Raw genomic sequence first — 72,089 nt, 5'->3', positions numbered from 1 at the left:
CCAAAAAATCAAAATTTTCAAAAATTCATATTTTATGTTTTTCGACGTCCTAAGTCCGAAGTCTGTTTCCCTAAATTCAATCCCGGTAAACTATTTTTCAGGATCTTACCTTTTAATTCGATTCGTTTTTCGTAATTAAGCCCCATTTTTTATGTAATTTCTGTTTATATGTATCCGAGATATTGTTGGATGTTGGATTCAAGTTCGAGAGTGATCAAATTGAGTTTAATTGTTCGATCGGTGGAGCACGAAATTGAGGTAATACATTACTACCTTATGCATGTTGTATGGAACATGTTCGTATTGGTAAATGCATGGTTGAATATGGTTACATGTGTGTAGTAAAATTTTTAAACTCGATCCAAATGTGAAATAAAGTAAATTTAAACTGAATAAGGCCTAGACTACATGCATAGACACAACAAGACTAATAAGAAATGATTTCAAGTACATTGATTAGTCTGAAGAGAAAATAACCTCAGAATCTCTAAATTATCTTTCTCACCGTTAAAAACTTTAATATTGAAATTGCCTAATTATAAAATTTACAAAATTGCCCCTATAAGGTAAAAATGGCCCAAAGTGATCTTAGAGCGAAAGTACCTTGAGAATTCGTATTTTAATTCGATAAATCAGTGTTTCATCTGTTAAATTCCCAATTTGCTCGGATAGTCACTGATAATCAGATCCTAACATTCGAGAAGGTATAAGACCTATAATTGTTGATTTATCAGCAAGCACCTAAAGACTAAAATATTGGAAGTACTATTCATATATGAATTATTCAAAAAATTAAATTAAATAGGAAGATTGGACGGAAGGAAGGGACTGTAATACCTTTGAATTGTAATTCGACCAAAATGTCCTTGTACTATAAAAATACCAAGATTTCACCTTAAGGTGAAAAATAACCCAAAAAGGACATACTTGACCAATTATCAGAAAAAAACATATGTTTGGATTGAAAGAAATTATTGAAATGTCATCGAACTGCGTAATAACTAAAATAACCTCTGATAATCAGATGATTAAAATTCCCATGAACCCCAAAAGATTAAAATACCTTGAACTTAAAGATGACTAAAGTAACCTCGAGCGTTGAAGTGACCTAAATAAACGACTTGGAATAATTGAATGCCTTTGGATAAATTCTAAAAACATCAATAAACTTATGTTGTGTCTTACCTAAAGGTTATGGAGCACAACTCAAGTACACTAGGAATTCTTTATACTGATACATCACATAAAAATATAATACCATCGAATTCACGATCATCTTCTCTAGTTCTATTCAGTCGTGATTTTGGAAGAGACTAGTTCAACTAGTGTAATCAATATTAAAAAATGATTATTTGTGCAGCATATCAGTTCGATTTATTGACAAGTTTTACAGGGTGGAGGTCGATTAGTACGATTTGACTCGAAGTCATGATAATGTGATATAAATTCAGAATAATGCAAACTATTGCTTAACCTTATTGGATTAAGTTACTAAGAAGCCATCAGAAAATTAAAATGTTTGAAATACCCATAATTGCCTGATTGATGAAAACACTCATGTTATCTCTAGGTTTTCAAAATTTTGATGTAAAGGTTCCTGAGTACCTTTTTAATACACTCGAATCTTAAATGATTTTTGAAACATCAATTTCGGAAGGTTGATTAGATCTGTTAATGAACGAACCCTTTTTATAGGGACCTCGACTCTGAATTCCATCCAATCTACATAAGTTATACATTTTTCCTTCTTGATAACGATCAATTGCCTCCGAAAAATATGTGAATACTATATGATCTTGATAAATCACTTCTAGAATGACTGATGAATCCATCAGCTATCAAACCCCCTTTTTATAGGGATCTCATTTCTAAAATTTAATCAGTTTGTAGAGGTTTCGTGTTTCCCCCACTTAATAATTACTAAGTACCTCCAGAAAATAAATGGATCCTCTAGTTTGTTCCCTATGTACTACATGATATTTGTATCTGTTTTGAATTGTGTTTCATCGAAATTTATGATTTACTGATTAACTAATTTACTGGCTTATGAAATATGGCTACATGGTATGTGTTATTTGGTTACATGTTTTCACTGAACAATAAAATTGTTCATGATTTATGGATCATAGAATCTAATGTTTATTGTATGAACCGATTACTGGTGTATTATCTCGGTAGGTTAGAGTATGGAGGTTTAGATCTGATTAAGATGGTATTTCCTTAGGGACCTAAGGTGACCTTTGGATAGACTTTAAGGCCCCAAGGCACTCACTTGGGTAAATCATAGGACTGCACATGGTGTACGGGTAAAGGGTAATTATGTGGTTTATTTCATTGTCACTCTTACGAGATTTTACTAGATCATGATCCTGATATTATAGTTTACTATTAAATCTGAATTCTATTGGATATTGTATGGGTAAGATTTTGGAGTATGGAGGTTCAACTCTGATCAAGCTGGTAATTCTTTATGGACCTAAGGAGACCCTTGGGTAGGCCTATAGGCCCAAGGTATTCCCTTAGGGAATCTTCTTTGCTGTGTGCTTAGGGTAAGTCCTTATGGATGCAGTTCTGGGAAAACTACATAAAGACGTTCAGTTAGAGGGTTTTATTATGGCTTTAAAATATGTCATTTTAAAGGATCTATATACATTACTTTGTTTGGTTGGAACACACTAGACATCCATTTCCGATCTCTTGAACCTGGTACTCTGAAACCTGGTACTCTGAAGTTTTTCTTATGAACTGTAAGCTTCTTGTCTTTTACTTGAAGAGATATCAGTGGAACCTCAGTTTCTCACGAAAACATGTAGACGTTTGGATCTATAAGGAAAATTTATGTTTTCCCATTATTTTGCATGTCCTTCCGCATCACTTGATAGTTCTGTATTACTAAACTTCCCAAAGCTCATTATTTACTCTCCCTTTTAGATTAAAAGAATTGATCAGTGCAGCTATTGTATCTGTAGTGGGAGTTCATTTGGCTTGGGTTACAGAGTACAGTACAAGTGTAATTAGGGGGCATGTATGTCACATTTGATTTTTATACTGAGTATGAACTTGTATGATTTTAATTATTTCTGTAATACATGAATAATTTTCTGAACTTGTGTTTTAATTATAAATTGTTTTATGATTTTATGTGTTTTAATAGAAATTTTAAATTCTTCTGGAATTTTTACTGTGGGTCGCTCCGGTGGCCCTAATATGACATATCATATTAGATCGGGTCACTTGCATCGGTTTGAGGGTGTTACATCTAGTGGTATCAGAGCTTAGGTTGAGTCAGGTCTTCTGGGTAGATCAATCGATCGACTGTCATAGGATATCTGGTCTATACATACCCCTGGATTATGACCATACACTCTAAGCTGAAACTCTGATATTAATAAATCATTATGTAATAAGTATACCAGTGTATCTTATTTATTATGACTCAATCTGTGCAAAAAGGGAATAATGTCAGCATTTGTTCTAATCTTGGAAATTACCCCGCAAGTAACATGGGAAATTATTTGTTCGAGAATTTTGACTTGACTTCTGACGTGAATTTGAGTTTTATTATCCCTAAACGTTCTCTGATGATAAGCTAGTAATCAAACTTTATAAGTAAAGTTTTGAGATTAAGATCTACTACCCAAGTAGATTAGAGAACAATGTATTTGGTCCAAAGTTAGATAAGATGTTTTTCCCTAAAAGGTTCTGTAATGATATATTGAATTGAAGTATTTTTGGAACCATTCTTGTTCTAATTGTAAGAGTTTGAAACCTAATAAGTGATGAGCTTTGTACCCCAAATGATTTGACTTGTGTGATATTAAAGGAAAATGTTCGTATACTTGGTAAATGCGTAAATCTCGAGTCGATTTCGTTACATCTGAAAGAAAATAGTTATGTATGCATGTTGCACTGAAGTTAAGCAAGTATTATGCTGATTAAGAATTGGTATTTAAGGTATGTTTGGTTTATGAGGAGAATTTGTTCAAGTTTTGGAATTCTGTTAAGGAAGAGTTTGTCGAGAACGCTTATCCAACTAGATAAAGTCTACTAGAGGAATCGCAATCCTGTAAAAGCTACATAGAGATATTGAAGAATTAAGAAAAGCTTTATTTCTAGGTTTACGTGACTTGGGTGAATTTTGAGGACAAAATTCTTTTAAGGGGAGGAGAATTGTCACACCCTAATTTAGGGGCTAGATTTTATTAATTTAAAGTATTGAATTAAAGTCGTAACAAGGGAAAAGTTGGGGACTAAAATGCTTGATTTTGAGGTATGATGGTTGTTGTGCAAGCTTGATGATAGTTGAGGGACCCAACCCTAAATTTTCTATCTCTTATCAACTAAAAAAGGGAACACCCCGATGATTGAGAGCCCCAAACCTATTTCCCTCAAATTTTACCCTAACCCCAATATTCGCTCACTCCGTCAAATTAGCACCGTTCGAGTGCCTTTGGAGCACGCCTTCATGCCCTTTAAGCTCGCCATCAACCGACTACCTCAACCCAACCCTTAGATCACCTAAATCGACCGCCATCTGTCATGAATTAGAAGAAATTTCCAAAACCTCATCGCCTCAGTTTATTATGAATTCTGATCAATTTCGACGTTGGGTTACCTCATTGCCTCTAACGTTGTGTTCCCCAAGCGATTCTGACCAGAACTCGACCTGAGCCATCATCCACTATCGTCAGTTTCATTCATTCGATGTAGGGGTAAGCATTCCGGTTAATTATTTTAAATTCCAATGAATATATCCTATTTTTTTAGTGTTAAATGGCTTGGTAGTGATGTGTAGATGCACTGGTGTAATCGGTTGTCCGACCAACCCCTTGTCGCCGTTTCACGCACCGCTACGTGCCATCGGGTACGAATGAGACTCATTCCTCAACTCTAGTTTCTTTTAGAACGGTTTGGACTAGCTCCAACCGACCCAACCCGGTCTGAATCGGGTCTTTTTGACTCAACCGAGTCAACCCAGTATGAGTTAACTTAGACCAAACCGAGTTAACCCGAACTTAGTCAACTCGTCTAGATCAACCTATTTACTTTCACCCATTGACTTTGATCGAAAAGTTAAAATTTTCAAAAAGTCATATTTTATGTTCTTCAACGTCCTGGGTGTGAATTCGAATTTTGTTTCTCTAAATTTAATATCGATAAGCTATTTTTCCGCATTTTACCTTCCGATTCGAATCGTTTTCGGCAATTAAGCCCCATTTCTGATGTAACTTTTGTTTATATGTATCCGAGATATTGGTGGATATTGAATTCAAGGTTAAGAGTTATCGAATGGAGTTTAAATTTTTTAATAGGTGGAGCATAAAAATCGAGGTAACACATTACTACCTTAAGCATGTTGTATGGAACATGTTGGTATTGATAAATGCATGGTTGAATATGGTTACATGTGTGTAGTAAAATTTTTAAACTCGATTCGAATGCGAAATAAAGTAAATTTAAACCAAATAAGGCATATACTACATACATAAACACAACAAGACTGATAAGAAATGATTTCAAGTATAATGATTAGTCTGAATAGCAATTAACCTCATAATCTCAAAATTCTATTTATCATCGTTAAAAACTTGAATACTAAAATTACTTGATTATAAAATTTATGAAATTGACCTTAGAGTGAAAATACCTTGAGAACTCGTATTTTAATTTGATAAATCGTTGTTTCATCTGTTAAGTTCCTGATATGCTCAGATAGTCACTGATAATTAGATCCTAACATTCGAGAAGGTACAAGACCTATAATTGTTGATTTATCAACAAGCACATAAAGACTAAAATATTGGAAGTACTATCCATGTCTGAATTATTCGGAAAAATTAAATTAAATGGGAAGACTGGACGAAAGGAAGAGACTGGAATATCCTTGAATTATAATTTGACCAAAATGCCCTTGTACTGTAAAAAGACCAAGATTTCCCCTGAAAATGAAAAATAACCTATAAAGTACATACTTGACCAATTATCAGAAAAAGTGCATATGTATGGATTGAAAAAGAATTACTTAAATGTCATCAAACTGCGAAATAACTAAAATAACCTCATATTTAAATGACTAAAATACCCCTAAACCCAAAAGAATTAAAATACCTTGAACTTCAAGATGGCTGAAGTAACCTCGAGTGTTGAAGTGACCCAAATATCCTAACGACTTGGAATAAGTGAAGGTCTTTGGATAAATTCTAGAAACTCCAATAAAATTATGTGGTATCATCCCTAAAGGTTATGAAGCATAACTCAAGTATACTGGGTATTCTTGATACTGGTACTTCACAGAACAATATAATACCATTGAATTCCTAATTGCCTCCTATAGTTTTATTCAATGGTGATTCTGGAAGAGACCAGTTCAACCAGTGTAATCAATATTAAAAAGTGATTATTTGTGAAGTATATCAGTCCGATTTATTATAAAGTTTTACAGGGTGGATATCGATTAGTACGATTTGACTCGAAGTCATGATAATGCGATATAAATCCAGAATAATAAAAATTACGGTTTTACCCTTATTGGATTGAGTTACTAAGAAGCCATCAGAAAATTAAAATGTTCCAAATACCCCTAATTGCCTGATTAATGGAAACACTCATGTTATCTCTAGGTCTTCAAAAATTCTGATGTAAAGGTTCATGAGTACCTTTTGTATACACTCGATCTTAAATGATCTTTGAAAAATCAATTTCTGAAGGTTGATTAGATCTGTTAATGAACGAACCCTTTTTATAGGGACCTCGACTCTAAATTCTGTCCAATCTACATTAGTAATGCGTTTTTCCTTCTTGATAACAATCAATTGCCTCTGAAAAATATCTGAATACAATATGATCTTAATAAATCACTTCTAGAATAACTGATAAATTCATCAGCTATAAAATCCCCTTTTATAGGGATCTCATTTCTAAAATTTAATTAGTTTGCAGAAGTTTTGTGTTTCCCACACTTGATATTTGCTAAGTACCTCCGAAAAATAATTGGATTCTCTATTGTGTTCCCTATGTAATACATTATTGTTTTATCATTTTTGAAATGCGTTTCACCGAAATTTATGATTTATTGATTTACTAATTTACTGGCTTATTAACTATGGCTACATGGTATGTGTTCTCTGGTTACTTGTTTTCACTGAAAAATATAATCGTTCATATTTCATGGATCATATAATCTACTATTTATTGTATGAACCGATTATTGAGGTATTATCTAGGCAGGCTGAAGTATGGAGGTTCAACTCTGATCAAGTTGGTAATTCCTTACAAACCTAAGGTGACCTTGGGTCGGCTTTAAGGCCCCAAGGCACCCCCTTGGGTAAATCATGAGACTGCACATGGTGTACGGGTGGGGGCAGTTTTATGGTTTATTTCATTGTCACTCTTATGAGATTTTACTAGATCACGATCCTGATATTACAGTTTACTGTTAAATCTGATTTCTACTGGATATTATATGGGTAGGATTCTGGAGTATGGAGGTTCAGCTTGATCAAGCTGGTAATTCCTTACGGACCTAAGGAGACCCTTAGGTAAGCCCATATACCCCAAGGTATTCCCTTAGCGTGGCTCTTTTGTTGTGTGCTTAGGGTAAGTCCTTATGGATGCAATTATGGGGAAACTGCATAAAGGTGTTCGGTTGGAGGGTATTATGGTGGTTTTAAAATATGTTTTAAACTATTAACATTTTAAATGATCTATATACATTACTATGTTTTGTTAGAACACACTAGACATCCTTTTTTGATCTCTTGAATCTGGTCCTCTAAACTTTTTCCTCTGAACTGTAAGCTTCCTGTCTTTTACTTGAAGAAATATCAGTGGAACCTCAGCTTTTCAAGAAAACCTGTAGACGTATGAATCAATAATGAAAATGTATGATTTCCCATTATTTTGCATGTCCTTCCGCATCACTTGGTAGTTATGTATTACAGAGCTTCCCAAAGCTCATTCTTTACTCTCCCTTTCAAGTTAAAAGAATTGATCTAGTGCATCTATTGACATCTGTAGTGGGAGTTCATTTGGCTTGGGTTGAAGAGTACGATACAAGTGTAATTAGGGGGCATGTATGTCACATTTCAATTTTATACTAAGCATGAACTTGTATGATTTTAATTCTTTCTGTAACATGAATGGTTTTCTGAACTTGTATTTTATTTATAAATTGTTTTATATTTTATGCGCTTTAATAGAAATTTTAAATTTTCCAAGATTTTTACCGTGGGTCGCTCCAGTGGCCCTAATGTGACACCTCGGATCGGATCGGGTCACCCGTATCAGTCTAAAGGTGTTACAGTTTTATTGTTATTTAGTTGACCCTCTCTTGTGACTTATGTTATTAAGAGATTAGTTAATATGATTAGAAATATATTTTTTAAATACAAGCCGTTAGTCTTTATTAAAAAATGAATATCCAAAATTATAATAAGAGTTTAAAACTATCATCGTACATTTTCTTATAACATTGAACTAACCATTTTAAATCATACAACGACATACATGGAAAAGGTTAAAAACTCAACTAAAAGACTCGAACAAAAAATAGATATAAGCAAATCTGACTACATCAACAAACAAACACTACAAGAGGGGATTAAGTTATTGAAAGACCACCGAAAACTACAAATCAAAGCTGTACGTCATGAGAAACTATCAACGATCGCAAAATCGCGTAACCAAATTCAATATGAGAGTCCATAACAGGGAAGATCAACTAGATTACAAATAACCACCATATTAATTAGTCGTGACGAAGTCAAATCTAACCCTTAGAAAACATAAAATAAAAAGAACGACCAAAAAAGACGAAGAAAAACATACTACAAAGGCTGAGAAAAACGTGTCATAAAAGGCAGAGATAAACGTACCACAAAGGCATAATTATTCTTATTTAAAAACTAAAATAGAAACATAGAGAGAAGAGAACCGACGTTCGACAACCATCATTAAAACCGGTATTGTCATTGGTTAAACAAAATTAAAGAAGAAAAAATTGATTTGATTTATAAAAAATGGTATAAACTCTAAAGAAAAAAAAAACAAAATTGGGGGAATCAGCTAGGAATTTAAATAATAATGAAATATTTTAAAATCATTTTGATGATTGTTGAGGCAATTAATATTCAATCATAATATATAGATCTTGGGGTGGACCTTCATGGGGTCAAGAGGAGCTTTGGCTCCCGCCAATTATTTTTTAAAGTATTAATTAATATTAAAAAATATTTTTAAAAAATAAATAAAGAAAAATTTATTAAGTTTTCCTCAATTACAAAAAATTGTATTTATGAAAAATAAAATATTTTAACCCAGCTATAATAAATTCCTATTTCCACCCTGTATAAATCAAGTATTAGATGTTACATTTAATGATATCAGTGTAATTACACTTCTTTGTCTGTGATTTAAATCATAACATACTATTTAAAACTGTGATAAATTGCATGCATTTAGTGGGATTGTACTAAAGATTTAACGATTTTTCACATTGGACCTAGGACGCTTTATTTCTTTTTGAATCGATTCTATCTATTATTTTGGTTTTGATGTTATTTGGGCTTATTCCTATCTATTTTGGTGTCTTGAGTTGTAGTTTGCTCTATATTTATTTGGACTGACCTATTTCCGTTACGGTATCTTGGGTTGTACCTCACTTTGTTGTTATTTTAGATGATCTATGTAAGGTTGGTTGAATTTTTTTAAAAACCGTCTGTTTTATTTACGGATAGCTGGAATTCCTCTCGCTAGGGAAAATATATCTCGACGCTCATTAAGACGCAAAGCAATAACTCCTATTGCAAGAGCGGAAGCTCTCCAACCCTCTGAGTAAATTCCATAACTATAAGCTTGGGATGGAGGTATATCTACTCCTAGGCCCAACGAAAATATCTCCACGAATTGTAAATCGAAAGTTCAAGAGGAGTGTTAAGAAGAAAAAGAAAAAGAAGTCATTGTTGGTGTCAAACCTACGATCATCATTACTAAATGTATGCTAACAAAGTATATAAATACATCTATTAGTCAAGAAATTTGACTCTGACAAATCTCTTATGCTTATCAAGATTTTGTCAGAAACTTTTAGTCGGCCGGAAGACTTAATCTTAATAAACAGACGAATAAATTATATCTCCATAGATACAACAAAATTCATTAAATGAAAGCCAATATCTCACAATAGTTGACTTCAACTACAGGTAGGGAAGTGTGCAATGATAAAGATAGTTCATTTGCTGTATTTAGCTGTGTGTATGTATATATATATATTTCTGAGTATCTCATAACTATTTCATGAATGATGTTGTATTGTCATATGTCATCAATGAAAGGACTTAAATTTTGAGCAAGAAAAAGCAAAGAAATAAATAAATGGACATAGTTATGGCCTGCTTTTCAAGTGTTTGTGAAATGATCAAAATGATCTCACAATCTTTTCCTATGCACTTTAATGTTTCATGTATCATGTCATTATATGTTAAAATCATTGCTAGCTTTAGAATATCAGCACTCTTCAAAAACTTTTTGCATAATAATATACCATGATTTTATGTACTTCAAATTAAACTACATGTTTTAAATTTTCAAAGCAAGATGCTTGCAAAAAGAATTTAACAAGAAAATGTTTCTTTTTATTCATGTGAAGATTTTACATGGCAAACTTTTATTTGTAAAAGACAAAGTAGGCATGTTCAAACATCAATAGCACAAATGCTTTCGAGTTGACATGTCGCGAAGTGATTCGAGCGTAGCTTCTGTCAAAAGAATCTCGAAATTATGATGAAGGTGTGGAACTCCTTTTTATACCACCAAATACTGAAACCTATCTTCAATCATAATGTTGAACAACACTTGATGTTGTTACCCCAGGATCAAGGAAACATGAACCCTGAATTACTCAAATAATCCTTTAGTTCTAAGATATTCTCTTTTTGGATCTTGAATCCTCATTTTCTTTCAAGCAAAACTTTTGACAGCGTCAGAATTCACTAGGTAATGTAATTTTGGCCCATCCATTTTAGCAAGGACTAAAGCTCATCCAGAGAAAACCTTTTTTATAATATAAGTTCCTTCCCAATTTGGAATCCATTTCCCTCAGAAGTCCTTTTGAAAAGGTAAAATCCTTCTGAGCACGATATCTCCTTTGTAAAATTCTCGGAGGCGAACTTTCTTATTATGTTCTCCTATCATTCGCTTTTGGTACATCTGACCATGACTAATAGCTTTCATTCTCTTTTCTTTAATCAAATTCAACTGGTCATATCTAGTTTGTACCCAATCTACCTCATCTAGCTTTACTTCTGATAAAACTCGTATTGAAGGAATTTCTACCTCAATAGATAAGACTGTTTCCATCTCATAGGTTAATGAAAATGGAGTTGCCTCAGTTGATGTTCGTACTAAAGTTTCGGTAAGCTAACAGAGCGAATGGTAGTTTCTCATGTCAATCTTTATAAGTTTCAGTCATCTTCCCTATAAGCTTCTTGATATTCTTATTAGTTGCCTCAACTGCTCCTTTCATATTTGGGCGAAAAGTGGTGGAATTATGATGCTTTATCTAGAACTGTTCACAGACTGATTTCATCATCTTGTTATTTAAATTCAAAGCATTTTCAGTAATAATTCTCTCTTTCAGACCATATCTGCAAATGATTTTTTTTTAAAAGAATTTACAGACTTTGGACTGAGTGATGTTCACATAAGAACCTGCTTCTACCCACTTGGTAAAATAGTCTATTGCTACCAAAATGAAGTGATGGCCATTTGAGGCTTTGGGAAATATTTACCTAATAACATCTATGCCCCACATAGAGAATGGCCAAGGAGCTATCATTACATGCAAATGATGAGGAGGAGTATGCTTATTGTCTCCATAAATTTGGCATTTGTGACACTTTTGAGCATAATTGATATAGTCAGTTTCCATTGTTGACCAATAATATTCAAATCTCATAATTTGTCTAGCTATTATATGCCCATTAGCATGAGTAATGCATACTTCTTCATGTACTTCTTCGAGAATTGTTTTGGCTTCTTTGGTATCCACACATATCAATAGGACTTGATCCAGGCTCTTTTTATACAAGATTTCACCATCGAGCACATATCCTGATGCCATTATTTGGATAGTTCTATTATCATTTTCAATTGCTTGTTCAGGATGACTCTGATATCTTATATATTGCAAGATATCTAGTACTAGGGTTTCTCCTATTCTTTCTCTTCAATGTTAAAAATAATGAGTTGGATATTCATAAGCCTACATTTCAATAGGTATCATGCTTGAATACTCATCTGCCTTAAATGCGGCTGCCAAAGTTGCCAAGACATCTGCCATTTGATTTTCTTCTCTGGGAAGGTAATTGAAAGTAACTTCTTCAAATTCTTTGATGAGTTCCAGAACCACTTTATGGTATTTTACAAGCTTGGATTCTTTTGTCTCCCATTCTTATCTAATTTGGTAAATTCCAGAGCTGAATCCCCATTTACCTTGAGCATTTTTATTTTACGTTCAATGGAAGCTTTAAGACCCAAAATACGTGCCTCATACTTAACCATATTTTTTATACAGTCAAAATTAAGTTGGCTGATAAACGGATAATGTTCTCCTTCTGGTGAGACTAAAATTTCCCCAATTCCATGCCCTAAAGCATTCGAAGCACTATCAAAAGTTAACTTCCAATATTCATTGGTGGATATCACTGATTCTTCCACTGAAATTACCATCAAATCTTCATCAGGAAAATCAAAATCTATTAGCTCATATTCTTGAGAAGTTATACTTGCAATAAATTCAGCTATTGCACTCCCTTTTACTATTTTTTGAGTGACATATTGGATATCAAATTCTGACAACAAAATCTGCCAACGAGTTAACCTTCCAGATAATGCGGGTACATCCATAAGATATTTCAAAGGATCAAATCTGGATATAATCCATGTAGTGTGATATAACATGTACTGCCTAAGCCTTCGAGTGGTTCATACCAAAGCATAACATAATTTTTCAATTAAAGAATATCTAGTTTCACATTCAGTGAACTTTTTACTGAGATAATAAATAGCTCTCTCTTTTTTCTCAGTTTGATCATGTTTTCCTAATACACACCCCATTGAATTTTTCTAGACTGATATATAAAGAATTAAGGGTTTTCCTGGGATAGGTGGTACCAAGATTGGGGTACTTGACATATATTTCTTAATTGTCTTAAAAGCTTCTTGACATTCTTCATTTCATGTCCCAGAATTACTCTTTCTAAAGAGGCAAAAAATGGGATTGCATTTCTCAGTTAGTTGCGAAATAAATCAAGCTATATGATTTAGTCTCCCCAAAAATCCATGAACCTCTTTTTTTTTGTTCATGGAGGTTGAAAATCTTGAATAGATTTAACTTTATCTGGGTCTATTTCAATCCCTTTTTGGCTCACGACAAATCCCAAGAATTTACCAGATGCCACCCCAAAGGTTCATTTATTTGGGTTGAGCTTTAACTGACATTTCCTTAATCTTTGGAAGAGTTTTCTCAAATTCTCGATATGTTCATCTTCCGAGTTGGCTTTGACAATCATATCATCGACATAAACTTCTATTTCTTTATGCATCATGTCATGAAATAATGTTACTATAGCCCTTTGATATGTTGCCCCTCCATTTTTTAGTCCAAATGGCATTACTTTATAACAAAACATTCCCCATAAGGTGACAAACGTTGTTTTTTCCATATCATCAGGGTGCATTATGATTTGATTATAGCTAGTGAAACCATCCATAAATGAGAATATAGAATTCTTAGCAGTATTGTCCACCAATGTGTCTATGCGTGGTAAAGGAAAATTATCCTTCGGATTGGCTTTATTAAGATCTAGATAATCAACACACATACGGACTTTACCATCTTTCTTTGATATAGGGATAATATTTTCTACCCATTTAGGGTATTTTTCCACTTTAAGAAACCCAACATCGAATGGCTTTTTACTTCTTCTTTGAATTTAAGTAAAATTTTGGGTTTTATTATTCTCAGCTTTTGCTGCATTGGCTTACATTCTGGTTTTATTGGTAACTTGTGTACAACCAATTCTGTATCCAATCCCAATATATTTTTATATGACCAAGCAAATACATCTTTGTATTCTTGCAGCAACTCAATCAAACTCTACCGTCCTTTATTAGATAAAGTAACTCCAATTTTAACCTCCTTCTTGTCCACATTGGTCCCTAAATTCAAGATCTCAATAGGTTCCTTATGAGGTAGAATTTTCTTATCTTCCTTTTCCACCATTTTTAACAGCTCAGAGGGTAAGTTACATCTCTCACCATTATCATAACCCTCGACTTCCTCATGACACATAGGCTGCTCGAAGTTAATTTGCGGGGTTAGTATCATCATCATTTATGTCATTGATATTTGAGTTCCAGAAAGAAAAATAAACAAGAGCATATATATATATATGCACTTAAAAATGATTGCCATTTGGAACTAATGCATCTTTTATTGAAAAAGAAAAACAAATAGTTTAACCATTTACACAAAATCAAACTATTGCCTCAGGGTATAAGCAATAGGGAAAGTTCTGGTGTATTACTCTGAAAAAGATTTGAAAACTACAGGTAATTCTTCCGCAGTCCAATTATTTAACTCAAAGTCTGATGATGTGGGGTAAATGCCCATAGCTTTCTTTTCTACAGATTCATCATCTGATATGGCATTGATACTCATTTCTTTCAAAGCATCTTCAATAATCAGCCCTTTGTTTTGCTGATTCTCTTGGAAAACATGTCCTCTAGACACAAAAGTATCATTCAATGGTGGAAAAATCATTGGTTCCCATATGAGATCCTCTCTAGCTAACTTTGCCTTTCTCAGTTCATGACTTTTTCTAATGCCCCTCTGTTTCTCTTTTATGGTCGGTTGATATCCCAAACCAAATCGATCTTTTTTAGAGATAGGAAAAATTGGATTAAATGGTCCTTGCAAATAACTTCCTAATCCTTTTCCAGTTTTTCTCATTTTCCTAAGGTCAATTTGAGCCCCATTTTAGTGCAGTTCAAAATTTTAGGTTTGGCATCCTTTTGCCTTCGGCCACATATGTGGTGTTAAAAAATTCCAATGATATGAAAGAGCACTCAATAGCTTCTTCATCCAATTCGACATATGGAGCAGTGGTATAGACTGAAGCAATGATGTCTTCTTCAGTATTAAGACATATTATCCTACCATATATTACAAATTTTACCTTTTGGTGCAATGTGGATGGAATTGCCCCTGCCTGGTGAATCCAGGGTCTTCCCAGTAAATAATTATAGGTGGGTATAATATCTATTACAAGGAATTCTACCTCACATGTAGCTGGACCAATAGTTAAAGGAATGCCAATTTTTCCTAATACCTCCTTCTAGGTTCCATCAAAAGCTTGGATAATACTCTAAATATTTCTAATGAGTGTGCTGTCAATTGGTAATTTCTTCAAAGTCACTAATAACATTACGTTCAAAGATGAGTCATTATCTATTAACACTCGAGATAGAATTTTTCCTTTGCACTTAACCGTGATGTGAAGAGCTTTAGGGCTACACTCATCTCAGAAGAAATTTCATCTTCAAAAAAAGAAAGGAAATTGTCAGCATGTATGTTTGCAATCAACCTATCTAATTTGTTAATAGACAATTCTTTTGCTATAAAAATTTGATTTAACACTTTTAGTAAAGCATTATGATGTGCTTCAGAGCTTAATAAAATTGCTAAGACTGATATACAAGCTGGCAATTTGTGCAACTGTTCAATAATATTATATTCACTGTGTTTGAGAAACTTCAAGAATTCTACAGCTTCATTTTTAGTTACAGGTTCATTGATGACAGTTTCATCCTCTTTCAGTTGTAAATCAACCTTATTCCCTTTATCAACTAGACCTTGCTTCTCAGGTTCCTTAGAATAACATCTTCCACTTCTAGTAAAATGTCCAACTTCATCTACTTCTTCATTTCCTCCCATTTTGTTTCCTTCATTTTGCAGTCAAAATTCCATGGTACTTGCTTGTCATCTTTATAAAAGAATGATGATGGAGAAGTGATGACGACCTTTGGAGATATTTTATCTGATACACGAGTCTTTGGTGTGATAATTGGAGGATAATTGGAGTTGTAACCCTCTATAGATGATCCTTCAGAGGCACAAATATCCATTTCATCCTCTTCCAGTACTTCTTTTAAAAATTCCATTTCCTTTTCATCCATCATCTTCTGTACCAAAGCCTAAAAATCTGGACATTGTTGTATAACATGTCCTTCGTAACAATGATAATGGTATATATTTCCACAGTTTAATCATTCTGCTAGCAGGTTGGATTTCAGCAAACCAACTTTGATCATTTGAGCCCACACCCAAAACATAGGTGATTTCACTTTACTGACTTGCCTTATAACATACTTTCCTTTTTCTTCTACAACTGCATTGATTCATGCTCCCGTATGGTTTGGCAATGAGTTTTGAGCCACATTTGGTTGCTCTTTATCACCAAAATTTATGATATTCTTTGTTCTCAGACTTTGAATGATTCTTTTAAATGCGATGCAGTTTTTAATAGAATGTCCGCGAGCCCCTGCATGATATTCGCATTGCAAGTTATCATTTGGTTGCTCTTTATCACCAAAATTTATGATATTCTTTGTTCTCAACTTTGAACAATTCTTTTGAATGCGATGCAGTTTTCAATAGAATGTCCGCGAGCCCCTGCATGATATTCGCATTGCAAGTTATCATTGTACCACTTAGGATACAGAGGCTGTATGGGTGACACATGATATCATTGGGTCAATCTGAGATCTTTCTTTTTTCATCCTTGGTTCTCTTGTCCCTTGTTTGGCAGAGTTTTGTGTAGAGGATCCAATGTCCTGAGGTCGAGGCACCGTAATATTATTGGATTCATATTTCCTTGCATCATTTACCTCGCTTTCTTTCTTTTTCATTAATAGCTTCTTACTAGTTAACCACTTTCAAGTTTCCCACTCTTAACTGCCATTTCAATCATCACACCTACTGTGACTATGTCAGCAAATCTCTTAAAAGAATTCCCTATGAGGTGAGTAAAGAAATGTGCTTTTAAAGTGTTCACAAAAAGCACATTTGTCTCCTCTTCTTCCATGGGTGGATGTACCTGCACAACTATGTCCCTCCATCTCTGGGCATAATGCCTGAAACTTTCATTGAATTTCTTTTTCATGTTCTACAACACCATTCAATTAGGTCTTATATCCTTCACATGCTTATTTTGTTCTAGAAAAGATTTAGCCAAATCTTTCCGATATTTAATACGAGCTCTACTTAATCGGTTGTACCATCGATGGCCGAACTTGTTAAACTTTCTTGGAAACAATGGATCAGTAGTTGATCATTTTCTATATAACCTGTCATTTTCCTGTAAACATTGTGATATGGGTAGAAGGACATTTCATGCCATCAATTTTTTTAAAATCTAGGATTTTGAACTTGGGTGGTAATACCAAATCAGGTATCAAACTCAACTATTTAGCTTCAATTCCATTTACACTGGAGCCCTATTTCACGACACTAATGTTTTCCATTAGTTGTTCCAATTGTCTATTGGATTCTTTCTTTTCTTCCTGATCAAATTCTGGAACATTTTCAACTTGTTGCTGGTTTATAGAAGACTAGGTAAGTTTATGTTTACTCTTCCTGACTGAGTAATTGCTCCTGACTGGGATTTAGTATGAGATGTTGCAAGGTCTGAGGGATATAAATGTTCTTCAGTTACTTTAGCTTTTTGAAAATATGCTCTTGGTGTAAAGCCTAAAGGATATAAAGGTTCTTCAGTGAAAGTACCAACAGCTGGGATTTTATCAATTGTTCAAGCATTTGTTCCTGTTTTTTCTTAAAATTCTCTTGCATCTCAAGCTGATTCTTTTTAATTTGAGCGATCTTATCATCCATTACCCTTTTTCTGGTATTGTGTGGATGCTTAGAGGTGTCCAGTATTCTTTTAAAAAAGAAAAAAAAACCATTTTTAATAAAATGGATGTTTTATTACTGAATATGCTAAAATGTAAAATGCTATATAAAAATTCAAAAAATATGCAAGGATACAAGGTGTTGATATTGTAACGATTTCTTTAGAATATCTTTTATACTAAAACAAAGTTTTATTATAAATCTTTAACACATAGTACAAATACAACATCACATATACATCTGAGCAACTTCTTCTAACTGCTATATATGCTCTAGTAACTCAAAGACCTTATGAGCTTCTTCGGTTTCTGGCTTTAATTCTTCACTCAAAGTGGTATCCTAATGTGCCAAATCCACCAAGTATTGCGCTATTCCTTGAGCTTGCTCCAAATATTTTTTAATAAGATCATCTCTTTGTTTGACTTTCCATTGGGCACGTTCCCAACGATAATGCCATTGCAAAATTCCTTCATAAGGGACAATAGGGAGTTGATTTTCCTTCTTTTTTAGATCTTGTACCTTGGTTTCCAGTTCATTTACTTGCTTTCTCAAGCTTCTAACTTCCAAATTACTTTCTTGGCTTTGCAATGTTGTTTCCAACCTTACGATTTTGCCTTTTAGTTTCTGGTTTTGGGCTTGATTTTTCAGCAACCGTTTCTCTAATGCCTCATTTTCTTTGGAAAGTATCTTAGCATGGTGCTTGCTTCATTTGAGTTCCTCTTTACCTTTTTCAGTTTTTCTTTTCAAACTTGTCGACTTTTGTTTGTTTGATTCTTCTGCAATCTGAGTCTTTACCATATGCTGATAGGATGATTGGAGATCATTAAAATCTACCCTTAGTTGCTTTTCAAACTTGCTAACTTGATATACTCATCCTTTATGGATCTCTATTTCGATTTCTTTATGGTACGGTTCCTCTTCCAACTTTTGCAGAGTTTTCTTCCATTGTTTTCTTTCAATCTCAAAGTCTTTCTTTGCCAATTCTAATGGAGATGGTATAATTCTCAAATGTTCTTTGATAGGTTGAATATTCTCAAAATTAACCATTGGAATGTTGTCGTTGATTCGGCTAATTCTCCATTGCTCGTATTCTTGTGAAAGCTTTTGACTGAAAGTGAATAAATTTACTTGATGAATCCATTTCCAAGCGTCATCAACCTTTCTGATTTTATCCTTGTACTTATCACTTCTAAATGCAAATTCTGATTCAAATAGACCCGATGTTGCAGGAATAAATTGTCTGGAAACCATCAAAGGTGCATATCATACGAAACCCCAAATACCAAGCAAAAGAACCCAATCATGCTCTCCACACTTATACAGTGTATTTGAAGAAGTATTCCATGAGGCTTGCCATAACACGTCACTGTCTTTGAGATTTTAAAAGATGCTCATCCATTTTTCTTCATCGTAACCTCCGGGCCATTTTCGAGAAAGGAAATCTTGTAGAGGTTAAAAATCTTCCAGAAATATTCAGCCAGGTGTTTTTTCCTCATGCTTAAGATGATTATGAATCCATACCAACAACAAAGGTGCATATCCTATAAAACGTCCCTCTTCTTCTCGTCTGCAAGAATTCAAGGAACAAAATGTTTCAGCTAAAATAGCAGGAACCAGATTTGCATTCTTGTTCAATCTTTCAAATAGGCCTATAGCTGATATATCCACATGCCCTAGGATCTTTGGAAAAATGACCATTCCATAAATACCTAAAGCCAACATATCAATGTTCTTTCTTTTGTCTGGATGGCGGTAGATTACTTCTGTCAGAGCAGTCCAAGTGATATATTCATTATCACCCTTCTTTTTGATATTTCTTGTGGCACGCTCTTCACTCATTCCGGTCAGTAAAAGCACTTTCTTCTTAAAAGGAGCAGTATTAGGTGGCTTGATATACACCCTGTCTTCATAGGATCTCGGACAGCGAATAAGAGCTCGATATTCCTCCACAGTAGGTGTCAAATTTACTTTGCCAAAAGTGAAGCAACTGTAGGCAGGGTTCTAAAATTATGATAAAGCTTTGAACAAATATCGGTCAATAGGAATGTCTAAAAGATAAGCAATGCCACCATATAACTGATAGAATAGTTGCTTGTCAGTCGTTTCCCATTTTCCCAGATTTCTTTCAACTCACTCAAATTGTTTTGGCGTACATTGATTTGTGTATATCTGATCAGGTCTGACATGTACCCTGGTAATAAGCTATTTCCTTTTATAAGTTGAGATTGCTCAGACCATCTTAAAACAACTGCATTGTCATTTACTTCATGTTGGACTCTTTGTTCTATATTTCCAGCTTTCTATAAGAAATCAATCATGAATCAACACCATGGTATGAGAATGCAGAATGAAAATGAAGCATAAAATTAATCAAGAATAATTAGTTAGTGAATCATAACTTCATACCATCTAGTTCCATTCTTTATTCAGAACAACAAACCTAACTGCATGATTTCTAGTTCGCATGCATTTATTTAAAAAAATAAAGTAACAATTAAAAGACCCAACAAGCTTTTCCTTGTGTACTAATCTTAAAATACTTAATCGGGTTAGGTTTCACCTAGACTCAAGTTCTAAGTTTTACAATATGCTAGGTTTTGGCTCTAAGGTAAAAGGGTCAACAAATTGTCCTTTGTTGGTGCCCCCTTGGACTGCCAAGCCCTCAATTCTGGTCTATTACAGACTTTCAGATCAAGTTTAATTCGAAGGAACACACTTCCTTATGTAAATACAGAGGTGAAAACCACACGAGAAACATAAGGAGTGAGCTCAAGGAATGGTCCTCTATCCCATACAGAGGTGAAAACCACACGAGGGAGTAGTTTCTCATTCCAACTAAATAGGATAAGAGCGGGTTTTAGCTCATGTCATGAATACAGTGCACAGTGGGTGAGGAAAAGTATAAGAGAAAAAAATAGTGTACAACCTAATATTCTTTAATTAAATCTGTACACATAAAAAACAAAAGTTAGTATAATTAATAAAATAATTAAGGAAAAAACTAAATTTAAAACAAATTTATAATTTTATTGCAAAGACAATTATTAACAAACCGGTGGCTTAACTCTCTTTTAAAAACTTCACCATCGGAGTCGCCAAGCTGTCGAGAGGTTTCTCTACCCGGCGACGGAAAGTGCAAATAGTACACCTAAGTGTAACTAGTCTCGAAAAAGTAAGTGTTTATCTTCCTTGAATCAGATAAAACACTAAATTGTAAAGTCGCCACCAATCTTTTAATGTGGAGAGATTGGTCACCAAAATGCTATTTTAATAAGATTCCTAATAATATTACTAAAATAACACAAAGAGGTTTACTTACTAGAAAATGAGTTTGGGAGACGGTTATGTATGGGGAAGGATTAGCAGCCCCACAACGCCCAAAATTGGTGCCGGTGTTTATTAATTAATTTGTCTTTGCAATAAATTAACAAATTTGTATTTAATTTAATTTAAATCATATAAATAAAAATACTACTTATAATATATTAAATTAATAATACTAATTCAAAATATTATGAAATAAGTCATAATAGTATAATTAATCCTATATTTATTTAAAATATTAATATATTTTAGGGGAAATTATAACATATCTAAATTAATGACCCTAATTTCGAAATGTTATAAAATATAGGTATTAATAATGTAATTTACCCATAAATATTAATACAGGATTAAAATATAAATAAATAAAATATAAAGTACTAAATAGGTTATTTTACCCTAAGATATATATATTTATGATTAATGACTAAAATAAAAATTAATAAAACTTGAAAACTAAATTAGAATATACTAAAACATGCTTTCAGTGACTAAATTGAATGATTACAAACTTACAGGATCACGAGTACAATTTCCCCATACCCAAAATTACACGCATACCTCTTCCCAAAACGACATCGTTCGGGGAGGGTTATATATATGCCTCAATCGGCCCAAAGAGGTTTCAAGCCTCATTTTCCCTCTTTGCTTCAGTCTCTTAGAGAGATAAGCTCTCACATATTTCTAGAATTCCCTCACCGAGGGAATTCGTCCCCGGCTGGCCATCATGCTTCGTCGTCGATAGCCACCATCGACCACCACCCACAGTGGTCAAAAATTAACGGAATACACCAAATTAACCCCCTTTTATCCTAAAACTAAATCCGACAAGCTTTTCCCCTAAAAGCCCTAAATTACAGTAGATGTAAGATTTATACCTTCGAAGTTCGACTTCTCCGGCGATGCTTGGGGTCTCCGATGATGGTAAGGCTTCCTTCACTCTCTTCTCTCGATATTTTGCTGGTTTGGTTGCTGTGTATTGGGTGCTTGTCTTTGTTGCCTTTCATTCTTTGCAGGTTCATCTTTTATAGGCCTCTTCGATGCATCCTTTAGTCCGATTAAAAAAGTAAACCCCGATGAGTCACCGGAGCTACGGTGGTGACTTACCCTAGGGGTAGTGATATGTGTGGTGTATACACTGGCTGCATTAAATGCACCCGGATCTCGTGGATCTGGCGAGGACATGGCAATGTCGTGGCAACTGCTGATTGGAGGCGACGGTGACAGAGACATCATCACTCTATGGCGGTAGCCGAAATAGCCCTAGGATGTAATGATAACCCTAGGGTTTATGCTGGTCATGTTTAGGGTCATTGGATCTCTCTAAATCCAACGGTTGTGATCTACGGCGGTTAGAGGAGATGATATAAAACCCTAATTACCTTTGGATCTATTTCTGGGCCTCTTGGGCTATTCGGGACAAATCTGGGCCTGAACTAGGTCTGGTTGTAATATAGGTTTAGGGTTTAGCTTTGTAACTGGGCCTTCGGGTCAAATTTGAGCCTGTAAAATTATAATTATTAGCTATAATAATATAATATAGTAATATAATTATAGTGAAACCAAATTCAGACAAAAATGATTGTACACTGGTAGTTGAATGCCTTCGCTTTGAACTTGAAGGCATCTCGACATTGAGGTCAAAAAAGCTCGCAGTTGAATGCCTCCCCTTGGAACTTAAAGGCATCGTGTCAAATGGGTACTATACAAATTGTTACGTCGAGGGCATCTCCATACTCAGGTCAAAGAAATTGGTAGATGAATGACTTCCCCTTGAACTAGAAGCTTGTTGCCATACAGATTATTTGTGGAGCCACCTCGGAACATATCGTAACAAGTTTCTGATGAATGTCTCCCCATTGAAATTGATGACATGGCACCATGATGCAGATTTCCCATTAACAAGTTAACATCATTACACATTACTTGAGTTGGCTGTCAACTTGATTAGCTTGTTGAGTCAACCCATAGTGGGAGCATAATGACATACGACGAACTGTAGGCACTTCAACAAATGTCGCATACATATGTGTATCAGCTTATGATATTGATTCTGAGAATCAACCATCATAGCAACATCATCATCGTTGGAGAGTTTGAACGTTGGATAAGTTAATGGAAATACTATGGTTAGAAATCTGTATTGAAGTGCGGACAATCTTCTGGTACTTCCAACTACAGCCTTCCTTGAAATTTTAGTGAGCAACTCCTTAAGAGTGATGTTTTCCTTGAAGGATATTCTAACAGAATGATTTAATGTGAAGACGACGTCGGTTTCATCTTCCCAAATTTCTCTATTATAGTAAACAATAGTTGAAATACGCGTCGTTTTGAGAGTTTGAAAGATTGAGAGTCTTATATCTGTAAAAAAATGTTGAAATGTGCCTAATTAAATAAATAGTATATGAATTAAAATATAAACTAATAACAAATTTTAAAAATTTCACAATAATTTAAATAACAAAATTTCATATTGTTACCATATCGGTAAAATGTCTTGAGGTATGATCTCACTTTTCAATTTTACAACAACAAAAAATAATTTTAAATAATTAGTACAATAAAATTTGTTCAAATAATTAAATATAAAAGAAATATAAAATAATAAAAAAAATAATTTTACCTTATAAAAACAATAACAAAATTTACTTAGCTTGATAGAAGGAATTGATAAGTGAGAATAAGCAAGTAATTTTGGTGTAGTGATATTTGCATTAAGAGGGGTTGTTATTTTTAGGGGAGGGGGAGCATTTAAAAGCCAAGTTTTCATGGTCGGGTAATAATGAAGTACCAATAATTCAACGTGCATAATTGAAGGTGTGGATTATAATATAACCCCGAGAAGGTGTGGATGGCAATTTGTTCCTTCCCCTTACATGGCACCAGCTTGGACAGAACCCCGCGAAGGCATAGATGGCGATTCGCGCTTTATTTCTAATGTGTCAGAAAGGGTACTAGATCGGTAATATTTGGGGAGATGGTGCTTTATAGGTAATTATTGAGTCTAAGGGTGATATTTTGGTAAAAACACCTCCTTTATGTGGCATTACGGTGAGTCAAACTCGGATTGAAAGAGCAATAGTGTTGATTTAAATAAAAGTTCAAGGAGTTGAAAGGTAGGTATTAGAAGTGTTGAAACTTAAGCAAGAAGACTTAAAGACTATCAAGAAGAGATATAACTTACATTACATCTAAATAGTACACCAGTACATTTATACAACAAGAATACTTACACAACAACTTTAACAACCTTATAACAACTTCTAACAACCCTAACTAACTGCAAGTTAACTTGCACAACATGCACGCACACTTCTACTGTAGTTACTGACCATGCAACATGCACATAGCTATACAACTATGCTTCAACATTATCCCTGTCCTTTTCAATTATTTCCTTTTTTTCCACCTGCACTTTTTGACTAAACAAGACATGTGCAGACTTTGCCAAGGATTTAGTAAACCCATCAACAACTTGATGCTCTGTAGGTACATAGTTAACTTGAACAGCTCCACAAGCTACTTTCTCAAGCACAAAATGTATATCCAACTCTATATGCTTCGAACGTGCATGAAACACTGGATTAGCACTTATGGTAATGGCACTTGTATTATCACTCCATACAACTGGAACTACATCAACTACTTCACCCATATCAGACAAAAAGACCTAACCCAAACTACTTCAGCAACTATATCAACAATACTACGATACTCAACCTCTGTTGTTGAACGAGCCACAGTCTTCTACCTCTTTGCACTCCATGAAACCATATTACATCCAAGAAACACACACGATCCAGACACTAACCTACGATCATCAACATTATTAGCCCAATCACCATCAGTAAACGCAGTCACACAACAAGCTTCAGATGCAAAAGATGGTCTAAACACCAAGCCATAATCAATTGTCTCACTCAAATATCGCAATATCCTCTTAACAGCAAGCCAATAACCATCACAAGGATGATGCATATACTGAGCCACTCGATTAACACTAAATGATATATCCGACCTTGTATGACTCAAGTACAATAACGAACCAACAATGCTTCGATACATCCATGCATCTGTAAGCGGTTTTCCAGCATCACAAGTTAACTTTGGTGAAACCACCATTGGCGTAGGCGCAGACTTAGCATTAAGCATACCAGTCTGCTCCAGCAACCCTCGAATAAACTTTTGTTGGCTTAACACTAACTGTTCAAGTGACCTACTAACCTCAACACCAAGAAAGTACCCAAGCTCTCCCAAGTCTTTCAAGGAAAACTTTTTACCAAGTAGCCTAACAATCTCATTAATAGCATCATTATGCTCACCTGTGATAATGATGCCATCTATATACACCAGGACTAACATACGAACTCCACCAACTCGGCGAACAATCAATGATGCATCAACTATCGTACCACTAAACACTAGCTCCAACAAGAAATGGCACAGTTTGGCATACCACATGCGTGGTGCTTGACGCAGCCCAAACGATGCCTTCTTTAACCTACAAACCAACCGAGTCCCATCACTAGCCACTTGTTCAAACCCTGGTGGCTTCACCATGTACATTTTTTCTTCAAGCTCCCCATTAAGAAACGCATTATTGACATCCAGATGCCTTAAACTCCACCCACAAGTTACAACTAGTGACAACACAACATTCACTGTGGAAGTCTTCACCACCGGGCTAAATGTATCATTAAAGTCATGACTAGGCACTTGTGAGTATCCTCTTGCCATAAGATGAGCCTTGTGCCTTAACACAGACCCATCAACGTTAAATTTGACCTTGAATAACCATTTACAACCAACTACTGCTCGCCCTTTTGGTAATGGTTCAAAAATGACTATTCAGTTAAACGTTAGGTTATTGTTGCCTTAAAATGAAACGTTTGGGGACCGAAATTCTTCAAAAAAAAAAAAGAATAGGGGAGGCTTGATTTGAGTATTAGGCCAAAGAAAATGACCCCAATTTTTTAAAAAATATATATGATTTTATTTAAATGTCATAATTTAAAATTATGACATCGCAATTTAAAATTTCTAGCTCTGCCTCTGTTTGGTCACTCATCTTTAAAATTTTAATAGTGATATTGTGTCATCATAAGATAATGTCATATTCAGATTGAAAAATAATTAAAAAATATCATGACAACATCATTTTTTATTTTTTACGACATGTGACCAAAACAGAACTAAATCGTAAGGTTATGTATTATTTTGAAAAAAAAATAGTAGTTGAATGACCAAAATGTAAATTAAGTAGGTTACCCTAAATAAATAAAAAATATGTATGAATTATGTTAAGAAAATTATATTGGTCCACTCAATATATCTTTTTATATTTAATCTATATATATAATAATTATTATTATATTTTTAAATTAAAAATATATAAATTATTTTAGATAAATTTTATATTATATTTATATTAGCTCAACCTATATAATTTTTTTGGATTCGTCATTGACTATTTGAGCCCTAAATTTTAAGGAAGAATGACACTTCCTTCCAAAAATCATTTAAATAATTTAAATATAATACGAAATATACAATTTTCTTTTAAAAGGTTGACGAAAAGTGGTTTTATAGGATATTTTGTGAAGAAATAAAATCGTAAATATCATCAAATGTACCCCTTTCATGATTCTGCTCTATCATCTCAGTTACTCTTTGCATTTATGCGTTTTTGATTTTTTTATGGTAAACGATATATGATATATCGATCGATTAGTTCGGATCAGGTACTGTAAAGTTGAGGGCAATCATTCCAACCCAACTCGCTTCATTCGCAAATATTAAAATTCAAACTTCTAACCTTATTTAAAATATCTAATACCTCATCCGGCTAAATCAACTAAGTGCGGATGCATTTATGCGTTTGAATGATCTTTCAATCTAACGCATCAAATTCTTATAAAACGATGAACTAAGCATTTAATCAATGCCCATCAACTGCTGATGTGTCACGATAAGTATTCGTTGTCAATTGATTAAAATAATTTTAAATAAATATTATTTTATAATTATTTTAAATTATTCAAAGGAGGAATTGAAAAAGAAGAATATATTTTTAATATTCATTTCAAAGTTTTGGCAGTTGCAACTTGAAATTCAACCATATACGCCCATATATTCTATTCTACGATTAGATTAAAGATCAAAAAAAAAAAAAAAAAAGAGAGAGAGAGAGAGGAAAAGAAAGATCACTGCTACTGGTCCTCCACTTTGTATGATCTCCCAAGGTGTAGGGCAAATAGCAGTATCCGATAGAGTCAGAAAGCTAATTCTAAAACATTAAAATTAAGCAAGGGACTGTGGTGGTAATCGGCGGTGGGGGTCTAGCTGCTCTTCCGTGTGTTGGTGGTGCCGGTGGTGGCAGTGTCATCGAGGAAATCAAGCAAAACGGTGCTCTTGCATTTGGGGCATTTAGGATCCTCCTCGGAAAGCATAACATACATAAGACACCTTGGACAACCCACCAGAACCATGGATTTTGTCGTCTCGCCACTGTTTGTGCCAACGTCCATCTCTGATGACACGCATGAGCTAGGAGGAGATGTCGGTGACACCGTAGCTGATCGGCTCGGCGATTCCACTCTTGGTGGTGATAGGTTCAGCTTCAAATCAGGCTTGGGACCGTTTCTCCGACTCATCTTTGTATTCTTCACGTACACAAATTAACCTGAAGCATGTTACATAACCAAGAAGAAGTTAATAACAATTGAAATATTGATAACATGGAGAAGAGAATAAAAAAAGATTGAATGTTATAAGTTACCTTCAAGGTCAAATAAAGGGCAGGTGGTGAAGGGTTTGAAGATGAAAGAGCTAATATATATAGGAAAGAGGAGGCTTTTTATTTATTTATTTAAAGCTTTAATTAAATTACGGCGGGAGTGGTGGAAATGTGCAGGTTAGAGAGAATTTAATTAAATAGAAGAATCGGTAGAAGCAGCAGTAAATAGCATTGCAATCTACCTAAGTTTTGTACACATTTAACAATTTGATAATATTAGTAAAGTTCCATTGCATTATAGATTCAAATAAATTTATTAAAATTTTCTTTAGTCTATTGATAACACGAGATTCAATTAATACCTTGAGCTATTGCTTAGGACCCATATTTTACTCTTATAATTGAGGCCCAAGATTTTTTCAATCTCACTTTTCTACCTTTATTATTGAGGACTTTAATTTTTTTCAATTCCATAAAATTCTCAATTTTTCATCCCTTTCTCCATCTCTCTCATTAGTTCATTTAATTTCGAATTAAATCTAATCATATTTTTCTTTTTCTTTTTCTTTTTTTCAAATATTATTATTCGGTTTATTAAATATTTTTTAATCCTTATTCTTCTTCAATCTCAATCTAACAATAAAATAATACACTATTATTTATTTATTTCTATTTATTGTTCAAAATCAAGCTCCATATCATACTCGCGTTCAAATTTTTTATTTATTCTTTTAGTTGTATTTAATGTATTTTCTTAACAAAATAATGAAAATAATCTTTAATAAAATTTAATCTATTTTTTATAATTTATTAATGTAATATTAAATTAATTGTTTAAGGTAATAGAACATACTTTCGTTCTATAAGAGCCTATTTTTGAGCTTTCGCTTAGAGCTTTGAAAATATCTTAAACAACTCTGGACAACGTATACATATTCTGCAGACATTGTTTGAATCTAAATTCCTTAAGAAGAACAATATTTTTTATCATTAATGATATTCAATAAGTGAATATGGAAAAATTAAAAGAAATTAAAATATGAATAATTTTATTAATTATGATATAATATTTTATGTCACGATGTTAATTAATGAGACTAATTTATTTAACTAAAACTTACTCAAATGATGCACTTTGTTTTAAATGGGGGAGTCATTAAGAAGAGTATGGTTTGAAGGGAAAGCCTGCATTAATTGCTTTTGCTTTAAAATGAGTATAACAAAACCAATCTAGTATGAGGGAAATTTTGGAGTGTTAATATATAATAATGACACCTAAGAATTTAATACAAACAACCATAAATTTAAATCCCTCGATTTAAATGTTCAACAAATTTCTGATAATTAACATGATAAGTTGTGTCATATTCATTTTAAAAATTTATTATGTTAATCAATATGAAAGATTATAAATAGAGAGAGAAATGAAATCATTTTTTAAATCATTAATTTTATTCAAAATAATAACTATCATAAATTATAATAAAGATTTATAATTATAATGGTAAATTAAGAACATAATTAGGATAATTTCTTATAATCATTGAAACAAAACTAGCAACTTAAGATCACATAAGGATCATACAATAAAAGATTAAAATCTAACCAAGAAAACGCAAACAAAGATAGATACAAATAGATCTTATCGTTTAGACAAATGAACCATAAAAGGGAATCAGGCTACTAAAAGACCACCGATAAACCGTAAATCAGACTCGAGTGACGTGAAAAACTATCCATGAACGCATAGCAAGCATCCAAATTTAATTTGAGGGTCCAATGTAGGGAAGATCAACAATATAACAGATAAACGTCATCTTGATATGTCGTGGCGATATCTAATCAACCCTTAAAAAGATATAAGAGAAAACAACAGTCAAAAGATCGAAAAACGTGCCAAAATACATAAGAAAATGTGTCATAAAGGCAGAGAAAAATGTGTCATACAAACAGAAAATTAAAGTTGACAACCAACATTAAAGTTGATGCTACCGCGATCAACAAAGACAAAAAAAACAAAAGATAAACGGCTTACCAATGAGAAAAAACTTAAATAAATTCAATTTTAGTATTTATGCAACATTATACTTTTAACATCTTATGACTTTATAATATAATTGAACACTTAATTTATGTCATATTTTATGTCATATTTTATAATAACAATATATATTAAAAATATGTAATCATAATTATTTAATATAATATTTCCGCTAATAAATTCCATTAAACCCACCCACCAACTCTCCTTTAGTTCTCTGCACTGTTTTGTTTGGAATTAATGTTTCGTGCGAACAAAAATAAATGTTAACTTTCGATATTTAAATTTCCAACTCAAAGTTTAAAATTAACTGTTTCGAATTCACCAAAACAGAATTAATTCTTTAAAACATTTGGATTTATAACTTTCATTTTTCTCCTAGTTTATAATATATTTTGCTTTCATCTATATCTACAGTTATAATATTATTTTTCATAAATATCAAATAATTTTTAAAATCATTTAATATACTATTTCATCGATCATTTAATTCGAATTTAAATATGATAAAAATGCATTATAAAGATGATCTTATTTTATCTAAATTAATATATTAATTATAATTATAATCAGGGACTAAACTGAGATTTTAGTTTAAAGAATAAAGTATAATTATAATAAAAAATAGGAAAGATAAAATAAAAATAAATCAAAACTCGAAGGTCTAAATAAGTATTTATTCTTATTTTTTTAATAAAAAATTGGGGGCAGCGTTCCTGGAACTATACATAGCTCTGTCCCGGATTATAATATTACTTTATGATAATTTTATTAATTATTTTAGTGCATTATTGTGTAAAATATTGCTATATATAATCTTATAGAATTGTAAAGTTCAAACCAAATAAAAATGAATTGATAAATCAGATTTAATAAAAAAACAGCAAAAAGCAACAGCATTTATAATATTTTTCTTGAGTAGAAAATAAGAATAATGGTGTCAATGTCAAGCTATTATTATAAGACGAACCATATTGAAGGCACTTCAGTACTGTTAGTGGTGGCTGTTGACGAATTTATAACATTTTTTAGCATTTATTTTAAAGATAATTTGGTAAAATGAAAAATAAATGTTAAAAGTTCTTGGGTTGGTCTCCAAATTATAGGGTATTACTTTCTTAAATCTCTCGACTATTAAAAGTTACAAAATGATTCTCTAATTATATGACACTACTTTGTTAAGTCACTCGATTATTAAAAGTTACAAAATGATCCATCGGCTATATGATGCTATTTTGTTGAATCCCACAACTATTAAGAGTTACAAAATGATTCATTTACTATATGACACTATTTTGTTGAGTCCCCCGACTATTAAAAATTACAAAATAGTTATCCTATTATTCATATGTTCTAAACTCATCATTTTCCTTTAAAAAATTGACGATTATTTGAGTTGGATGATAACCTGCTGACTGTAGGGCTGTAAATGAGACGAGACAGATCGCTACTCGAGATCAACTCGATCTTGGCTCGATAAATACTCGGATCGAATGGACTCGACTCGAGCTCGAACTCGACTCGAGTTCTTAACGAGCCGAAACGAGCTACTCGATACTCGACTCGAAAAGCTCGTGAGCAGCTCGAAAAAAATATTATATTATAATTTTATATTTTTTAAAATTACATTATTAAAAATATATTAAAAATACATTATTGATGAATAAAATTCCAAATAATCGAATACTCTTTGAATCATACTCAGTAGTATAACCTTTGGAAATCAAGCCTGTAGTGTCGAGTTAATAATTAAGATATTAAGTAGAATAACATTGATATTTGTTCACAACACCATAGAATTATGGTGAATGGAATTTAGAATGGATAAATTTGTACTAAAAACCTTGAGTCTGCCGAAACTGAAATTTCCCTGGTATCACTGGCTAAATATTTTACAGGAGGGGTGACAACTATGCAACCATTTCTTAAGAAATTTTTCCCATCAATATTACGAAAAGCAGCAGAGGCTAATAACAACATCTATTACATGAATGATACCCAAGTTTTATCCTCATTTACTTCACTGTACGTTGCTGGTTTGGTTGCATCACTGGTTGCTAGCCGCGTCATTGGGTCGACGAAACACAATGGTGTTAGGTGGCCTCACATTCCTTGCTAGTGCTGCCGTTAATGGGGGCGCTGTTAATGTTACCATGCTTATCTTAGGTCGTATCTTGCTTGGATTTGGGGTTGGTTTCACCAATCAAGTAATTATCTATTTGTCTTTGTCCTCCATCATATATGTATGCGTATTTCCGTTAAAATTAAGATTAAGTAGAAAGATTATCTCCTACTATAAACATATCGATGAAGACGACGACGAAAAGATTAAGTAGATGAGCGTGAAGCTTCATCTTCATCATCATCTTTTCCATGCTGACAGAAAAGTTACGCAATGAGGAGACTGTTATAGACTTATAGTACATGAAAAGCACAAAAGAAAGAAGAAAAGATGGTCAGCAAATGTGAGTAACATTCGAAAAGAGAAGGGAAAAGGACGAAATGAATGAAATTGAAATGCACGAGGTTGGTGTTCAAATGTAAATTTCCTACTAATCCTAGAAAATAATCTTTACGCTTGTAATGTATTGAACGTGCAATGACATTAAAAATTTAGAAACTTCAATGACCACAAATCAATCACGTTACTAACAAAACCAATTGATCCGATCATTGTTGATTATTTCGGACACAGGGAAATGCATGGTAGAATTTGAATCTTTCTTTAGTTTATCATTGTTGGTTATTAGTTTAGGTGATAATGCAAAGCATACAATTTTAACACATTCTGATAACAAGAAGCCATTACCGCATATAACAAAATATAAATTCAAAACAAAAATTTCTAAAGCCATTGATGTCTACAAGAACACTATTGCCAGAATTCACAATTCCATCTTTATCATAACAAAGTTCAAAATGGTTCTTTTTAAAACAAAACATTTTTGCCAAAATTTAAAATGAATCCCTCTCACACCCAACCTGTGGGAGCAGGGGCCGTGACATCGACGGGAACACCTGGGATTTGTGCTGGAGCGGCTGCAACATCCCACCCTTCGGCACCACCAACTGCAACTGCAGTCGAAATTTCAAAGTAGATTAAGCAAAGGAAACAATAAGTAAGACGTAAATTAAATGATATAATCAGAAATAGAAGTTATTACCTTGGTCACCCCAGTTAACAGCAGCAGGGACACCAGAAATGGGTGCCTGAACCATATCAGCAGACCATTGATCGCCTATTTGTGCAGGCCATTGATCAGCTGCTAACCCACCCATTCCAAAATCTGCTGGAGGGAGTCCATAATCAGGGGCCGCAACAGCCTCCTCCTCTTCTGCCTCTTTAGCTTCCTCAGGTTCCCTGTAGAAAAATAGATCCACCTACATACAAACCATGTATAAGTAACACAAATTAACACATTCAAATTGTATAGGAGATATCATGAAAGTGATATATCTTTTACCATCACATCACACTTCTGTCCAGGAGCAATTGTGCCGCGCATCTGAAGAACCATCCTTGCCAACAGCCAGAAAAGGCAATCGATGCTGTGCTTTCCCTTGTTGTTAGCAGGGATACCAATGTCAACATATCGCATCGGCGAGTCGGTATCACAAAAGGCAATGGTCGGAATGTTTCCAAGAGTTGCTTCCTTGATGGGCTGCAGAGAACAGTTGGTTGCAGAAAAGGCTTCTTAAATGGTTATTGATTTCTCGAGAAGAAAGTTTAATTATGCAGATTGCTCTTCATTTAATGGTTTATTGTTTCTTTTTGACAAGATTCTGCTTGCCATTTTGATGAAAACCGATCACTTGATTCCTTCCTATCTACATTGATGCAAAGGGGGTTTTTTGTGCCCTCAATCCACTTTGAAAATACACAGTCCTATGTGAGTTGATATCCCACATCGTTGGCTCTTGGAGAATAAGAGGTAAGTCTAATGTATAAAAGAGGATGGGTTTAAGAAAAAAAATATTAACCCATCCTCGAGCTTAAGTCGAGCTTGAATTGAGCTCACAATCGAGCTTGAATCGAGCTCACAAACGAGCTTGAATCTAGCTCAAAATTGAGTTTGAATCGAGCTTCAATCGAGTCTCGAGCTTCAGTTGAACTATTGAATTTTTTTTGAGTTCGAGCCTTTTCTTTCGAGTTCGAGTCGAGTTTTAATATTATCTTTCGAGTTTGAGTCGAGTTTGAAAATTTTAGGCTCGCGAGTTTTCGAGTTGAGTCGAGCTTATGTTTAAAGTTTTCGAGTTCGAGATGAGCTCGGCAATACTCGAGCTCGACTTGGCTCGTTTACACCCCTAGCTGATTGAGATATGATAAAATCATATTTTAATGATGGCTATTGGCACCACCATTGCTTTCAAACACTGGCTTGATGACATAATGTTTCAAGTATTAACTTGGTGACATAATATTATTATATTTTATCATATCTCAGTTAACATGTTAACAGACGACCACTAATTTTTTTAACGAGAAAGGATGAGTTTGAACATACGAATATTTGGGTGATCATTTTGTAACTTTTAATAGTCGATGACTCAACAAAATAGTGCCTGAGACTATTTTGTAACTTTTAATGGTCAAAATACTCAACAAAGCTGCACCCTATAATCAAGAGACGATTACTGTACTTTACCCACAATTTTAAGTATTGAATTTTATAAGTATAAGATTAATAAAAGAAATAGTTTTTCTATCTTTCGTTAATGCATTTTTAGTTATTTCATCGTTGTTTCTCCTGTTTTTTTTAATGATCTTTCGCTCAAATTCTTTTTAATTCACTTTCAGGTTATGAATCAGGTCAGTCCCATCTTATTTCTTGTTTTAGGTCCTTCTTCGAAGATCTCGCATTCCTTTTCGGAGGGTAAAACCCTTATTCTATATGACTGTAAGGAGAAACTAGATTATAAAAATCTTCTGTTATAATGTTAGAATGAGATATATAACACCCTAATTCCAAAAATTCAAATATCTTATAATGTTTTTTTTCAAAATATTTTCGTATCTTATATAATTATTTTAAAATGTTGAGTAAATTATTTCAAAAAAATGATTAGTTACTTTAGTGATATTGTGTGGCACTTAAATCTCTTGGATTTGAGTCGTGTCAGATTACAGTGTTATAAGGTGATTAGGTCTGTTAACTTTTCCGATTACCATGTTTTTTGATATGCCATGTTGATTTATAATTTATAATATTCATGATTCTATGTTGATGCTTGAGTGCACTTAGAGGACACACTGAGTTCTATAGCTCACTCTTTTTATGTTTCTCCCTTTCATATTATCTAGATGTAAGATCAATTCAACAATCAGTGGTTTAGTCTTAGTTTTATATTATTCAATGGTTAAATATTGATTTTCAACATTCTTTTAATTATGTCATGAGCCTTATTTTACTAATTTATTTGATAAGGATTTTTTAAATGATTTGTCAATTATGTTTTTCTTTTGAAAGGTCAGTTTAATGATCAATTTTATCGTCATGATTTGGTCGTAACTTTTAAGTTGAATCTTCAAGATAACATGACCAGCCAAAATTCAAGATTTATTTTATTTAATTCTTTGTAATAAGGACACGTCTTTAAAGCATTAAGTCACGAATGAACACAATATAAGCCCCATTCAAAACATTTTTTAGGGGATACCGACATTATTATGGTTTTAGTATTGTTTTGGGTTGTCAATTACATTGAATTACTTCCAACCTCCTCCATTGGAGCTAATATTATTAAAGTTTTCTTTATATTCACTAATAATTGTTCTTCGTCTATTATTATGTATTAGATTTCAATATCACGGGTTTCAAAACTGTTTTGAGTGATTTTCAATCTAATTGAGGGGATTCGAAGGGTGTCAAAACTCTTAAGTGATTGACATAATTCTTCTACCTTGCGAGTTTAGAGCTCCAGTCAGGGAGCTTCTCTCATTTTACAGATGAAAACGTCTCATATAGAGGTATCTATGTGTGCAAGCTACTGTGATGGACCCATTTCAAAAGATATGTATGTTCTGTGTCACTTTTTTAAAAGGAGACTCCTAAAATACTTTATAATAAGACGAAATTATAAAATATCAAAATTTAAGAAGATTGAAACTATGATGGACATAAATATGAATTTTTTCCCCATTAAACACCATAAATTTGATTATTTTTTAGGAAAATTGATTACAATTGAATTATTGAGACAATACAGAGAAAACTAGAAGATTTTTTTATTAAATTTTGCCATGAATTTTTTTTTATAAATTAGTGGATTCATTTTAAAGTGAAGGGCCCTTAAATTATGGGATCCTATGACGTATCACAAACTACACTTGTCAGCGGAGTAGCCTGCATGCGTGTCTATAACATCAATCCTGGCAAGGGATCCATAAAAATCTTCATGGCTCAATATGGGTCTTTGTGCGGAGGGCTCTACGACACTAGGATAAACGATTATTCTTTAGCGGGATTATAAAGTTCACCGTTTATTGATTCGGATGAAGGACTATCGAAGTTTAATTACAATTTCTAATCATTTTAATTTTAATTCATCATCAAAAAGATTTACTATATTATGTCTAGCGGTTCATCTCAACATTTACATGGTTCACCTTTAGCAAACATTTATACCCATGTCACGGGTCGTGCATTTGGGTCCGGGACATTGGCGCAAGTGTCCACTAAAGAGGTTTTATACGGAGTGTGGGCTTGCCATGACCACCAGACTTGACCCATCACTTGGAGAATGTTGTGGAGCTCGTTCACATTGGTCGTGCAGATAAGGTAAGTGACATCATATTCGAATATGATCACAGGAGTTCGGTAAATATGACAAGAGACAATAAATCAGGAAGATATTGTAGGGGATTCTTACTATATCCAGTGTGAACACCTAACGAAGGAAAGATTCCTACTAATTTATGTAATTATAGGATTGGGTTTGGTTTCCTTGATTTAAGGAATCTTGTATTGATTTAAGGAATCTTGTATTGATTTGGCAAATCTTAGCCATTGATTGTAAGGGAGCTCAACTATAAATAGAAAGCCTCCCCTCCTCATTTGTATCGTCTCATTTCATTCATTCTCTTGGGAGAGTAATAAAGCTTTGAGGCATTTAGTTTATCTCTTTCTGTTCTTAGTTCATAGTTTTCTTTGTGTTGTTGCATCTCTTGGTGGCTAAAAGTGGCCACGCTTGTGTTTTCACTTCTACACCATAGTCCAACCCTGGTGGCTTGAGTGGCCATGTCGGTGTTTAAATCTTCCACATCTATAGAAGCCTTAAAGGCTTGATTCCAACCTTTGGTGAGTTTACAGGCTCACGAAGCTTAGGCAAGGCTTAATCGCAAAAACGACCCAGACGTGTCAAGAAGTGTAACATCCTCAATATCAGGTTAGTGACCAAATTATAAAGTTTCAGAAATTGGTGATTAAAGTAGGATAATTGAATAGTTTAATGATTTATTGGAATATGATGAAGGTTAGTTAGTAATTATTAAAGGAAATAAAGGGTAAAATGGTCATTTGACCATAAAGATTTTTATCTTTCTTTTAAGGTTATAAAACACGTGGAAAAGGTGAAAAGAAAAGAAAAGTCTGGAGCTTGGGTTATCTCCTTCCTCTTCTCTTCCCGTAAGATCCATGGCAAAGGTGAGCTTAATTTCAGTTGGTTAATTCTTGAGTTTTAACCTTAGTTTTGATTCTTGGGGTGTTAAGAAAGATTATTTAGAGATTAAAGTATGTTGAAACTTCAAAATGGATGAGTTATAAAGGATTAAATATGAAGAGTTTTTAAGTAAATTAGTGAAATAGAAGGAGTTAATAGATTTTGAAGTTGAATTTGACTTGTAAAGGTTTAAATTAAGAGATATGAAGTGATAAAAGGAGTTTTAAAACATGTTGAAAATCTGGTATGATTCTTGAAGTCAATAAAGAGGAGAGGATATTAAGGTTCAAGATGAGATTAATTAATAGAAATGAGTTTGAATATGAGTATGTAAGTTAAGAATAAGGAAGGGGATGATATATGAAGTAATTAAGCTGAAAAGAGTGGATTTTCGGGCATAAATTGGAATTCTGGGCAACGTGCATCGGTGCACATTCAATGTGCACCGATGCATCAAAGGAAAATTTCCAGAAATTGTTCAGTGTGTATCGATTCACGGGAAGTGCATCGATGCACCCCCTTAAAATGAAAACATCGAAGGTGATTTGTGTATCGATGTATGGGTAGTGCATCAATGCACATGTTAAAGAATGCATTGATGCACTGTAGAATGCATCGATGAACTTCAAGGGGAAATTGAAATAGACATTTCTTTTGGTCTAATAAATGATAGATTAGAGTATATCAATGGGATACTAATATGTATTATTGTATGATTATGTAGATATCGAACATGATCAAGTTCCGGAATGAGTATCAAGTTAAGATTCGAGCAAAATAGAGGAAATCATAAAAAGGGATCGAAACTTAGTGAGGCCAAGGTGAGTGCATAATAGTGACATGTATTGTTAATGGAAATAGGACTTGCGATGAGACTATTTCCTAGAATAATATGCATGAAGTCATGAATGAGATTATGTGGTTATTATTATATGTGTTATATGTGATTATATATTTTACATTAATTGTATGTATGCATAACTAAGATATTGATATGCTTTGTATATGCTGCTATAGGATTTGTGTAAAACACTAAAATGTAATAATGGAAGAACATGAAATAAATTATATGATAGAGACATAAAGAATGAAATGAATGAGTGAGCATAAGATAATCGAGTATAAGTCATATTATATGGTATAGGTGATTTCACGAGAAAGGTTAGAAGACTCTATGAGGATAGTATAAATTCGAGGGTATATGCATAAATAAAGATACATAAGTTATATAGGGAAGATTATATAGTTAAACGAAACTATGGTTTATGAATTATAAAGTGAAGAGCTACAAAGCTTTATGAAAGAGTATATGTATGAAGTAATGGGAAATTGAACTAATTAAATAGATTAAATTAGTATATATAAATGAATTATGTAAGTGAAAGGGGAAATGAGATAAAATAAGTTGAAATTATTTATAGGATAGAATGAGATTATTTGAACATGTGTTATAAACTTTATAAAGGAGGACTTAGGTTAAATCATTATATGATATAAATATAGGGCATTATTATGTAAATTACATTAAAGAGACATGTTTACACGATTACATGATATGATACCGAACATTAGATATATGAAAGAGAAAGTGAAACAAGTTAAATGATATTGAATCAGGTGAATATAAGAGATTAAAGCATAAATTATATGAAAAGATATAAGTCATAGGATATGACATGTTTATAGGAACATAGGAGAATTGTTATATGCCATGTGATACATGTATACGAAATGATATGAGAATTTACATGAACTATGTGATTATATGTTATATGAATACAAGAACATGAGATATGTGAATTATATGGAAATGATCTACGTGTAAGTGAACTATGTGACTATGTGATTATATGAAAATAGTGATAATGAGCTATGTGCAAAAACTATGAGACTACGTGCCTAGGTAATATGAATATGTGAACATGTGAAATGACATAAATGATAATGCTCATGTTATTTGTCATGAGAGCTAGGGTATAGTTGGCATGCCAAGAGTCGAGGGTCTACGCGGTCATTCGGGACATATATGTATCTGTCGCAACCGTCTTTCAGTTGGGCCCCGGAATTGGGCTTCGCCTTAGAAAAATGTGGATTGGAGTCGCCACCGATCATTTATTTAAAAATAAATGGGTTGATCGGATACCCTATTTCTTACCTGATCTGCGTCTTACCAGAAATATGTCGGGGTCGGGAGTCGGTTACGGTCAAGGAAGGATTAGCACCCTTGAACCGCCCTTTCGGTACTACGTAATTTCCAGTTGTCTTAATTAAGAAAAATAACAAGTTAAATTAAAAGGTAAAGTTTCGATCCTAATTACTTACCCTTGATTGATTTGAAAATATCCTTTAAAAAATCAGAAATGTGTTAGATAAACAAGGTAAAGAAAACAAATAAGATACAAGGGAAAAATAAAATAAATAAAATAAATAAGATAAGAAAAAAATAGTAAATTAATAATTATATATAGTAATATTAGATTTATAAGTAAAATATTAAAGAAATATATATATATAATAATAATAATAAAATATAGTAAAAAAATAAATGAAAATAATTTAATATATATATATATATATAATAATAATAATAACATGAATAATAAAAATAAATGAATAAAATATCCATATAATAAATAAAGGGACTAATATAGATTTTTAAAAAGCTCTTCCCCTCTTTTAACCGAAAATCAAACCGGTTTTTAAAAATAAGCCTCGGGGTAGATCTAGGTTCGAAACTTCGAAACCCCACCCATTTTGGTCATCGACGCAACCCACGTTTTGAGTTATTCGAACCAAATCTCAAGAAAAATAACGTGCACATGCAAAAGAAAGAAAAAATAAAATGCTACCTTTTATTTCCTTTTCGAATCCTTTACAATAGTTTTGCCTTTGTATCTTCCCATGCTTTCCTCTATGTTTTGTGTGTAAATCGTGTGTTACAATGGTGAGTTACAATGGCTATTTATAGTTCTTGTGGATCCTATCTTTAGGAATTTAAATCTTAGTAGAACTCTATCCTATTTTAGGAGTTTGAATCCTAGCAAATTTTATCCTATTGTTAGGAGTTTGAATCCTAGTAGGACGAAAATGTGTGTTGACAGCTGCCCCTCTTTGCCCATAGTCGTGTAACGGGGATAGGGCAAAGATTAAAAGACACACTTTTCGTTCAGTGGAGTTGAAAATTAACTCTGATGTTTCAATAACTCCCTGTCGAATTGAGTTACGGATGACTCCTCCATCGTGAAGTCGAGTTCATATTGAAATGATATGAAATTGAAGCCGTAGTTCGGAATTTGAATCAGCACGTGGCTTCCCGTTACCATTCGGTCTTCTTCTCGGTTTAAAGACCTTGGATCGGAATCGAACTCAGAAATCTTCATTGACAGATAGCTTTTTCTTGACTTAAGTTATGTTGTTTGAAAATGGTTGCTTGTCACTAAGGCACGGCTAACCCAGGTCATCTTCTCGACTTGAAAACCTCGACTGCAACCGGAAAGTAGTGCAATTGATGTGTCATCGAGCTGAATGGAGTCGAACTCAATAATTTTGATGGCATATAATCCTTCTTTGAGTTGGATATCCTTCGTCGTGAAGTTAAAATCCAAGTAAGTAGCATTGTTCCGAGTCCAATATCCTCCGTCGTGAAGTTGAAATTGGCTCTGGAACCGGGAAATTGTTTGTTGACAACAAGCCGTCTCTTCGTTATGAAGTTGAACTTGTGTTGTCTCGAGTCCAATATCATTCACTGTGAAGTTGAAATTGACTCTGAATGAAATTTTGTTGACAAGCAGCGGTCCCTTCTTCGTGGAGTTGAACTTGCGTTGTCTGGAGTCCAATATCCTTCGTTGTGAAGTTGAAATTGGCTCTGAGATTGGGAAGTTGTTGTTGACAAGCAGCGGTCCCTTCGTCGTGAAGTTGAACTTGCATTGTCTGGAGTCCAATATCCTTCGTTGTGAAGTTGAAATTGGCTCTGAGATTGGGAAGTTGTTGTTGACAAGCAGCGGTCCCTTCGTTATGAAGTTGAACTTGCGTTGTCTAAAGTCCAATATCCTTCGCTGTGAAGTTGAAATTGGCTCTGAAATTGAGAAGTTGTTGTTGACAAGCAGCGGTCCCTTCGTCGTGAAGTTGAACTTGCGTTGTCTGGAGTCCAATATCCTTCGTTGTGAAGTTGAAATTGGCTCTGAAATTGAGAAGTTGTTTATTGACAACCAGCCGTCCCTTCGTTGTGAAGTTGAACTTGTGTTGTCTCGAGTGTCATGATATCCTCCGTCGTGGAGTTGAAATCGCGGATGTTTGGCTTCGAGCTAGACATCATTCGTCGTGAAGTTGAAATCTATTCTCGAGCAAATTGTGTCGTTTCAAGAGAAACTGTCTCAAGGGAGACAAAATTTGTTTGAAGGAAAACATATTCAAAGATTTCGTTAAATTGTTTTCAAAGTTTATGTTTGGAGAGAAACTGTCTCAAGGGAGACAAAATTCGTTTCAAGGGAAGCTGTCTCAAGCGAGATAAAATTCATTTCAAGGGAAATGTTTTCAATGTTTATGTTTCAAGAGAAACTGACTCAAGGGAGACAAAATTTTCTGTTTCGAGGGAAACTATCTCAAGAGAGAAAAAAAATCATTTCAAGGGAAATGTTTTCAATGTTTATGTTTCAAGAGAAACTGTCTCAAGGGAGACAAAATTTTCTGTTTCGAGGGAAACTATCTCAGGAGAGAAAAAATTAATTTCAAGGGAAATGTTTTCAAGAGAAATTGTCTCAAGGGAGACAAAATTTTCTGTTTCGAGGGAAACTATCTCAATCAAGATAAAATCTTCTTAAAAAAATAGCCTTGAGTGAAATGAAATGCCTTCTTTCGAGTGAAAACAGTCTCAAGCGAGACAAATCTTGTTTTAAGAAAAACAATCTTGAGTGAAATAAATCTTCTTTCGAGAAAAACAGTCTCAAGTGAGACAAAGTATGTTTTAAGAAAAACAAATTTGAGTGAGATAATCATCTGCATTAAATGAGACTGTCTTAAGTGAGAGAAAGTTTATATTGGAAATGTTGAATCTGGAGATGAATGTCGATCTTTCAATCTGTCGAGTTGGCTTTTAATCTCATCTTCTCCTGAAAGATCTGTAAAATGTATATGGATGTAACTATCCTGATGATGTATGCTTGATGTATGCCCAAATGAAATTTATTTGCTGTTGAATTTGCCCTCAAGGGAGGAAAAATCAAGGTTTTTATTGCTCATGATGATGAATTCAAAGATGCAAATTTCACGCGTCATGTATGTACGTGTTGACGTATATGTTGAGATGTGAGGGGAATGGCTGCGTGTGCAGTCTTCATTCTGACTTAATTTGTCTTCATTTCCACCAGGGTGTACTCTTGCAGACCTCAAGACAATTTTTCCTTCCCTTATCAAATTTTGCCCCAAAGATGGTTTCCTTTGCCTCTGTTTCGATCTTGAGCTTCGGAGCGATATTTGTTGGATTCCAAGATATGCTTCCAGAGAACTTATCTTGTTTGAAAATGCTTTTCTTCTTTCGAATTTTCAAAATTTTGAAAAATATTAAAAAGAACTTTTGAAAAAGTTACCTCTTTCTAGGTTTCACAATTGAAGCAAATCATAAAACATGAGTTCATTGGATATCAAAAGAATCAAACACTCTTTTAATCTTTGATAGCTGCAAATCTTTGACAAATATAAAGATCGAAAAGTTGGTCTAGAGGTGTGTTTGTTTCATCGATTTGGTTATCGTGAAGATCATGGCATACCCCTCTTTCTTGATTTGGTATTTTGATCAGAGGCGAACAAAATGACACAACTAGCATAATCAATGACTAGACCTTTCAGAACACTTTTGTTTTAGTTCTCTGAAATCTTCCATTTGTTCAAGTTTCGTAAGCTCTTCTAACAAAGGTAGTGCAGAAATATCGGTCTAAAAAATGAAATTCTTGAGTGCTCGTGTGGATTTGACTATAACAGGTGTTTCTCAACTCCCTTAGTCTATTATTACCGAAAATTTCTTTTTAGATGAATTTGATTTATTTTGCAATTGTCTGGCTAGCCGAATCCATAAAGTCGGGGCGTTCAACCAATTGCTTTAGAGGGACAGCTTATAATCACTTTTATCAGGTTTAACTGAAGGGTTCATCTCATCACAAAATCTTTGACCTGACAAAAGCAGTGGAGCAAACACCGAATTGCCAAGTGTTCGAGCAATGTCATGATTTGAATGTAATCTATTCATAAAGGCAGGGCTTTCGAGTTTCCTCTATAACCAATTGCCTTAGTGGAATAGCTCAGCTTTAGAGGGACAAATCACTGAAGGGTTCGTCTCATCACAAAGTCTTTGGCTTGACAAAAGCAGTGGAGCAAACACCGAATTGCCAAGTGTCCGAGCAGTGTCATAGTTTGAACATAATCTATTCATAAAGCTAGGGCTTTCGAGTTTCCTCTATAACCAATTGCCTTAGTGGAATAGCTCAGCTTTAGAGGGACAAATCACTGATGGGTTCATCTCATCACAAAGTCTATGGCCTGACAAAAGCAGTGGAGCAAACACCGAATTTCCAAGTGTCCGAGCAGTGTCATAGTTTTAACATAATCTATTCATAAAGCCAGGGCTTTCGAGTTTCCTCTATAACCAATTGCCTTAGTGGAATAGCTCAGCTTTACGGATTTAATTTCTTAAGATTGTCAAGAAGAACCTGTTATAGTCTAGGTGTTTTTGAAAGTTAAGGGATCTCATCTTTAGAGTTCAATTTCCAAACAACTGACCTAAACTAGATTTGCTTACTCGACTATTCCATCTATGAAGATCATTATCATCCCTGAACATCATAAACAAGGGTATAAACCAATTAGTTTTGCAATCTCATGTGCTAGTTGACCTATTCTGTTCGCTCCTAATACGTGTCTGAATACCAAACCTTGGATGGACTCTTCATGAGAAGAGAAAACTTAGCTCGGTAAGAGAAAAATATGTAGTCTGATGTATCTTTTAAATTAGGACCAAGGGGTCTTTGTTTTGCAGGGTTCAATCTTGTCATTTGTCAAAGATTTACAACCTCAATTATTAAAAGTTTTTAATTGAGGTGATATTCAAGGAATTCAAGATTAAAATTTGCTCATCTCCTAAGAAGGAAGCATTTTTTTTAAAATGTTTAAACGTCAAGTGACTTAAAAATGTTCACGCATAAGAAGTACGAAAGAAAAACAAGTTCAAACAAGATGATATACTTGATAATGCAACAAAATTCCTAATGGATGCCCCATATGACTCTCGATCAGAATGCCCCATTACATATTGAAAGTGAATGCCCCTAAATCGATCAGATCTTGGACCTTACATTTCAATGCCCCACAATTCTCAATGGTGTGCCCTGAGCTCCCAATATGATAGCTGCATACGGCGTTAATATCATGACCTTCAGGATATGGGGCCTCTCTAGGTTTGGATTGAACTAGAGTCACAAGATTTTTCTCAACTAACGTTGGGAGTAACTCCTCATATGTCATTGGGATTGGACTGATGCAAATCTTTTCTTTCCTTGGTCCTCTCTGAGTTTGTTTAGAAGTACTAGACGGTACAACTACAACAGTTTTTGGACTTGAGACCGTAACACCTTTGTTGGCGTTGTAGGTATTGACATTGTTGATATCTCCCTCAATTTTTCTTGTTTTATAGCTAGCTCGATCATCTCACCAGCCATAACTAGATCTGAGAAAGTTCCCGATGTAATTGCCACCAGGTGCCCGAAGTAAGGTGCCCGAAGTAAGGTGCCTTCAGGGTCTGTAAAAACAACTTTTTAGTTTCATTTTCATCCAAAGGTGGATGAACTTGGACAGACAAATCCCTCCAACGCTGTGCGTATTGTCGGAAACTTTCATTGTGCTTTTTCTCCAGGCTTTGCAGCATAACTCGGTCTGGTCTCATATCGTTGATATGCTTATATTGTTCTAGGAAAGACTTGGCTAAGTCTTTCCATGTCTTGATGTGAGTTTGGCTGAGCTGATTATACCAGCGGATAGCTGAACCGGATAGGCTCTCCTGAAAACAGTGGATCAGGAGTTGATCATTCCCTCCATATCCTGTCATCTTCCGACAGAACATAGTGATATGGGCTGAGGGGTAGCTGTTCCCATCGAACTTCTCAAACTCAGGAGCTTTAAACTTTGGTGGAAGCACCAAATCTGGAACCAGACTTAGCTCCCTTGTGTCCACTCCATAATAATCATGGTCCCCTTGGACTATCTTCATTCGATCTTCTATCATCCTGATCTTCTCTTCTATCTTTTTCACTTTGTCATCTTTATTAAAATACGGGATACTGTAATCATCTGGATGATTATCAGGATTAGTTTTGGAAGTTTTCACCTTTACAGCAGATGGTGCTTTTCCTTTGACAGCAGAAGAATTTTCTTGTGGTCTGGGTAAGATCTCGGGTGACATAATCACCTGTGAGGTTGGTTACATGGTTACCCCTTCGAAGGGACTTCCCCCTTCTGCACTAACTTGCTGTAAACATGATAACTTGGCCACTATTTGGTCGACCAAGGATTCCTGGTTTTTCTTGATGGATTCCAGAGTGCTCTGACTGTTTTGAGCCATCTTATCTTCCAGTTCTTTTTATAGTCTTTCCATGTTCTCCTCGAGTTTTTCCATTCTGGCCTCCATTTGTCTTTTCTTTGCTCGGGTATTATGCGGATGATGTGTATTTAATGTCTGTAGTGGTAGACTTGGTGTTTTCTCTTTCGCTTTCTGAGACATGTTCTGTTTGTCAATACGAATGTAAAAACATGGAAAATATAGAAATAAACATGAGATATAGAATGCAAAATATGCAATGCATGATGTATGCAGCTTAGAGGCACTGATCCAGAAAAAGTGTTCATTATTATAAATAATCTTTATTCAGACAAAAATATCTTATCTTGTAAGAGACATAAAAATAATCAAAGTTACACTCGAATTAAATCCTCTAAACCCCGAATAACTTCTAGTAGATTGACAAGTCTTCTGTCTTCGTCCGTTACTGGTTGAATACCTTGTCGAACCACTCCGGCTTCCCTTGTCAGGCCATGAAGATGATGGGCTGCCTTCTGTACTTGATCTAGGAAGTCTCGGATGGCTGCGTCTCTGGCCAGTGTACTCTTGAAAGGCTGACTTTTGGTGTGCTTAACGTAGACTCGCCCTAGTTTGATGTTTTCACAGTGTAGCAGTGTGGTGTATTCTTCGATAGTAGGTACCATGTCCTCCCAGTTAAAAGTGAAACAACTGTATCCCGGGTTCCAGAATTGGACCATGGCTCTAATCAATGGCTCATCAATCCTAACGTGAAGTAAAAGTGCAATGTCACCGTACCATTGGCTGAACTTCTGTTTCCGATCATTCTTCCAACTGTCCCAGATATCTTGAAGCTCCTGCACATTGTTCTGTTTTAGGCTGATAGATGCGTAGCTAACCAGCTCTGACACATAGCTTTCTTGAAGGTTGTCTCCCTTTTCTTTTTGAGTCTTCTCGGACCATAGTCATACCTCGGGGTTCTTAGTCTCTTGTATTACAACACCTTTGTCCATTAATTCAGATTATTTTGTGTAATAAACACCTTTTCAGGGATCAGTAACCTCTTGTTATGATGCAAAATGCTATAAAATAAACACAAAGGAAAAAAGGTTAGTAAAATAATAATATAAAAATAAATAAGTAAAATACACAAAAACAACAAGGTAAAAAAAATGTCATAGGTTTCGGAATGTGGTTTCGGGGTAGGCTTAATTTCTCCATAGTCTCCTGGGTTAGGTTCTAAAAAACGGTACCCGAGTTCTCCTTGTTGGTGCCCCATTGGGCCTACCAGACCTTTAGTCCTAAACCCATCACAGGCTTGTGTGGACTAAGTTAAACTCGAGAGGACACATTCCCTTATGCCCATACGGAGAATAAATTCACACGAAGGCATAAGGTATATGAATCCCGAAGGTTACTTGCTAGGCCCATATGATGAATAAATTCACACAAAGGCGTCACTTTCACCCCCACTTAAACGGGTTCGGAGCTCGGGTATAGAGCCTTTGGATGAAAAATCTTTAAGGGCTGAAATCATTAAAAAACGGTCAGTACAACTATTTACTCGAAAATATAATCAAAAGTAAGTAATAAGGATCGAAATGTTACCTTAAAATTTAAACTTACCCTTTTCGTTAAAAAGACAACTGGAAATTACCTTAGCCTGACTCACTTACCTGTGTCCCCAGTAGAGTCGCCAAGCTGTCGCAACCGTCTTTCAGTTGGGCCCTGGAATTGGGCTTCGACTTAGAAAAATGTGGATTGGAGTCGCCACATATCATTTATTTAAAAATAAATGGGTTGATTGGATACCCTATTTCTTACCTGATCTGCGTCTTACCATAAATATGTTGGGGTCGGGAGTCGGTTACGGTCAAGGAAGGATTAGCACCCTTGAACCGCCCTTTCGGTACTACGTAATTTCCAGTTGTCTTAATTAAGAAAAATAACAAGTTAAATTAAAAGGTAAAGTTTCGATCCTAATTACTTACCCTTGATTGATTTGAAAATATCCTTTAAAAAAATCGAAAAATGTGTTAGATAAACAAGGTAAAGAAAACAAATAAGATACAAGGGAAAAATAAAATAAATAAAATAAATAAGTAAGATAAGAAAAAAATAGTAAATTAATAATTATATATAGTAATATTAGATTTATAAGTAAAATATTAAAGAAATATATATATATAATAATAATAAAATATAGTAAAAAATAAATGAAAATAATTTAATATATATATACATATAATAATAATAACATGAATAATAAAAATAAATGAATAAAATATCAATATAATAAATAAAGGGACTAATATAGATTTTTAAAAAGCTCTTCCCCTCCTTTAACCGAAAATCAAACCGGTTTTTAAAAATAAGCCTCGTGGTAGATCTAGGTTCGAAACTTCGAAACCCCACCCATTTTGGTCATCGGCGCAACCCACGTTTTGAGTTATTCGAACCAAATCTCAAGAAAAATAACGTGCACATGCAAAAGAAAGAAAAAAAAATAAAATGCTACCTTTTATTTCCTTTTCGAATCCTTTACAATAGTTTTGCCTTTGTATATTCCCGTGCTTTCCTCTATGTTTTGTGTGTAAATCGTGTTACAATGGTGAGTTACAATGGCTATTTATAGTGCTTGTGGATCCTATCTTTAGGAATTTAAATCTTAGTAGAACTCTATCCTATTTTAGGAGTTTGAATCCTAGTAAAATTTTATCCTATTTTTAGGAGTTTGAATCCTAGTAGGACGAAAATGTGTGTTGACAATATCCTTTGGAACATCTATGAAGTCTTTTGAGACACATACTTGGTCCTTGGAATATGTATATGGATCTAAAAGAATTTTCTATGTGGTCCTTAGGGACATCTTATATGGCACTTCGGTGCATTTCTACGCGGCACTTAGGTGCAATTCTAGGTGGCACTTCGGTGCATTTATACGAGTTGTGGTGACAACATTAGTGCACAACCTCTATAGACTCACATATCTATAGTTCTCACATGTGTACATGGGCTAATAAAGAATATGATATAAAGGAACCTTGTATGATATTATGTGCTTTATTTGTAATCTTTATGGTGAAATGATATATGTGATATGATGGTGATGTGTATATAGCTTGGTTAAGACGAATATGTACAAGAACATATGACTAAAATATAAAGAAGAAAATAAGACTATTAAAGAGATCATGAGAAATTTACTACATACGCTTTATATGTTTTGTGTTAGGAAATATGTTACTGGAATTATGTGATGATATTGGTATTTCTTTGTGAAACAATATGTATGTATAGGACATATATATATATATATATTTATGTTTGGATGCATTTTATGGTTTATCATGATTACATGAAATGTGCATAATAGGAATTAGTTATGATATACTATAATCAGTTTATTTATGCCTCACTAAGTCATCGACTTAGCGTGTGAATGTTTCACACGTATGTTCTGGGAAGCTAGAAGAAAGGTTAAGAGGAGCAAGACAGGTCAGCATCTCCCTTACAAAATTTTAGATCAGAAAATAGAGGATTTAAATGACTTTGGTTATTTTGAATATAGTTGGCATGGACTATGAGTTAAATATACTCTGATTGATTTTGGTTATTGTGGTCAATTTATGTAACTAAATCGCTTTTACTTTAATGAAAGCTTTAAATTTTCTTTGAATTTTTTCAAGAGTCAAAGTTTGAAAAGTTAATGTGACACCTCAGACTCGTATCCGGGTCGGGTACGGGTTGGGGGTGTTACAAGAAGTGTCTAAGGCCGCACATCCCGCTTGATCTTAACTCTGATATTGCGACAATTGAGGCTTGAAGGTTATGATTTCGTGACACCTATGTCAATCACACGTCACTTATTTCCCCCTTACCATATAATGGCTAGTAAGAAAGTGAAAGAAAATGACATTAAAATATAATATTCTTTTTGGAATAATCATCAGTTTTTGATTTATTAATTGATTAATATGGATTTGGTACTGCAGAGGTAATGGCGACCCTCCCAACCTAGTTTATTTCATTCGCAAACGTTAGGATTCAAATCTCTAACCTTGCTTAAAAATTGTAGTGCCTCATCCCACTAGATCAACTGGTTGACATTAAAATAGAATATAAAAGCTCAAATATCCCACTATAAATAAAAGAAGAATCAGACCAATAGAACGTCGGTAAAGTAAAAACATATACTAAATGGAAAATTCTGCAGTGTATGTCGTATAACGAAACACATCACTAATGGGATGCATTGAAACACACTACTAACTAAATTGTCCTTATTAGGTAAATATTAAAGGGTAAACTACACATTTAGTACCTAAATTATCACTTTTGTTTTATTTTAGTACCTAAACTTTATTCTTCTTCAAAATCATACCTAACATTTAGTTTAAATTTCAATTTGGTATCGTTTAACAACAATACCGATGTGGCGTGACATAATAATTTTTTGTAATTTTCACATCACCTTTCTTTTTCTCCGTCAAATTTTTTACCAATTAAGTGGTGACACGTGTCATCACTTATGAGGATTTTATAATGATAGAAATCATTCTTGCTCCCATCATATATTAAACCAAGGACACTTGCATATGTAGTATGACACTCAACCATTGAGCTAAGCTAATCATTTGGTTTAATTTCTCCACATTTTGTATTTAACTTATAAATGGTATCATAATAAAATATATATTTTTGATGATTATAAGATTTGAAGCTTAGCCATTCAATTATAGTGTAAATCTTTTTTTATTATATTGAACTTAATACTTATTTATATAATTATTAAATTAAAAGATTAATTTTTCACTTTATTAGTGTCATAACTATTTTTTCTTTTTAAATTATTTTTGATTGGAAATAATTATGACTTTATTTTGAGAGACTGTGATTTTCGGTTTAACTTTAAATCGAGTCGCCATCGACCTTTTGTGTTAAGTAGGTCGAATACCCAAAAACGTCTTTAAAACAATTTAAGAAAATCATTTTTTAAGACAAAAAGCAGTATGCGTTAACCAGAAATTCATTTTTAAGGATTCAGAAGTCGGTTACACGTTGGGAATGATAATCATCCCCACAGCGCCCAAAATTGGTACCTCTTGATTTTACGTGGTTGAAAATTGTGAGATTTTACAAATTTGAACTTGAGATTTAAATTACAATCTTTTTCACTTATATGACCTTTTTTTTTAAAATGAGTGAATTCATTTAAAAAATATTTATCTCGATGTAGGGTTTAATTCACTCGATTTTATTTAAAAAGGATGTCCTCTTGCTACGTGAATTAACATAAATTAAAATCCAGTTATGCTAGACGTAATTTTGTTAACTCACGACGCAAGACAACATTGCATTGTACTCTTATGGAAAATGAATAAAGATAGAAGCAAAGTTATGAATGCACCCACTACATCAAAATAGGTTTTTAGTGGCATTTTTTAGTCATATAGCGTCGTTTTTAAGCGCTGCTAAAAACCTTTGTGGCACAAAAAAACGCCGTTAAAACAACCACTGCAAAAGTTAGCGGCGTTTTTCGTTCACAAACATCGCTAAAGGTTATATTTTTAGCGGCGTTTGGAAAAAAACTCTGTTATTTATCTTTTCTTTTGTGGTGTTTTATCCAAAAAAAGCACCGCTAAATGTTCTAACATATAGTGGCGTTTGTTTCCAAAAACGCCGCTACGCTAAATGGTATGTCATATAATAGCGTTTGTTCTTAAAAATGTCGTTATTGACTACGTATATAGTGGCGTTTTCTATATAAACGTCACAAAAGATCTAGAACTTTAGTGGCATTTTTCAAAAACACCGGTATTGACTATGTATTTAGTGACTTTTTTTATACAAACGCCACAAATTAAAACTAATTTTTCAAATGTTGTTTTCTACTCTTTTGTTACCCAAATGTAACCTGTAGCATTATCCAATAAACTTGACATCCATAACAACAAACTTGAAATCCATAATAAGAATCTTGAAATCCATAATAATAAATCAAAGTTTACATTAACGTATGTCGACACCGTTTTTTGCCTGGGCGGGGAAAGACCGATACCGACTCGGGGGTTTTCTCTTTGAAAATCGTTTCGAAATGTGAGGAGTCACCACCAATCATTTAAGGTGAGATTGGAACACCGTAAAAACCGGGTGATTTTAATAAAATGTTTTATTTTAATAAAATACTGAGTTTTAGGGTCTGTAAAAAATCCATAAATCAGGTTCGGGAGTTAGTTACGCGTAGGAAAGGATTAGCACCCCCACAAGCGCCCAAAAATTGGTACCTAGTTGATTACCCTATATTTAAAATCGAAAATTTTGAGTTCGATCTTTATTTAATTTAAAAATCATTAAGGATGAAAAGTTTGAAAAAGATATTCGTTTATTAAGACCGATAACATTCGCCCCTGAACGTAAATGCGAGAGATCAACTATTGTGTCCAATAACTGAACATTGCCTCAGTTTAGAAAACATGATAAGTTTTGAAAAGGATGTCGACTTATTTAGGGAATTACTATTACTTCCTTAATAACAGTGCCTTAGATTTATAAACATAATGTGATAAAGCAAAATTTTATTTATCCTAATTAAACTAAAAATAAATTAAGGCTTTTTCTAACTTACGAAGATAAATTATGAAAATTAATGAACCTAGGGACTCAAGCCTAAGAACATAGGCTCTAATATTAATCATGTTTGATTTTAATTAATTATTGAATCGAATAACCGAGATGGTCCCTCGAGCGTTTACGCGAGGGCTAACTCAAATTATCCCCTAAATTAAAAGACTAGTTTGAATTCAAAGCTAAAATGGAAGCTCTATTTAACTTATTTAATTATGTCAATATTGAAAGTCTAATTGAAGTTCGGAAACTAAAAGTTTCAAGGAACAAAAATACCGAGTTCTAAAAATTTTAAAAATTTGGGACCTAAATTAGTAATTTCTAAAGTTAATGGGCTAATTAAAATCTAATTATTACCTAAATTGTTATACTAAAATTTTTAGAATATTTTAATTATTAATTAATTTTTAATTAAACAATTGATTCGATATTCGAGCGTATAACGCGAAAACTTGACTCGGATTGCTCCCTAATTATACTAAAGTGTTGTCCTAATTTCTAAATTTGATTCGAATGTTAATCCTAGTTTGAAAACTAAATCTAGAAAATTTTAAAATTATAAAACAAATCAAATAATATAACTTAATTAAAATAATTAAAATAAATAAACAATAAAAACATTAAAAAAATGTTGCCCCTCTTTGCTCATTGCTGTGAAACGGGAATGGAGAAAAGATATAAAGCATCATTTTTTGGCTTAAGCATTGTTCTTCGAGCGAAAAGTTCTTTTCATTAGGAACGTTTTTTTTGCTGGGGATGTCAATCTACTGCCTTTTGTGATGATTTAAAATGTCGATCCAACTCATTCTGTGATGGAATTGAACGGGACGTCGGTGCTGATCTATATCTTTCTGTGATAGAATCGAGCAAAAAGTTGATGTTGATCCAACTCCTTCTGTGATAGATTAAGATGTCGATCCACCTCTTTCTGTGATGAATTTGAATGTCGATATGTCTCTTTCTGTGATGGATTTGAAATGTCGATCAACCTCTTTCTGTGATGGATTTGAATGTTGATCCATCTCTTTCTGTGATGGATCAAAATGTCGATCCACCTCTTTCTATGATGGATTTGAATGTCGATCCACCTCTTTCTGTAATGGATTTAAAATGTCGATCCACCCCTTTTTATGATGGATTTGAATGTCGATCCACCTCTTTCTGTGATGGATTTGAATGTCGATCCATCTCTTTCTGTAATGAATTTAAAATGTCGATCCACCTCTTTCTGTGATGAATTTGAATGAAATGAAAATATCGATCCACCTCCTTCTGTGATGGAATCAAACGAGATGTCGGTAGTGATCTAGCTCCTTTTGTGATAGAATCGAGCGAAAAGTTAAACAATTTCTTTTCATTATGAATTCAATACTGGAAATGTTTATCTTCTCTTCAAGGTTTTTGAATTGATTTCAGTCCATGAAAGATATGGATTGATTCTCTGCGGAAGTTGTGAAATGAATCTTTCGTTGATTCTCTGAGTTCCTGTCATGTTTTCAAAACTTTATGTAAATGTATGCATATGCTCCTATTCAATGAATGCATGAGTATACATGATGTGTTCTTTGGGTTTTTAGGGTTTTATAAGCCTTTGTTTTCCCATTTTTATCCCTGTCGAATCTCTGTCTTTGTCGGCTTTTTGTTTAATTCGTGATCCTTCTCATTAGTTTCTGTGTTATTCGGGCTGTTGTCATTTCTTGGTTTGCCCTTTCATCAATCCTTTGCTTTAATTAGTGCAAATATCGACCAAATGGATGGCCTTGGATTCCCATTATTTTACAGGTCAATCAAAAGTAATACCGAGAATTTTTTGGAATTTGTATTATGCTAAGTTATTTGCGGCACACATAAAAAAATGAGTTGAAGATTGAAATGACACTCGTGAAATTTATTGACAAAAGAGAAGTTTTATACAAAGCCATGGAAATCAAAAAAATTGAACAAAGACTCTGGCAACAAATTAGCATATATCCTAATGAATTCTAGCACAATTGTTCTTGCACCATTTGATTTGACACCCCGAGGTGGTCCTCTGTGAAGTCCTTCATGAATGCCTCCATATCAAAATGTATTTGAGCTGCCCTTTTTGGGTTTTTGACTCAAATCCTCCTGGTTTCAAAGTGCACTTTACGGTTTTCACCTCGAACCTTTCCTTTTTTCTTTTTTTTTTTTTTTTTATTTTTCTTCTCAGGAGTAGTATTTCTTGACAGATTCTGAATTTATAGGGGTTTCAATACTCTTCCATCCATCTCCGCTAAAATTAAAGCTCCCCCAAAGAATGCCTTTTTGACAACATAGGGACCCTCCCAATTAGGCATCCATTTTCTGTGGAAATCCTTCTGGATTGGCAAAATCTTTTTCAATACTAGATCTCCCTCTTTGAACTCTCTTGGGCATACCTTTTTGTCGTGGGCTCTCATCATCCAAAATTAAGCTCCCCCAAAGAATGCCTTTTTGACAACATAGGGACCCTCCCAATTAGGCATCATTTTCTGTGGAAATCCTTCTGGATTGGCAAAATCTTTTTCAATACTAGATCTCCCTCTTTGAACTCTCTTGGGCATACCTTTTTGTCGTGGGCTCTCATCATCCTCTTTTGATACATTTGTCCATGATATATAGCATTCAACCTTTTCTCTTCAATAAGATTCAGTTGATCAAGGTTAGACTGAATCCATTCAGCTTCATCCAACCCCACTTCTTTCAAGACTCGAAGTGATGGAATTTCAACCTCAATAGGTACGACTACCTCTGTTCCATATACCAGAGAGAAAGGCGTTGCCCCTGTCGATGTTCGTACGGTTATTTTATACCCATAAAGGGCAAAAGGTAATTTCTCGTGCCAATCTCTGTAAGTTTTTGTAGTCTTCGTAATGATCCTTTTGATGTTCTTGTTTGCTGCCTCTACTGCCCCATTCATTTTCGGGCGATATGTAATAGAGTTGGCATGCTTTATCTTGAATTGCGAACAAAGTTCATCAATCATCTTGTTATTCAGATTAGTAGCATTGTCTGTGATTATTCTTTCTGGCAATCAATATCGACATATTATTTCCCTCTTTATGAATCTACAAACTATAGATCTTGTGAAACTGGAATAGGAAGCGATCTCTACCCATTTTGTGAAGTAATCAATTGCTACTAAGATGAATCGATGCCCATTTGAAGCTTTCGGTGTGATTGCCCCAATGACGTCCATACCCTACATATAGAATAGTTAGGGTGAGCTCATAACGTGTAAAGGTGACGGTGGTGCCTGAATTTTATCTGCATATATCTGGCATTTATGGCATCTTCTCACGTAATTGAAGCAATCTGTATGCATCATGGCCTAATAGTACGCATATCTCATGATTTTTCTGGCCATGGACAAACCATTTGCATGCTTTTCACACATTCCCCCATGCACCTCTTCCATCACATTCTTTGCTTCTTTGGCAGTTACACATCTCAGTAACTTATATACAGGATTTCCCCATCAAGGAAGTATTCAGCTGTCACTCTTCTGATTGTTTTCTTGTCAATTTCAAATGCACCGGGGGGATATGCTTGGTATCTCATATACTGCACAATATCGTGGTACTATGGATGACCATATATTTCTTCTTCTAGATGACAGCAGTGAGCCGGGGACTCGTATACTTGCATCCTTATGGGCATCATGTTCATTCTCTTATTAGCTTTAAATATTGCTACTAAAGTACAATGCGTCTGTCATTTGATTGTCCTCTCGGGGGAGATATCTGAACGTGACATCCTCAAATTCTTTTAGTAATTTGAGGACTAAATTTTTGTATTCGACTAGCTTTGAGTCTTTTATCTCCCATTCTCCCCTTAGTTGGTACACTACTAACGAGAAATCTCCATATATTTTGAGCGTTTTGATCTTTCTTTCAATGGCCGCTTTTATTCCCATAATGCATGCTTCGTATTCTGCCATATTATTGGTGCAAAAGAAATCTAATCTGCTTGTGAAAGGATAGTAAATCTCCTTTTGGAAATCAGCATTGTCACAATTCCATTTCCTAAAGCGTTAGAGGCGCCATCAAAGTACAAAGTCCAGGATGGTAGCCCAAACTAAGGCACAACACAACTTTTGAATAGGGAGTACGAGTCTCGCAATCGGTAAACTTCTACTCAGTAATAAATGACTCTTTCTTTTCTTCCTGATTCATCATGTTGCCCTAGTACATAACCCATTGAATTCTCGAAAACTGTTAAATAGAGAATTAATGGTTTGTAAGGTACTGGTGATACTAATATATGGGTATTGGACAAGTACCTTTTGATGACTTCCAAAGCCTCATGGCATTCACCATTCCATACCTCAGGATTATTCTTTTTGAGCAATTTGAATACCGGATCACAATTGTCAGTAAGCTGAGAAATGAATCGCGATATATAATTTAACCTTCTTAGGAACCCTCCAACTTCTTTCTATGTGCGTGGTGCTGGCAGGTCTTGAATTGCCTTAACCTTATCTGAATCTATCTCGATTCCTTTCTGGCTCACTACGAAGCCTAATAATTTCCCAGATTTTACTCTGAACATGTATTTAGCTAGATTAAGCTTCAATTGGTACTTTCTTAATCGATGAAATAGCTTTCTCAAATTTTGTACATGCTCTTCTTCCGTTCTGGACTTGGCAATCATATCATCCACATATACTTATATCTCCTTGTGCATTATGTCGTGGAAGAGAGTCACCATGGTTCTTTAATAGGTTGCCCCAACATTCTTCAACCCGAATGGCATTACTTTATAGAAGAAAGTTCCCCACATGGTTATAAACGTTGTTTTCTCCATATGTTCAGTGTTCATTTTGATCTGATTGTACCATGAGAAGCCATCCATGAAGGAAAACCATGAATGCCCCGCAGTGTTATCCACCAGGGTGTATATATGAGGTAAGGGGAAATTGTCCTTTGGGCTAGCCTTGTTAAGGTCTCGATAATCTACACACATGCGGACCTTCCTATCCTTGTTATGTACCGGTACTATATTGGCTACCCACTCATGATATTTTTCCTCCTAAAGAAAACCTCCATCAATTTATTTTAATACTTCTTCCTTAATCTTTAATAACATCTCTAGTTTCATCCTTCTGAGTTTTTATTAGACGGGTTTTCATTCTGGCTTAATGGGCAACGTGTGAACTACTATATTAGTACTTAGCCCTGGCATATGTTGATATGACCAAGCAAAGACGTCTTTGAACTCCTGGAGCAAACTTATCAACTCTAGCTTTATTTCTGCGGATAGAATAGTGCCAATCTTTATTTCTCTCTGTACGTCCACGGTCCCGAAGTTTACAAGTTCTACTTCTTCCTTGTGGGGTAGGATTTGTTTCTCATCTCTTTTCACCAACCTTAATAACTCACTAGGGACTTCACAGTCTTCTTCATCTTTACATTCATTGACTTCTTCCAAACATGGTGGTCACTCAAAATTTGTCTTGCAACTGGCCTCAGGAACAATTATGCTAGTATTATTATGACATCTACATGAAATTTGACTCGGATATATTGGAGAGTAAAGAAATAAAGAATATGATGTAATGAAAAATGAAGAATTTGGAGATTTGTAGAATAAAGAATATAATATGAAGAACATAATGAAATAATGTGAAAAATGAAAATGATTGTCATTTGAGGAAAATATCTTTTATTGATTGATGGGATAAGCGTGAGATATTTTTTAGATGCTAATACAAATTATTTTTGGGCATTACTTTGGATTGACCCTAAAAACTTTGGGGAGGTCATCGACTGTCTACTTTTCGAGCTTTTCACCAGATAAGCATGGACGGATTCCAGCTAGAAACTTCCCAGGTTGGTTGCCTCCATAAATCATATTGATTGACAGTCCTTTTAGAGCTTCGCTTGTCATCTCAGTTTCGATGGTGCTGGTCAGCTGTTGTTCTACGTTGTACACTCCTCCAAATTTGAAAGAGCTGATCAGGGGAGGAAAGAACATGCATTCTCCCGAGACATACTCTCCTCTCAGTCTGGCCTTTCTCGCCTTATTCTTTTTCTCCATTTTTTGACCCCGCTGTTGGAAGGTGGGCTTAAATCCGAGCCCGAAATGGTCATTCTTCAACTCAACAGTTATGGTTCGTACTTACCCCTGTAGCTCTTTTCCCAGTCCTTTATCAATCCTTGCTCCTCTCCCTAGGGTTTACCTCACTATCATCTTAGTACAATTCGACAGTGTGGGTGTGGGTCGCAGAATTCTACTACCTTCAGCTACATATGTTGCATTGATGAATTCCAAAGCCCTGAATGAGCACTCCAAGGCATCCTCATTGATGTCAATATACGTGAAGCTATGATTTCTTGTTCAGCCCCAATGCTGACCAATCTTTCATCAATTACGAAATTCAGCTTCTGATGCAGGGATGAAGGAAATGACCCTGCCTCATGGATCCAAGGTCTCCCTAATAAACAGTTGTATGTCGGGTGGATATCCATTATCACAAAATCAGCATTGTAAATAGCAGGCCTGATTATTAAGGGTATTTTCATCTTTCCTATCACATCATTTTGGGTTTCGTCAAATGCCCTGACGATGTTATGATATGCTCTCATGTGTGAGCTATCAATGGGCATCCTTTGCAGTGTAGCTAAGGGCATTACATTCAGTGCCGACCCATTATCTAATAAGAACCCATGAAAGGACATGATCGTAGCAGTGCATCGTGATGTTTAAAGATTTAATGGATCTCATCCCTCCTTCCGAGATCTCTTCATCAGTGAAGGTAATATAGTTGTCAGCAGCTATGTGTCCCACAATTCGGTCCAATTTATTCGTCGAGATATCCTCGGGAACAAATGTTTTGTTGAGCACTTTTAGCAAGGCGTTCTGATGTACTTCGGAATTGATCAAAAGATCCAAGATTGAGATTTTTGCCTGCTGTTTGTGAAGCTGCTCCACTATATTGTATTCACTGTGCTTAAGAAACCTCAAAAACTCACAACCTTGAGCTTTAGTCACAGGCTCGTTAATGATCGGTGGAGGTTCTTCATTGAAAATATTTGGCACTACGACGGCTTTGGCTTTAGATTTTCCTTTGTCTACCTCGGGGGACGTTTCTGGTGAGTAGCATCTTCCGCTTCGTGTGAAATGTCCCACCTCACTTACTTCTTCTGAGCTTGATTTATTTTCCTCGTTTGTTCTTTCAAACATCTTGGACCCTTCCGGTATTGATACGTTGGCTACATAGCTCCAAGAACCTGTCGGGTATCCTTGAATGGGAAGGGGGACGGAGTTGTAATCACCACCCTTGGAGTTGTTTATGATGATCTCTCTTGTCTCGAATTAACTGTGATGACTATCGACCTTCTTGTCCTCGTCATCCTGCCCGAGCCATCAATCATACATATATATATTTCTCTTGGTTTCTCCTCTTTACTGAAAAATTCCACTTCTCCGCTATCCATCATTTTCTGAAGCAATTCTCGAAATTCAGGACAATTCTGGATATCATGGTCCTCAGTTTGGTGATGTTCGCAGTATGTTTCTCATTCCAATGGCCTTGATTCGGGATTACCCTTAATCATTCTGATGTACACAGCTTCCTGAACACCTAACAGAGGGGAGATTTAACTTCTGACATATTTCTCTTGGTCATTCCGATCTCTCCTTCTTCGACCATGTTGATTCCTTGCCCCCAATGATTGGGCATAGGGTGAGTATTTACAGCTGGTGTTTTGAATTCCAAATCTCCAGCGTTGATAAGGTTTTGTACAACTTTCTTAAAATGCAGGCAGTACTCGATATCATGCCCAGTAATCCCTGTGTGGTATTCGCAGTGAGCATTGGCATTATAGCAGTGAGCATTGGCATTATACCAGTGAGGGTAAGGTGGCTGCATCGGAGTTAATTTGTAAGGGCATATTAAATCTACCTTCAAGAGCGAGGCGTAGATTTATGAATATGGTACTGACACTGGTGAGAAAGTCGGTCTTGTATTCTCCCTTCTCTTTCCTCTATTTTCATGAATATTGGTCCTCTCTGCCTTAGGCTGAGGAATTGTAACACTAGTTGCGCAGTTCTTGTTATAAGTACTCGTATGATTTACTTCGTTTCTTTCTTTTTGAAATAGGGCTTCTTCGACCCTTCTCCTCTTTCAATCTTGTCACTTCTAATGGTATTTTCGATTAATTCTCCAGAAAGAACCAAGTCAGCAAAATTCTTGGTAGCATTTCCTAACATATGCCCCAGATATGGAGCCTTCAGGATATGCACAAAGATAATTGTAGCCTCCTTCTCCAACAATGGGGGTTGTACTTGTGATGCCACATCACGCCATCTTTGGGCATACTACCTGAAGGTTTCGATGTGTCGCTTTTCCATGTTTTGCAACGTCCACATGTTAGGCACTAGTTCGGTGACGTGACGATATTGTTCATAAAATGCCCGAGCCAAGTCCCCCCATGATTTGATTTGGGATCTGGTTAACTGATTGTACCATTTGATTGTTGATCCAGTTAGACTGTCCTGGAAGTAATGTATCAGTAGCTTCTCATTTTCAGTATACCCTGCCATTCTTCTGCAGAACATAATGAGGTGGGCCAATGGGAAAGTAGTTCCATCATATTTTTCAAAGTCTGGTGCTTTGAACTTCGGGGGCAGTATTAGATCAGGAACCAAGCTTAGCTCCTTTATGTCTATTCCGTAGAATGGCTCCACCTCTACTGACCTTACTCTTTTCTCCAGGCTTTTCACCTGCTGAGTTATTTCGCTGTCAACCTTTCATTTTTATGATATTTCCTGAAAGTCACGTGGCAACTCCTCCACGCCTAACTCAATAGGTCTTACCCTAACAGTCGGTGGGTAATTGGTTTGATATGCAGGCTTAGTGTGATTCTGTTGATTTTCCATGTAAACTCCTAGGCGAGCTTCCTGCAAAGCTTGCGATCTAACAGAAATGTGCACTGGGGTGAAACCAGGAGGATGTGAAGGGTCTGGTGTATTTTCCATGTAAACTCCTAGGCGAGCTTCCTGCAAAGCTTGCGATCTAACAGAAATGTGCACTGGGGTGAAACCAGGAGGATGTGAAGGGTCTGGTGTAAACCTTAGTGGGTGCTGGGGGTCAGATGTAAACCCAGTATGATGCGATGCTCCTGGTCCAAACCCTGAAGGATGTGAGGGATCTTGCTCAGATAACGTTGGCTGATCAATCCAGTGTTTCCATTCATAGCATGTTTCTTAAATATTCCTTCGATCTTTTGCAACAAACTGTCTTGCGAGTTTGCCATCTCTGCCTCCATCTTATTTAGTCTCTCTCTCATTTCTTCTTGAGCTTGCCTTTAGTCTTGTTCAAGCTGAGCCATTCTTGCTTCCATTTTCTTGGTTGTTTTACAAGTATCGTACAAATGTGAGGTGAGTGCCAGGATAACTACAAATGGTTAGAAATTATATTTTATTATTTGGTGAATTTTAATGAATGAATGAATTGTTATAATGTATTCATTTAGTTTTTAAACATTTAGAGAAAAGCCTATGAAAACATAGAATCTTACCCTATCCCCTAATCTTTCAAGCTCTATCATCAATCCCATGATGCGTCATTCTTCTTCTGACTCCAGGACCACAAAAACTCTTAGGACTGTCGCTTCTTCGGATAATTCGTAGACTTGGTGAGCAACACTGCGGGCCTGATTCACCGCTCTCCCTATTGCTTCATGTTGACTCTGAATGGTGTCCTGAGCCTGTCGTAGCGTGGTTCCAAGCTATGAATTAGTCAATGGTCGGCTTTCTTCTAATTGTTGGATTCACTGATGGCCTTTCTGTACTGCAACTTCTAGCTTAGCAATCTTGGCTTTTAAGGCCTCATTCTCCTACATGGCTATATCTTGTGCGGATGAGTGGATCAACCTTGCTTCTTCTAACTTTGTTATCCTTTTCATTAACATCTCATTTTCTTTTTGAAGATGAAATGCATCGCTGTTGTACGAGTTCTGAAAAGTCTTATCCATACTAAGTAGTTGTGCTTCGAGCCGTTCAATCTATGCCCGCCTCTGTGCTAGTTTCTGGTTAGCCTCATCTCTCTGCTCTCTCAGTCTCTGAGCGTGCTGTAAGGCTCGTTTCTTTTCTTCTTGGCCTCTTCTTGCGCTTCTTTCGACCCTATCGAGCTTTATTTTTAGGGCCTTGGCAGTATGGTGTAGACTCTGGGCTCTCATGTTCTTTTCTAAGGCCCGAAAATCTTGGTTGAGCACATCAAAGCTTTGCTGGACTTTCTCTTTTTCTTTGGATAACTGTTTTATTATTCCGTCTTTCTTGATCAACTCAAGCTCTCACATTGTCTTCTCATCCGATAAGCTTCTCTGATCTTTTTCTCGCTTTAGATTCCTCAATCGCATTTCTTCTCTTAACAATTCAACCTCGGTTGGGAGTTTCCTCAATCGTTCCTCCATGGTTAACTTGTCTTCTAAATTTGGCCTCTATGTGTTGTTATTAATTCTCTGCGATCTCTAAACCTCATAAGTTGGTGTAAATACAGACTCTATCATTTTGAAGTTCATGTAGTGGGGCTTCTACCATGCCATATAGATTTTCGAAATTCGTTCCCGGTAACCTGGAGTAGAGAAAGAAAACTCTGCCTCCTTCAAGCCGTGGGTAGCTGGTACAAAATGTCTGGTGCGAAACTGTCTTAGTACAATTAGCGGAGTATACCCGATTGCTCCCCATAATCTGTGCAGCATTACTAAGCTATCGTTACCGTACCTGAAAAGTATGTCCTCTTTAGGTAACCAGTAGGCCTTCCACACAATCTTAGTATCTTTTATGTTACAGAATGCTTCAACCCAATCTTTCCTCTTACGATGCTCCGAGATTCGACATTTGTCAAGGAAATCCACTATAGGCGAAAAAATTTGATTGATGTCTTCGAGCCCAACCATTCTCAACTATCCAGGAACGGTTCCACCACTAAACTAGTAATAATGAGGCACATCTGGTGAACTAACCTCCTCCTAGTCACCTACACTGGTTCAATGATAGGAATGTTTCTGCGAGAATGGCTAGTGCATGATTCTTTCTGGTAATAGCTTCAACGAAATGGATTAAAGCGATGCCGAATTGATCCTCAATTCTGGGGAAGACTATCAGGCCATATATTGCAAGAGAGAAGTCATCTCGTCTTATTTTCGATGGAATCTGCTCGTAAATTAAACTCTTCACCTGAGCCCAGGAGATTCATTCGTCACGAATATACTCTTTGACCCACTCCTTAGACTTTCCCGTTAGAGCAATCATTTTGGTCATGAATCCTTTTGGTCGGATTGCTTTAGTGTAAATGGAATGTCTTCGAATATTTGGGATGTTCAGCAAAGCTGTACACTCCTCCAAGGTAGGGGTCATGTCAACTTTACCGAAAGTAAAACACCTATAAGTTGGATTCCAACACTCGGCTAAGGCTCGAATCATCACTGAATCTACTGGCACTCTTAGCAGCTCTATGATATCACCATATGTCTCTCTGAATAAAGTCTTCTCGTTATTGTCCCAGGTGGACCAGATTCTTGAGAATTCTGCCCATGCTTGACTTGAATAATCACCTTCTCCGGCAAAACTGAATCTTCAGTACTAACAAGATTGTCCCGGAACCGTGTCTGCCCGTATTTAGCCCAGGTCTGAACACTGATTGCATTCTCAGTCCCATCGAAAGACATTGTTGCCTTAAGCTTTTTTATACTAACTAGGTAATCTAGGAATCAATATCGTTTATAAAATGACATGATATGATAATGATACATGCAATCAAGAAAACAAAGCAACAAGTTATTGACATTAGAATAAATCAATAAGAATCAAGGAAATATTAGTGAATATTTAAAAGATCGAATGTAAAATAATCACAGAAAATTAAGAATCCTAGTCTCAAGCTATCTAATTCTCCTAGGTTGACCACATGGCTCTAACGGGGTGGCCTTTCTAAATTCTCTATATGTGTATAGGTTATAGCAAAGGTTCCCGAGTCATCTTTACAACCTGCTAAGGTTGCCCCTAATTTTGGCCCATTACAGACTTGCGAATCAGGTTCAGCTCAGGGGATCACACCACTAAAAGCGTACCTCAGATCTGATATCTGGATAGGCAAATTAGGATGCTTTCCATATATACTTTATCAGACCCACACAAGGAAGCTCAATGCTCCTCGTGAGGTGTGACTTTTCTCCCTACTTAGGTAATCCGGTATTGAGTTCGGGTTTAGAGCTATGATATGCAACAATCCTAAATATTTCACAGAAGTGTAAGCATTAATTAAAGAGAAAATATTTTTTTCTTTTTGAAATAACATAATGAACCGTAAATTAAACAAGATTGAACTCGTAATTTCCAAATAATAAATATAAGGTAACCAACTCGTGGCTTGACTCTCAATTTGTTTAAAAAACAAAAGAACTCAGCAGAGTCGCCAAGCTGTCGACACCATTTTTTGCCTGGGCGGGGAAAGATCGATACCGACTTAGGGGTTTTCTCTTTGAAAATCGTTTCGAAATGTGAGGAGTTGCCACCAATCATTTAAGGTGAGATTGGAACACCGTAAAAATCGGGTGATTTTAATAAAATATTTTATTTTAATAAAATAATGAGTACTGGGGTCTGCAAAAAAATCTAGAAATCAGGTTCGGGAGTTAGTTACGCATGAGGAAGGATTAGCACCGCCACAAGCGCCCAAAAATTGGTACCTAGTTGATTACCCTATATTTAAAATCGAAAATTTTGAGTTTGATCTTTATTTAATTTAAAAATCATTAAGGATGCATAGTTTGAAAAGGATATTCGTTTATTGAGACCGATAGCATCCGCCCCCGAGCGTAAATGCGGGAGACATTGTTTTGAAAATCGGACCGAACCGGCCGGTTCAACCGGGAACCGTTGCCTAGTCCGGTTCAATCTAGACCGATTGAACCGCTACTAGTGAACCGACCAGAACCGCGAACCGTTCAAACCGGACCGGCTGAAAACCGGGAAAAACCGAAAAAACCTGTAAAAAACCGCCAATTTTGTTTTTTTTTTAAATTAAACCAAACGATGTCGTTTGTTAAACGAGCTAAGTCGAACTCGAGTATTGCTGAGCTCGACATGAACTTGAAAAATTTAAAAGTAAGCTCAACTCGATTCAAACTCACGAGCTAAAAATTATGAAGTTTAACTCGAACTCAAAATATAATATTGAAACTTGAACTCGAAAAGGTTTGAACTCAAAAAAAAATTAGAAGCTCGATTGAAGCCTAAAATTTGAGCTTGATTGAAGTGAAAGAATAGTTCACTCAATGCTTACCAAAAGGCTCCATGATTTTGAATGCCAAATTACCTCTATTATTTATAGAAGTTAGTTGGGATCATCTTCTATATTTCTTAGGCATGTGGGTTTGTTTTTTTTTAAAAAAATTAAACCAAACAATATCATTTTGTTATGACTTTTTTAGCCCCAAATTGATTTTTTAATTATAGTTATATAATTATATTTATTATTTAATATGTTTTACCTTAAATATTATGTTGTAGTTAATTTGAATCATTTTGTTTCACTTGATTTTATGGTTTTTAACTTATATATGTTATGACTTGCTTTGAATATGAATTGTTATATAAAAAATTATTTTTTATTAAATATTTTTGGTATTTTTATTTAATTTTTTAAATAATTATGATGTCGTCCGGTTCTTCCGACCGGTCGGATCGGTTCGATCGGTTGAACCAGTAAACTGGTAGCATGGCCGGTTCGCTAACCGGTCCGGTTCTGAAAACCATGGCGGGAGATCAACTATTGTGTCTAATAATTGAACATTGCATCGTTTTAGAAAACATGATGTAGTTTTGAAAAGGATGTCGACTTATTTAAGGAATTACCAGTAGTCACCCCTGAGCGTGATCGCGGGGGATATACTATTAATTCCTTAATAAGTGAACAGTCCCTTAGATTTATAAACATAATGTGATATAGAAAAATTTTATTTATCCTAATTATACTAAAAATAAATTAAGGCTTTTTCTAACTTACGAAGACAAATTATGAAAATTAAAGAACCTAGGGACTCAAGCCTAAGAACGTAGGCTCTAATATTAATCATGTTTGATTTTAATTAATTATTGAATCGAATAACTGAGATGGTCCCTCGAGCGTTTACGCGAGGGCCAACTCGAATTATCCCCTAAATTAAAAGACTAGTTTGAATTCTAAGCTAAAATGGAAGCTCTATTTAACTTATTTAATTATGCCAATATTTAAATTCTAATTGAAGTTCGGGAACTAAAATACCGAGTTCTAAAAATTTTAAAAATTTGGGACCTAAATTAGTAATTTTAAAGTTAATGGGCTAATTAAAATCTAATTATTGCCTAAATTGTTATACTAAAATTTTTTAGAATATTTTAATTATTAATTAATTTTTAATTGAACAATTGATTCGAGTATTCGGCATATAATACGAAAATTCGATTTAGATTGCTCCTTAATTATACTAAAGTGTTGTCCTAATTTCTAAAAAATAAACACAAAATAAAAAAACCTAATTGTATAAATATAAAAACCATAACTAAAATGCAAGAAAATAAAAGTTAGTAGTTAAATAAGAAACAAATAGTGTCTAAATTAAAATAAAACAATACATAGTAATAAAATCGCAATAAATTAAAATCAAAGGATCTAGTGACCAAAATGTAAAAACAAGGGAAAGATACAGGGATCTAAAGGTGATTTTACCCTAATAGTGACCAAAGCGTAAACACGCTGAAACTATGAGGACCTGGTATGCGATTTACCCTAACACTCTAACTATAACGTAAAACATATTAAAATGGATGACCTGACACGTTTTTACCCAAAATCAAAACAAAAGTTATTTCCTTCCCCCAAACTGTGTTCTGCCCGAAAATAATTAAACTTCAACCAGCTCTCTCTTCTTCGCTTCACCTCCCATGGCATCCATTGAAACCGAAGCATCATTGCCTCGGCTACCCTACATGGGTGGCCATTCTCTCAACTACCACCATCGCCTCGTCGAAATCCATCTAACAAACCCCGACGAACCCAACCGAGCCCCTTCATCCATCATTTGGCCGAAAGGTTCGAAACTTAAAAACCACCACCATACGGCAACGCCGATGCCCAAACTCAACTAACTCGACTCCTATCATCTCCTCTACGACCCTATTTACCGAAGAGCACCACAAACTACAGGTAATCTCTTCCCTCCTAATTTATTTTAGTATTTTCTCGTAATAGCATAGAGTAAAAAAACAGTATTTGAATACGAAAATTTAAAAAAAAATTTACCCTTTAATCTGCTTGTTTATTTCTCTAAAATTTCTGAGAGAAATCTCCCCTTTTGATTACATGCGTTCGGCTTTTTATATTCAAATTTACAATGATTTTACATTTAAAATATAACAAGTTGCATGAGCAGTTGGTTATGCCTTGATTCTCGGAACAAGGGATGATGGGGTTAGTGTTGAAAAATGGGAGGGTGGGTGTTGGTGTTGAAAAATGGTGTTTACAACGTAAAATATAATGTAGTTCAATTGTTAACTAGAATAAACAATAATAACACCTAGGATGATAAACTATGGAGTTGATTTTTTCGTATCATCTGTATCATAGCTTGAAGTTAATTTTGAAAGTCTTCACATTTTTCGGATATTTTGCTTCCCTTGCTTTAGTTTCGACTCCATTTCGATATTTGTCGCTTATCATTGACAAATCCATCCAACTCTTATCCATTTCGTATTTCTGGATTATCAATTTCAAATGTTAATTGTTAATATTATAGAGAAATAAGCAACTAAGCTTAAGCATTACATTTAATTTCACAATTGAGAACATATCACAACAAACTAAAACTCAACCAATATATCAAATAAATTATGACAAAAACTAATTCTTTGTCTTGGCTCAAAAGTAAATGTGTTGTGATAAATCTAATTATGAGTGAAACGTAAACATGTTAGGATGCCAAACAGAGGGGTGGGCTACTCTAACTGCTATAAGAGAGAATCAGAAATATTTCTGTGAAAAAAAAATCACCATTCTTGCAATATTTAAGTGCAAAAAAAACTTATTAACTACTATGCACCAACGTTGGTAAAAAGAAAATTAAAATAGCGTGTTCAAATATACAGGATAACGTCACAAATGGTAAAGGAGTTCATTAAATGTTCCATATTACTTTTAAGTCTATTTTGATACTTGTACTTTAATTTTGATTGTTAACTTAGGACCCATAACTAGAACTGTTAAAATTTAATTTTGCTTTTCTTTTCTAGTTTTTCCTTTCTTCGCCCCCCCCCTTCTTCCCGATCTCTCTCTCATCTCAACATTTTCAGGCTGAATTTGCCATACCAATGCCAAATTCGACCTCAAATAGATAATATGGAGAGATCAGCAGGTGAGAGGAAAGAAAGAAAAGATTCTAATAAATAATTCCTTTTTATATTCTTTAAAAACTTCGATGTTTATCACATATTTAATCTGTGAATTAAAAAAAAAGCATTTTTTGTAAAATTTTGAGATCATTTTTCTCTTCTTAAAATGTTTTTAGATATTAATGGTCTTGGAAAAACTGGAATTGATATTCTAAAAATTAATGCCACACGTTAATATATTATTGGCAATTGTTACTTCATCTCTAGTTAACATTAAGTCTAAGTTCCACATTAATGCACAATCTGATAATACAATTAGAGCATTGAAATTTTATTGAACCAGACAACTGCATTGTAAAATATTTGATAAACTTCAAGTCATTTATGACATCATCCCAATACAAATAGAGAAACAATATTAATGAAATGATGTTTCTTTTCAAAAGAGAGTGAAAAGAAAACATGAAGCTCCCAATCGCTGAAAAAAGATGCTTATAACATAGGCTACATACCTGGAATAAAGCAGTTGGACCAAATCTATTGCAATGCAAGTCTAAAGTCAGATCACCATATGCTTAGTTCGATGATGAAAAAAACTGTAGGAGTTTCTCCATTGTTCCATTTCCTGGAATAAAACCATCAAATGGAACACTAAGTTCAAAAGAAATGCATGTTTATTCATTTTTAAGAAAAGCTAGGACTTCACATGATATTGAGTAACAACTTGTCATGTGAACAAAACTTCAGAACTATTTGGAAGATGGAACAGAAATAGGATATTATCAGCAACGCGTTGTGAGAAAGATCTAGCATTGAAACCCGTGTGTGTATGCAAGGCATTCAACAATGGAATTACTGATATATCTAGCAGTCCACAATCAGATACGTTGACTTCATCCTCTATCTTATAAACAGAGAGTAGAAAATAGAATAAAACCATTTAGGCTTCCCAGTGGTAATGTAACAGGCTACCCTGCAGCAGTTTGTTGAATATGTAACAATACGGAATATAGCATCAGGCCATCAGCAACAAACTACTGTTTAACCTTCATTCTTACCTCAGAAACATACAATTTTCTAAGCAACTTAACATGTGTGGACTGTAGAACTTTAAGATCATAACTCAGCTAGGTGAAAGTGGTTTGAAATTTGAATGACCTTTATTCAGAAACATCTTAAAGAAGCATGCACAATATTCACCATTTGATAGAGATTAACAATACAGGACTAAACATCTAAAGGGTACTTTGCCATGCTAAAAAGGTGGAATCATGTTGAGATAACTTGATTGAAACTACTCTACAGGAGATAGTATTATCAATGTGACACGAATATGAACGAAACACACTTCAAAACTGAAATAATTAGTTTAAACACAGAAGCACCATAATTCATACAACAGTAAATAATGCTGCAGGAACTATAAGAAAATATGAGATGAGGTCATTGCTTCAGATAACAAAAACCAATTGATATACAAACCACTAGTCAGCATATCAACTGGAAGCTTTCTCAAATGATTCCGAAGAGAGTCAAAATTTACAAAGGATTCTATAGGTCTTCCGCCACATTCCAGGTTTTGAATGATAGGCAACAAACCTAATAAGACAATTAAATAAACAGTTAGCGATATGGAAAGAACAAAACACAATTGAATAAGAGGAGCAATGCAGTTATTATGACCAATGATGAGTGAAGGGAAAAAGTAATGGTAGGTAGCAATCTCAAGAACTCTAATGTAGAGAACTAATACTTTCTAGCAAACTACTGTGCTCACCCACCCAAAATTTTTAAAATAAGAAACAAGTAAATTTTGACAATTAAACCCTATCTGTTGAACTCTTCTCTAGAGGAAGCTGCAAATAGTATAAACAAGCTAGTTCAACCTTCAAAGGCTCGATGCTTATCTTCTTCCCAGGTTTTGAATGATAAGGCTACAAGAACTATAATAAAATATGCATAACAAGGAAACAAAAAGTAAACCCATCACATGATTCAGGGGAAAGTTATATTACGTACATTTAACAAAAATCCAGACATAAAAGGGAGTGAAGGGGGAGAGAATAAAGAGGGAGAAGACATGAAAAAGGAAGCAAATTTAAAGGGAGATATAGAGAGAGCATTTATCGGAAGAACCCTCTCTTTGATCCTCTTCAACTTCACCAAAACTCAGCATCAACCGGCATTGAAATCCAACTCTGACGCGGAATATAAACCCTTCTCCTTTTGGTTTTCTAGGGTTACGGTTCTTTTACTTATTATTTTTGTTTAATGGCAGAGGGAAAAGGAGAGTGCTTGTCAATTGCAGATGGTTCAGGGTTAAGGGGGGAAATGAAAAAGGTTAGAAGGGGGCAAAAAAAGTTAAAGAGAGACTTAGAAACTGTAAAATTGTTGCGTTTGTATAGACAAACGTTTTATAAAGTACAAATTTATAGCGGTGTTGTGTAAAACACTGTTAAAGTATGAGTTTATAGCGATTTTTGTATCAAAACGTTATTAAAGTATAAGTTTATACGGTGTTTGTATAAAAAAGTCACTACAGTACCAGTTATTAGCGGCATTTTTATATAAACACCACGAAAGTCTGAGTCTTTAATGGCGTTTGTATACAAACGCCACTAAAGTAAGAGTCTTTTGCGACATTTATTCAAAAAACGCTTCTAAAAATACATCTATAAACTCATTTTGCTGTAGTGAACGGTGATAAATGACAAGTATAAAATGAATGAAATATTCACATATGTAACAAATGAATGAATAATAAAATATACAATAAATATTTATTTAAAATAATTTTATT

General features: G+C 34.6%; 1 protein-coding gene and 2 long non-coding RNA genes across 3 annotated transcripts in view; all 3 read right to left on the bottom strand.

The window, feature by feature from the left end:
- Positions 1 to 27,645: 27,645 nt before the first annotated feature.
- LOC120188111 lies at positions 27,646 to 28,108 on the bottom strand. Its single transcript, XR_005522387.1, has 2 exons — positions 28,071 to 28,108; positions 27,646 to 27,974 (listed from the first exon to the last, which is right to left on the bottom strand). It is a non-coding gene; the product is annotated as an uncharacterized LOC120188111 (long non-coding RNA).
- Positions 28,109 to 33,017: 4,909 nt separating this feature from the next.
- Positions 33,018 to 58,954, bottom strand: LOC120188104 (40S ribosomal protein SA-like). Its single transcript, XM_039191624.1, has 6 exons — positions 58,692 to 58,954; positions 47,834 to 47,838; positions 39,884 to 39,888; positions 33,534 to 33,731; positions 33,234 to 33,450; positions 33,018 to 33,144 (listed from the first exon to the last, which is right to left on the bottom strand). Exons 1-6 carry the CDS (start codon positions 58,952 to 58,954, stop codon positions 33,041 to 33,043), a joined length of 792 nt encoding a protein of 263 aa, XP_039047555.1. The 3' UTR covers positions 33,018 to 33,040.
- A 12,358-nt stretch (positions 58,955 to 71,312) lies between these two features.
- The window catches only part of LOC120188115, a 12,798-nt gene continuing 12,021 nt past the window's right edge, over positions 71,313 to 72,089 (bottom strand). The window contains exon 3 of the long non-coding RNA XR_005522389.1: positions 71,313 to 71,487. This is a non-coding gene — a long non-coding RNA (uncharacterized LOC120188115). The remainder of the gene's footprint in view (positions 71,488 to 72,089) is intronic.

The sequence above is a fragment of the Hibiscus syriacus genome, unplaced genomic scaffold (assembly GCF_006381635.1).
Source record: "Hibiscus syriacus cultivar Baekdansim isolate YM2019G1 unplaced genomic scaffold, ASM638163v2 tig00116938_pilon, whole genome shotgun sequence".
Taxonomy (NCBI): Eukaryota; Viridiplantae; Streptophyta; class Magnoliopsida; order Malvales; family Malvaceae; genus Hibiscus; species Hibiscus syriacus.
This window is presented reverse-complemented; position numbering and strand designations above follow the sequence as displayed.

What these genes read in the sequence shown, in the direction of transcription:
- LOC120188104 (XM_039191624.1), bottom strand. Translation starts at nt 58,954, where the DNA reads ATGGAGAAAAAGAATAAGGCGAGAAAGGCCAGACTGAGAGGAGAGTAT. An exon ending in GACAGAAGTGTGATGTGATG is followed by an intron (nt 33,451 to 33,533) that starts GTAAAAGATATA and finishes GTTTGTATGTAG; the next exon opens with GTGGATCTATTTTTCTACAG. An exon ending in TGTTAACTGGGGTGACCAAG is followed by an intron (nt 33,145 to 33,233) that starts GTAATAACTTCT and finishes TTTCGACTGCAG; the next exon opens with TTGCAGTTGGTGGTGCCGAA.